The 72,089-nt window shown below is 37.8% G+C and overlaps 1 pseudogene; it reads right to left on the reverse strand.

Moving 5' to 3' along the window:
- Window positions 1–24,333: 24,333 nt before the first annotated feature.
- LOC102663133 (peroxisome biogenesis protein 2-like) lies at window positions 24,334–57,532 on the reverse strand (annotated as a pseudogene).
- Window positions 57,533–72,089: the final 14,557 nt, after the last annotated feature.

The raw sequence follows: 72,089 nt of genomic DNA on the forward strand, positions 1-72,089 counted from the left end.
GGGGTAGTTGTGGGTGATATTGAGGGCCTTCCAAAGGGTTTTGTAGGGGTATACCACCAACTGCTTGCCCTTCCGTAGCATATCCGAGCCAAGGCTCGAAGTTGGCTAGATCGTGGTGGGGAATTTCATGTGTCTCCTCCATGGGTCGAGAGACATGTGCATGATCAGATTGAGGTTGTTGGCTCTTAATGAGTATGGGAGTGGAGTTATTGAGATTTTCATTGAGAGTGTATGCCACATTGGGTGGTGTATAGTTGGGAGGCAAGCCATATGATGGGAAGGCGTGCTCATTTTGAATTTGCACATCATGGGGTCATCCGTACTTCCCAAATCTTTGCCTACCATATTTGAGGTTGGATGATTCATTTGGTTGATGCCGGATGGGGACATCAGGTTCACCTTAGCAACAACGCTGGTAGCGGCAATTGCAACCGCATTGGCTCCCATTATCTTCTTCACGCTCATCATGGCCTCCATCATTGTGGTCATTTTCTCTTTAATGGCCTCCATGTCGGCCTTCATCTTCTCTTGTATCTCCTCTACTTCACCCATTACTCTAGCTCTAGCACAAGTTCGGTGAGGACGCCATAAAGCATGTTTTTTCTTTTTGATAAGTTCATTTTATTTTATTTTATTTCATTTTTCAACGAAAGAATGCAATGAGCAATGCAACCAATGAAAAGCATGGATGTATGCGAATGATGTACAGTTGAAGTATTGCGAATTTTTACGCAGGATATGGGGTTGAATCAATTTAGATTTTCAACATGGTCCATGACATCTTTGTCAAGGTGAAACTGGAAGTAACAAGGACATAAACAATCCTAAATATGTTTGGCAGTAAACGAAGCAGTGATGTGACTCGATTCATCTTTTGCCCCAATTTTGCAAAACGGTTACTTCCATATTTCAACTTGACTTGATGAACCTTTTTGTAAAAGCATGAGCTTGGTTCAACCCCGTAATCCAAGGAATGGCAATTCTGATCGCCAATACTTCAACAACATCTCATAGGGACGAATGACTCGGGCATACTTTAAGCTTTATGCACGGAAAATGTAATTATGAAATTGAGATGCCCGAAGAAACACCATATCCTAGTTAACCATGCATTAGGTACCATGTTCAATTATTTTGTTTTTAAGTGAAACGGGTTTATGATCCCAACATGGTTGGCTCATGGTGCCTAACACATGAAACTAAGAATGTAGTGTGAAATTTCACGCTTCCCCCTTTTTTGTTTTTGTTTTGTAGAGGAAAACGCGAGGATGAGCAAACATGAAAACAAATGGTATGCAATTTTGCAGACCAAAAAGTTTGTTGAACGCATATGCATGATGATGCCATGACTCATGCAAAATGTGAGGCTGGAATATGATAACGGACAAATGCAGGATATGTCCATTATGATGTTATGAAGAGATGCTTATGCGATGCATGATATGAATGCATTTTACGGACACGAGAGCCCGGAAAATTATCTCTTCTTACTTGTGCATTTGGGGGCGCAGTGCCCCATGTGTACAATTAAGAAGGTGATATGGACCTTCCGGCTTCCCATGACAAAGGACGAGACCAACATACAATGCATGCTAGAGATAAAATGCGGGAGTGACTTGATTCGCACTGATTTTTGGAGTAAAAACGTGGGATAAACTCATTTTATTCAAAAAGTTATAACTAGTCAAGATCTGAGCGACAATACAAACTTCCTAGCGGTTTCTAATCATATGGTCCATTAAGTCTATCATATGTTGACAATAGCTGAGAAGTCCGTGGATCTTCTCGGGGGCGGAGTAGGTGTCCGCCATTGCTTTGGCCTTGGCTAGCAATGGGGGAAGTTCTTGACTCCTGTTCAAAGTAAGAGCAAATCGGTCCGTCCACATTGTTGCCTCTTGGTGCAATGAATCAATTACCCTTTCCCTTGCTTCCCTTTCTGCTGATATCTTGGCGTACTCATCCTCTAGCCTTTGCTCGTGAGTCGCCGCTAGATTTAGCCTCTCTTTGCACTTATCGATGATGGCCCACATATTCCCTTCAGTCTCGCTTAACTGTTGGGACAAATTTCTTTTCGACCTAAGGCAAACCTTTAGCTCGTCCTTCAAGATCATGCCTTTGACCCGTGATGATTCCTTTCACCTCTTCGGAGCTTGAGCTCACTATTGCTGCCCTATAAAGCCCCTCAAAACTTTGCTTTGGTCGTGTTCTTCCTTTCGGGCCTTCTTGGTTTCTCATTCCAAGGCTTCATCGGTGGCCATATTGACATCCCTTAGTTCATCATACTCTTTTCAGACTTTGATGGCTATGGACTTGAACTTCTCTTCGACTACCCAGGCTCTTTCAAGCTCTACCTTTAGGGCTTGTACCTCATCACTTTCTTCCGAAGCTTTAACCTCATCGTCTCTCACAGTCTTTAGATTTGGGAGCCAATCCAATCCTTGTGTTCGGACTCTCAGCCACTTATGATAGCCGTCGATGATCCCATTACTGCTTCCCCTAAGCTCTCTGTCCTTTCTTCACGCCGCATCCCATGCCTTGCGAACTCCTTGGAGTACCCTCGCGTTGTGGTCACTGAAACCCCGTGCGATGAAAGGCGTGATGCTTTCGTCTAATGGCGCTCCTCTCATGCGGTAGCCAAGCTGTCTTATGGCGAGAACGGGATTATAATTAATACAACCCCTTGTTCCTATCAAGGGAACATTTGGACATCCTTCGCATGAAGATAGAATCTTGATTCTTCCTTCCTTCTAGCGAGGGAACCAATTAACAGACGCCCCCCCATGCTAGCCAAGAGTTGGTCCCAATTCGCCTTTCCTTTTTCAACGCACGAGCGGTGACCTTGTAGCGGATAGACGGGCCTACCTACTTGGAGAAAAAGGTGTGAAACCAGCCCCACATAGAGAGTTGGAGTACAACAAACAATCCTTGCATTGCTTTCTTCACATCTTCGGTCGAAGGTGTCATATAGGTCGGCTAGCATAGCGACAACCGGACTTTCCTTGTGGTTATGATAGGCGAGAAAAACGTCGATCGCTGCCAGGTCCACCAACCCATCCACATTTGGAAAGAGGACTCCCTCGAAAATCAACAGTGTGAGAATATCTATGAATGGGGTCCACTCGCCTTTATCTGCCAAGATTCTTGCTTTTACCTCCAAATATTTTCTCGGTATTCCGACCACCCCATTTTCGACTTGCCTTTGGCGGTCTAATTCCTGCGCCGAGATTTGGACTTTTTTAGAAATTCTGGCCAATGAGGGGTAGAACCCTGAGAAGAGGTATGGTTTCCTTCCCCCTAGAGGACATCCTAGGATCTCTTCAAATTCTTCCACCATTGGTGATAGCTGGAAGTCCCCAAAGATGAAGCACCTCAACGGCTGATCATAATACTGGGCGAGGGAGGCAATTGGTTCCATGGAGACTTCTACCCTAGCTAGGTCCCAAATGCTTACCATAGGCTTTGCGGAAGGCTTGCCGTTGAAGTTGACCCATTAATTGCCCCAACTTTCGTAAACTGGTGACCTCTAAGCTCTTGATTTTGACTTGATAAAACCTCTTTTTAAGCGAAGGCTTTTGACTTGATCCCATGTTTTACTAAAGTGAAATAAAATCTAGTGTGAATCAAAACTCCGACATCTATCATGGGTGGAATGGATGAATGCATGAAGGAATGCATATGACACGGATGCAATTTATGAATACGGGAGCTCGGGAAATTGTCTCCTTCTTAGATACAACGTCTTGGGGTAGCAAAGTGCCCAACGTATGTATTTAAGAAGGTGACACGGACCCTCCGTTGGTTTGCCCAAGAGAGGGGATTAAGACGGAACCCGCACATGATGCACATGCGAAAGGTACAATACGGGGATGTACATAGTATGATAATATTCACTGAACATAAGCAAACGGGTATATGATACTTATGCATGGCAGTGTGAAAAATGGCACGCAGCGTGTTTGCTCCGTGCCCCTATTTAAGGGACCTATAAGGGAGAGAACTAACTAGGCTTTTAGCAATAATCCCCAAGGTAGTTATATCTCTCTTGATGGTTTCTAGAGGTATCATCCCCTTTGAAGAACATATTGTAGCAGTAGGGACTACTAGCAACAATAGGTTTCCAAAGAGAAAAGCTCTAGATGAGGGTTCACTGTAATCAAGCAAGTCGGAGACCTAGCACGATCACAGATTCACCTCCACTCCTTATGCTCCCATGAACCCGGGTATAGGGCCCTTTTTCACTCACAGTGTGTGCAAATAGTGTTGGTGTTTGTGTGCATCAAATGAATAAATATTTACTTCATGCATACATTTTAAAACGCACTAAAAGCAACAACGAGTTTGTATACACAAGAACATAATGAAAGGAAACCAACAAAGGGGTAAGTCACGGTAAAACATTGCACAAAATTAAATGGCCTAACTCTCTAAAAAAAGTCCCCAGTGGAGTCGCCAACTGTCGCAACCTACCCTTCGGCGGGAGGGCGACGCGTGACTCGCGGGATGCGTGTTCCACGAAAGGAATACGCGCGGAGTCGCCACCAACGTTTATTCGAGGAAAACGTCGGAAAAACCGGAAAAGACGCGATCTACGAACTTTTAAGTTGAAAGGTTCGGGAGTTGTATTTACGCACGGGGAAGGTATTAGCACCCCACACGTCCGTCCCAAGGGACGGCAGCCTTTAATCGAATGTGCAAACATGACTTTGATTTTTTATGTTCCCTTTTTATGTTCTTATATCCTTTATACCCTTTTTATATTTTTTTCCTTTTTGTGGTCGACAAGGGTGTTTCCCTTTGCTCCTACGTATTCCTCAATTGCGATGAGGAAATCAGACCTACGTAGTTCTTTCGGAACAAAGTGTTTGGTTAAGTTGTTTTTGTCTTTTTTGCAAAATATGTTTTTATTGAACAAAAGGTCATTTAAGGTGTTGAACCATTAAACGGTCTTTTGATTTTGAAAGGGGAGAAACGTTAAGGCGTTGGACCATTAACGATCTCTTGTTTTTGAAAGGAGAGAAACGTTAAGGCATTTGGACCATTAACGATCTCTTGGGGTGGTCGACAAAAGCGGGGCTTTTGCTCCTACGTATCCTCAATGAGGAACTCAGACCTACGTAGTTCTTTCTTATCAAGTGATTCTTTTTTTTTACTTAAGTGGTGATCATTTTAAGGCGTTGGACCTTAAAAATGATCCATTTCACTTAGTGAGAAATTGAAATGACAAACTTCAAAAGCCTATTTTTGTGGACGAGCTTGACTAGGCGAGTTGATTTTAGCCTTAATTTCACTTTAGTTATTAATCAATTCGGTTAAGAATGAGAAATCCCAAAGAGAAAACGTCCGATTGATTTTCCGCTTTATTTTACTAAAAGATGTCTTTTTGATTATTATATTATTTTTTACCTCTTTTTGATTTCCAACGTGGTTACGGCATGACCGAATGGTCGGAATTTATTTTAACCGAAGCTAATGGATGATACAATTCAAACGTTCGGTGGAAATTTATTTTATTTTTAAGTTAAGCGAGAAACGACTTAAGTAAAATGGCTTAAGCACGTCAACAGGGGGTATAAAAAGTAAACAAAACAAGAATCAAAATGCACGAAACACAATGTGGACCACTACGGGTACATAGAATGAATCGAAAAGCTTGGTTCGAGGTACTTACCCGTTGAAGATCGAAGAACGATGAAGAACGAATGAAGAACGTCGAAGAACGGTTCAAACCTTTGCGAGATTCCTCACGGAAAACGTTACGGAAACGTTTCGGAAGCGCCTCGGCTTAGATTTTCTTCACGGAAACAATTTTTCCAAGCAAATTCGAAAGAGAGAGAAGTGCCTAAAGGGCTGGGATCCCTTCCTTCTTCATTCCCTCCCCTATTTATAGCAAAATAGGGGAGGTGGTTGCCGCCCAGCTCGCCCAGGCGAGCTCAGCTCGCCCAGGCGAGCAGGGTTGCTTCCTCCAGAAGCAACCGCCTTCTGGAGGAATCTTCTGGAGGGCCCAAATGGGCCTGGGTGCTATTTGCACCCCCATTTTTACTAAGTACACCCCCCTCTGCTGTTTTTTGGTGATTCTTTTTTCGTAAAGTTACGGAAACTTACGAATTTCGTAACGATACTTGTTTTCTTTCCGTAATGTTACGGAACCTTGCGGATTACATAATCATCCCCTTTTTGACTTACGGAATGTTACGGAACCTCACTTAATTATGCAACGATGCTTCCATTTGATTTCCGATGTGTCACGGAAACTTACGGATTGTGCATCAATATTTTTTTGGTTTTTCGGCATGTCCTGGAATTTCATAAATTGCCTAACGATGGGTGCCAAGCACCTCACAAGGACCAAAGAATGGTCGCATGTCATCAAGCAAAGGTCCCCGGACGAAATTAGGGTATGACAGATGCTTTTTAGTTTTGTTTATGCATTCTTTCGAACACTTTATAGGCACAAGAAAATCAACACTTATTCTAAAATAAATAATTTTGACATGTTCTAGCATTCGGTCTTACATCAACTTCGAATAAAATAAAAGCAAAAAAATTATCTCCTTTTGATCGATTTTTCCTTAGCATGAAAGATGAGGAAAATTTGCAGTATTTCATATGCTCTAAAGTGATGCACATCACAAAAATAACATACACGCTTTCTTTATTAAACATGTTCAGAAAAATATAATTTCAAGCAGTAAAACATCATTCATAGTGATGTTAATGCTTCTTTTGTTTTCTATGATTAGTTGTATACTAGCCCACTTGGTTAGTCCACTTCATTCTTCAACTACACTTTCTCTTATTCCTCAACAAGCTTCCCACATCAAGAAACAAAATCTATTTAAATTACCCAATATCTATAACATGGACACACATACAACATTCATAGCTGAAGATTACTCATACCACATTGTACTCAATTTCATGTAGGGGGTCATAACAATCAACCACCAACATTTGCAATCGTTAACCTCACAAACAAGTAGCAATTGATAGGATAAGACACACTTAACAAATGTAATCTCATCACCATGACATTTTCATTACAAGCTCATCACCAAACTTCCAATACAACCAATTCCAATTTCAAAAAATAATGTAGCATTCAATTATGACAATCCACCACTCAATGACCTTAAAATCAATGTGCAAAGTTAGAAGGAATCATGTAGTATTCTTAATCAAACATACATAGATATATATAATCTTTCATCAACACGTTACACCCACGTGCGTTGTCATTATAATTAAGTGTTTCTTGACTTCCACATGGCCTATAGGTTAGCTCTATGAACTACCCTACTCTACAACTCCAAAGCCATGTGGGGGCCATTCTTAGGTTAGTGAGGTGCCCCCAACGAATACTAAATTTCCACAAGTAGTGAACTATCTCAAACACCTCGTACCTTTGTTGTTGAGGGCTCACAGATATCTCCCTGTGGTCCTTTGAGGCTCGCACACGGTTTGCTCCCCTAACTTCCAATTGGCGTCATTTTTCGCATGGTGCTCCGATTGACGAGTGTGACCTCAGATGAGATGTAGAGAATAGGTTCGTAATTCCAAATTAGCGAATTTTTGTCGTTCAAACTTTAACCTTGGACACGCAAAATGGTGAGGGATCAAGAGCTCATGCTCTTGTGATTTAAAAAGTTTGTATTGAGAGGAATTTCAACATGCACAAATGAATGTTTTGAGCTTTGGTGTTGAATTGCTTAAACAACGGCTTAGAGCGTGTGAGAAGTGCTAGTTTGTTCATGATTTGGCCTTTGGTGAGAGGAATGGAAAAGGAATGAAGTAGTGCGACTTTGTGTTGCAGGGTCCATAATATACACAACTTTGTTAGCAAGAGAATTTGAATGGAGGGGCGTGTTGGAATTTTAGGGGATCTTTATAAAATACCAACAATCACTCAGAATATATTACGTTAGATTATCAAGAAGAGTTTTAGGAATACCTGGATCAATAATGTTTGATCAAACAAACGCAGCAAAATCTGAATCCATAGGTGATTTCTTATGTATGCGCTCTTCTTAGGATCTGCTATGAAATGTTGCAGAGACAATGAATAACTGACTAAAAGCATAATTGGTGGCTTCATGGTTCTTTCTCAACCAGAATCTCTTTATTCCTCAATAGAACCTTCGTAACTCTTCAGATGGGGAGAAGAGAAACTATGTGTGACGACTCAATATATTGGGGACCATATCTTTCTTATAGCGTGTTAACTTAATAGGGTTCTCATTATCCCCTAATGGGCCAACACTGACATCTACGCATTTAAGTCCATATCATATGATTTAGTTGTCTAACAAGCTTACTTAATTTGATCACATAAAATAAAACCAACTAATGATAAATAGCTAATATAATTGTCTTATAATATCAGCCCACGATAATGATTGGAATAGAAAATTCCAACAGGGTATAGTGCATACTAGGCATTAGACTTAAGCAGTCTTTGATTTCAGGGAGGTTACAAGGCTAGATGAAATGGTATTGTATGTGATGACCTTATGATATGACAAGGAATGAATTGAAAGAATGGAAAGAATTGGGTGGTAGGTAGTTTTCTTGAATTTGTGGCAAGCTCTGAGTGATAAAGAATGTTGCAATGTTTCACTAAGGTGTTATTTTCTTGTCTAAAGAAAAGTAGGAAAGGTGGTGGAGGTTGTTGACCATGGAGTAATAAGGCTTAAGTTTTATAAAATGTTTAAATGAATTTATAAGGTGTTAAACTTATAAAATTATGTATTATAAGGTTTATAGGGAAAAAGAGAAAAAAAATGAGAAGTAGCAACTTGTATGTTAGTTTATTAGCCACAAGATTATAGAAAGGAAATGAATAGAATACTACAATAATACAAGTATAGGCCAACATCTTAGGGGTAATGGGATTAAAATGAGTGTAAGCTGAATAGAATAAAGGATAAGGTAAAAACTTTAGGATATAATTGAAGGATTATGATTGAGATTGAATAAATTGCAAATGATAGCTTTACTAATTAGCATATGAAATTGGATCAAAAACACAAGCAATGTGAACTGCTATAGCAACAATAGTTTTCTTAGAATCTAATTTAGATGGACTATAAGAGCAAGAATAAATTTAAGAATTTATTTAGATTGTGCAACAATCCCAAATTGACTTTTTTTAAAACTTGAATCACTCAAAGAAACCCAAATCATGTCCTTGTCACGGGTATTAATAATTGTTGGATCAAGTGGCCTCAGAATAATTAAGAAGGGGAGGTTGAATTAATTATTAATGAACCTTTACTAATTAAAAAAAACTTATCCTTCTTAATGTTACTAAATTCAATTAGGCTTTTACTATAATATTAAGAAAGTAAAGAACAGAAATAGAAACTTAACCAAAAGTAAAAGCGATAATTAAAGTGCACAGTGGAAATTAAAGAGTGTAGGGAAGAAGAAGACAAACACAAGAGTTTTATACTGGTTTGGCAACAAGCCGTGCCTACATCCAGTCCCCAAGCGACCTGTGGTCCTTGAAATTTCATTTCAACCTTGTAAAAGCTTTTACAAGCAAAGATCCACAAGGGATGTACCCTCCCTTGTTCTCTTTGAACAACCAAGTGGATGTACCCTCCACTTGAACTGATCCACAAGAGATGTACCCTCTCTTGTTCTCAGTTACAACAACCCAAGTAGATGTACCCTCCAATGTGTTAAGACAAAGTTCTCAGGCAGTTAGTCCTTTGAAACTTTGTGAAGGGGAAACAAAAGATATCTCAGGCGGTTAGTCCTTTGAAATCTTTTGTTTAAGGGAAAGAGAAGAATCAAAAGAATTCTCAGACTGTGCCATTTTGAATTCTTTGAAAAGGGAGAAGGGAGACACAAAATAATTCAGGCAGTTAGTCCTTTGTTCTTTTGGAAAAGGGAGAAGAGAGACACAAAAGAATTCAGACGGTTAGTCCTTCGCTCTTTTGGAAAAGGGAGAAGAGAGACACAAAAAGAATTTAGGCGGTTAGTCATTGTCGAATTCTTTTTGGGCATAGGGAGAAGAGAATGAAAAGATATAGCACACTTTTATTTTCTGTGAAAGGACAAGGTTTGGAAACCAGAAAACTTAGAAAGCTTTTGGCAAAGGAAGAAGAAGAAGAAGAAGTTCAAAGAGATGTTCAAAAGTTATGAAAAAGTTGTGTAAAAGGTTATTGAAATGCAAGTCAAGGTCTTGCTTTTATAGACTCTTCATGTCTAGTCAAGAAAACCATTGGAAGAGTTATAACCTTGAGAAAAACCTAAAAACCATTGGAAGAGTTACATCTCTTAATTTTTAATCAAAACTTGTCACTGGTAATCGATTACCAAAACCATGTAATCGATTACACAAAGCATTTTATGAAAAGATGTGACTCTTCACAATTGAATTTGAATTTCAACGTTCAAATCCATTGGTAATCGATTACCAATATATTGTAATTGATTACACCATTAAAAAAACAATTGGAACGTTGCAAATTCAGTTAAAAGCTTTTGAAATCAAACTTTGCCACTGGTAATCGATTACAGGAAACTGGTAATCGATTACCAAAGAGTAAAAACTCTGGTAACTTAGAAAATTTTGAGAAAAACTCTTTTGAAAAACAAAATTGTGCTATGTTTGTTTTTTGAAAAAAAATTTCAATACTTCCCTTGTGAAGTCTTCTTGATTTCTTCTCTTGAATCTTGAATTAATCTTCTTTTGAATCTTGAAATCAAACTTCTCTTGATTCTTGAATCTTCTTGATTTCTTCTTATGAAACTTGAAATTAAACTTGATCTTGAACTTGTTGACTCAATCTTGAAATCATTCTCTTGGGCTTTTTGTTATCATCTTTGTCATCATCAAAACTACTTGAATCAACTTGATTCATCATCATGAATCTTGCTTCTACAATAATTGTAAATCATTAACCTCTAGCACAGACCACTAAGACATTAGTTATTCTATACTCATGATATATATATATATATATATATATATATATATATATATATATATATATATATATATATATATTAATAACAAAACTTAAATAACTCACTTAATCAATTAAGCACATATAATTACTATACAATTTCATTAAGCTAGCTTCTAAAAAAATAGGATGTTACACCATTTAACCTTAAGCCTTCTGATCCACCCAAGAAATAACCTCCATATGATCCCAAACCCTTTAACACCAAAACTTCCCAAAAGAAGAATGCTCCAGACTCTAAGTTTGAACCTGAATCTAAACATGCTCCCAAAAGACCAACCATCAAAATCAAACACCCCTAACACAAACCTCAATCTACTCTCATCTTTCCTCCTAAGCCACAAGAATCTATATCTTAGATTTTTCCAACCCCTTAGCCTAAGCCAACATCACCATCAAAGAAGCATGAATTTGATGTTGAGATTCTTGAAGCTCTTACCCCTCAAACTTTAGACCTCTCAACCTTCATCCAAACTGACTTCACCCCCTTTGAGCAAAAAAGAAGTTGTTGCCTTGAAAAAGACTGAGAAGAAGTCTTTGTCTAAAACAAGAAAGAAGGCCAAGTTGGATAAATCCTTGGAGAAAAAGGAGGCCTTCGAGCTAGATGAGGTTCTTTTGGCTTCTGTGCTAACTCTATCTACGGAAGAGCACAAGAGGAAGCTAGAAGAGGATGCAAGCTTGGTTTACTTAGCTGGGAAGGTATCTGAAGAAATTCCAGAAGATGTTGTTATGGAATTTAGAAGACCTTATTTCTTGAGATAGTGTAGAGAAAGGTTACTGAGAAGGCCACCATGATGGATATAGATGGTGAGCCTATGCCTAAATAAATAGTGATTGAGTCTGCCATAGCTCACTTAGAAGATGAAGTAAGAAAAGTTGAGATTGAAAGGGTGCAATCTGCCACAAAGCATAGAGCTAAAATCATGTTTGTATATGATTCTGAAAGACAAGCAGAGATGGAAGTTGCCATGGTTCCTAAATATAGGGATCCTGAAGGGAAGGATGCTCTTGAAGAGGTTGTGCATAAATTTTTCACTAAAGCATCTCTAGGAGATAAAGATGTGTGTTGTTGGAAATAAATTTAATTGGATTGGTAGAACATGATGTAAGCTCCATTGGAGCTTATAGGCCTAGGATCTTCTTCATCAATGGATTCCTTTGCTTCTTGGAAGATGAATGGCAGCGGAATGGAGAAGGAAGAGAGAGAGGAGACGCCACTTCAAGGAGAAGATGAGTCTAGAAGAAGCTCACGACCATAGGAGGCCATGGATAAGAGCTTGGAGGAAGAAGGAGATGAATGAAGGGAGAGTGATGTGAACCTTACGGGGTGGATCGCTTGATACAGGTAACAAAGATTTTTGGATGACGCCACTTCCAAAGAGGGAAGATAAGTCAGGGTAGACGCCACTTCTAGTGAAGGAAGATAAGTCAGGGTAGATGCCACTTCCGGTGAAGGAAGATAAGTCAGGGTAGACGCTACTTCCAGTGAAGGAAGATAAGTCAGGGTAGATGCCACAAGGATTACCTTGATAAGTCTGAGATTGGTTCAACAAGGAACTCAGAGAGAAACTCTCACCAAATTTTATCAAATGCCAAAAGTTTTTTTTATTGAAAACAAAAACCAATACTTATAGCGTATCTGAACAAAAAGATAAAAATAGACATGGGCCTTCTAAACAGTTTGAGCCAAAATTACAATAAATAAAAATTATTAATAAAAATAGAACATATTTATTATGGGCCTTCAAATTAATCTGGGCCTTCAACAACAATTAATAGTCTTGATAATGTCTCTGCGTCTGGGCCCTCACCCTTTTCCACTTGGGCCTTCATCCTTCTCCACTCGAGGGCTTTGTCCTTCTCCACTTAGGCCTTCATCCTTCTCCACTTGGGCCTTTAGCCTGTATTTGACCAGTTTCAGGATTTTCATCATTCCCTCCTTCTTGGAAAACATTTGCCCTCAAATGTCCAGGATCATCATCGGGTTCAAGTACCATTTCCTTCCTTTTCTTGTTGGCTTGCTTGATACCAGATGATGTGAACCTTACGGGGCAGAACGTTTGATATAGGTTACAGAGTTTGGATGACGGCACTTTCAGTGAAGGAAGATAAGTCAGGGTAGACACCACTTCCGGTGAAGGAAGATAAGTCAGGGTAGACGCCACAAGGATTACCTTGATAAGTCTGAGATTGGTTCAACAAGGATCTCAGAGAGAAACTCTCACCAAATTTTATCAAATGCCAAAAGAAACAAAAACCATTACTTATAGCGTATCTGAACAAAAAGATAAAAATAGACATGGGCCTTCTAAACAGTTTGGGCCAAAATTACAATAAATAAAAATTATTAATAAAAATATAACATATTTATTATGGGCCTTCAAATTAATCTGGGCCTTCAGCAACAATTAATAATCTTGATAATGTCTCTGCCTCTGGGCCCTCATCCTTCTCCACTTGGGCCTTCATCCTTCTCCACTCGAGGGCTTTGTCCTTCTCCACTTAGGCCTTCGTCCTTCTCCACTTGGGCCTTTAGCCTGTATTTGGCCAGTTTCAGGATTCTCATCATTCCCTCCTTCTTGGAAAACATTTGCTCTCAAATGTCCAGGATCATCATCGGGTTCAAGTACCACTTCCTTCCTTTTCTTGTTGGCTTGCTTGGTATATCTTTCATTCTTCTTTGCAATTTGTACCTTCACTTGGTCATACAATCTTTTCACATACTCAACTTTGGCCTGTGCATCCTTATGTTGAAACTCTTGGGGCTTGTTGTTGTAAGTTGGCCTGTTAGGCAATGAAGCTTCTGGAAGGAGATCAACTTGATGTTCTATGCTTCTTGAAGGTGGCAGTCCATGAGGAATCTCCTTAGGAAGGACATCTTTAAATTCCTGCAATAAGGGTTGAACACTAGGAGAAACATAAATAGTTAACTAATTAGAATTATCACTCTCTCTCTTTTGTGTGTCACTCCATCTCTCAAGTATATCACTCTTCCTTTTTCTATTTCTCTATGATGCCTCACTAATATCTCTCTCTTGTTCTCTCTTTTCTCTCCTTCTGATTTGGTCATCACACACTTCTCTGAGGGATAGAGGTTTATGAATAATTTTCTGGTCGTGGTGCTGGAAAGAAATCTTGTTGGTGAAGCCATCATGCACTGCTTTGGTGTCCTCTTCAATGTTGGCCCTCACTAGTGCCATCTCCATCTCCTTATCCTCAACAATCAAACTTCCCTGGGATAACCTCTGGAGTTTTTGTCGCATGGTTCTACTGTAGCTAATTGGAACATACCTCTTTCGCATAACCCTTCTCATCTCAGTCCATGCATCTATCTCCCGCCCTTCTTCTCTCTTCATCTCTCTTTGATTTTTCTTCCACCAAACAAAGGCATAGTCTGAGAATGTAGCTGCTGCTAACTTCACCTTCTGCTCTTCCGGATAATCATTGTAAGAGAATGCATGCTGAATCTTCATCTCCCAGGTAAGGTAGGCGTCTGGGTCACTCTTGCCTTTAAAAAAGGATACATTGAGTTTTACTCCCTCAATTCTGTCTTGCCCCTCTATTCGGTTCGATCCATCATTGACCCTTCTGTTGCCACCATAAGGTCTCCCAGCATTTGGATTCATTTGGTGCTCTAGTCCTTTTATTCGCATGTAGAGCTCTTCATTGTTACGTTTCAACAAACGTTGCATTTGTGTAGTCATCGCGTCCAGTAATAAGCGCTGAAATCCGTCCAGTTGATGATATACACCACCATTGTCACCAGCTCCTACCATGATTAAGGAACAAAGAATTTTGCAGTAATTTAAAAAAAAAATTCAGGACCTCACCTCACTCTACTCACGTGTTTCTCTCTTTGATGGTAGTTCACTCATGTTTGATGCTCTCAATATAGGCTTTTGTGTAATGTATTCCCTCTTGCCTTTTACCACTCGTGTTCACTCTTAAGTTCCTGGATGGACCAAATTAGACACACAAGGTAATATAAAATAAAAGGAAAGACAATATAATTATCATAGACTGAGCAACAGATTTGATTTGGGATAACAACTTGGACTTGATTTGGATAGCATATTGGATTTGATTTAGATAAAAGATCAGATTTGATTTGAATAATATATTAGATTTGATTTGGATAACAGATTAGATTGGATTTGGATAACAAACTAGATTTAATTTGGATAACAGATATGATAACAAATAGGATAACAGATAAGACAAGTAAACTTCAAATGCTCATAACTTTTGCTACGGTTGTCCGTTTGAGGCCCACTATATATCAAAACGCTCAGAATTCAGAGGAGAATCCAGATAAGGGGATTTGGTACACGATTTTCTGACAAAAAAAGCCTCTAACTGCCTCAATTTCGTGTTCAAAGATTAAACACCCATTTTTTTCTTCTTTTCTTTTCTTTTTTTTAAAAAAAAAATTCTGCAACTTTTTTTTTTTACTTGAAACAGAACTCAAACAGATTTTTTTTTACTCAAAGTCTGAAAGACACAAGAAACAAGAACAAGAACAAAAACATGACAAGAACAAGAACAAGAACGAAATGAAGACACAAACAAGAACGCAACAAGAAGCAAACAAGAAAACAAATAACAAAACAAGGACAAAACACGAACTTGGAAAAATTACAAAGAAAAATAATAGGATAGGATAGAACCTGTATCAAGAGATGAAGCTCTGATACCAGATGATGTGAACCTGAGTAGGAGCGGATCACTTGATACAGGTAACAGAGATTTTTGGATGACGCCACTTCCAAAGAAGGAAGATAAGTCAGGGTAGACGCCACTTCTAGTGAAGGAAGATAAGTCAGGGTAGACGCCACTTCCAGTGAAGGAAGATAAGTCAGGGTAGACGCCACAAGGATTACCTTGATAAGTCTGAGATTGGTTCAACAAGGAACTCAGAGAAAAACTCTCACCAAATTTTATCAAATGCCAAAAGTTTTTTTTTTATTGAAAACAAAAACCAATACTTATAGCGTATCTGAACAAAAAGATAAAAATAGACATGGGCCTTCTAAACAGTTTGGGCCAAAATTACAATAAATAAAAATTATTAATAAAAATAGAACATATTTATTATGGGCCTTCAAATTAATCTGAGCCTTCAGCAACAATTAATAGTCTTGATAATGTCTCTGCCTCTGGGCCCTCATCCTTCTCCACTTGGGCCTTCGTCCTTCTCCACTTAGGCCTTCGTCCTTCTCCACTTGGGCCTTTAGCCTGTATTTGGCCAGTTTCAGGGTTCTCATCAGAGAGAGAGAGAAGAGCACCAAATTTTGTGCTCTAAGAGAGCTCTGAACTTTGAAGTTTAATTTTCAAATGATCAAAGTAAAAAAAATGAACACCCATGACCTCTATTTATAGCCTAAGTGTCACACAAATTTGGAGGGAAATTTGAATTTCAATTCAAATTTTACTTGAATTTGTGGAGCCAAAATTTCACTAATTATGATTAGTGAATTTTAGTTATGGTTCAGCCCATTAATCCAAGATCATTTCCAAGATCCTCCACTAAGTGTGCTTAGGTGTCATGAGGCATGTAAAGCATGAAGGACATGCACAAAGTGTGACTATATGATGTGGCAATGGGATGTAGTAAGCAAATGCTCACCTCCCCCTCTAAAATTTAATTGGATTGGGCTTCTACTAATTCAATTAAATTTATTTCCAACAATTCACATCAAATATTCACTTAGTGCATCTGAAATTACAAAACTACCCCTAATACAAAAACCAGTCTAGATGCCCTAAATACAATGGCTGAAAAATCCTACATTTCTAGGGTACCCTACCTACATTATGGAGCCCTAAATACAAGACCCAAAATTAATGAAACTTTAATCTAATATGCACAAAGATAAGTGGGCTCATACTTAGCCAATGGGCCCAAAATCTACCCTAAGGCTCATGAGAACCATAGGGCCTTCTCTTGCATCTTTGGCTCAATCTTCTTGGAGTCTTCTATCCAATGCCCTCGGGGGTTTGGATTGCATCATTTCCTCCCCCTTGAAAAGGATTTGACCTCAAATCCAGAGGTTCTTGAAACTCATTAATTCTTTCCTCAACACCTGTAAAAAGAATAAAAACATATGTATTAGTGATATTGGGTATGTTAGAGTACGATAAGGACTGAAATCCCCTTTCCTGCCATCTTCCCATAAGATAATATAGTTCTTCACCAACTCAATGAGTGGTGCTGCAAGTATAGAAAAATATGGAACAAACCTTTTATAAAAGTTTGTTAAGATATTGAATCCCCAAATTTCCCTTATACTTGGTGGAGTAGGCCACTCAGGAATGACCTTTATTCTTTTAGGGTCCATGGGAAGCCCTTGATCACTATTTAAAAAGTTAAGGAAAGTAATGGAATAAAACATACCTTTTTCTTTATTTTCATGTTGATTATTCCTACAAAAAATTACGACAAACATAAGGTGTCCCACATGAGCACCTAGGTTTGCATTGAAACAAAAGATAAGAACAAACCTACCTAATGAGTCCCTATGTACACAAATCATGAAGATGTTAGGTGCATGAGTGATTTTACAAAAAAGTGTTGCACCACTCAACACATTCATCATACCACCTATTTTAGGTATTTGGTGCCTAATAATACCTATTTTGGGCACCAACAAAGCACAAGGATTTAAGCTCTTGCGAACCAAACCCTCATCCAACAACTCCTTTACTTGAGGAATAACCTCAAGCTCAAGAGGTATGGTGGTGCTAAGGGATGTTTCCCTTGATAGGAGAAGGTAGAAAGATTGTTTAAGAAGGAGTGCTCTTTTAATATCACCTTTTTGTCGCAAAATGATTTTCCTTCTTAACAATCTTCTTGGAGGAATCCTTTTCCTCCATTTCCTTCCCCTTGGCCTTTGAAGACAAGGCCTTACTATCCTTCTTTTTCTTTTGTTTTTCTAGTTTTTCTTCCTCATCCCTCTTATCTTTCATAGTTAGTTGATCTTTGGCCACCTTTGAAGGTGTTTGAGGATGCAACACAAATTTAGTGCCAAGATAGGTGAAGGTAATTTCATTAGTTATGCCATTGTAAATGATCTTCCTATCAAATTGTCATGGCCTTCCTAAAAGAATATGTCCTGCCTCCATGGGAACTATATCACAATTAACTTCATCCTTATATGTCCCAATGGAGAAAGGTACCTTCACTTGTTGGTTAACTATCATTTCCCCTTGCTCATTGAGCCATTGAAAATTATAAGGTTTTGGGTGGGGAATGATAGTGAGGTTCAACTTGGAAACTAATCTTGTGCTACAACAATTGCAACAAGATCCACTATCCACAATGAGAGAACAAGTTTTATCTAAAATTTTGCATCTTGTATGAAATATGTTCTCTCTTTGGGATTGAGATAGATCACAAGATTGACCTCCAAGAAGCCTTCTAACCATTAAGAGGTCACCTTCTTCATGGGGGTAGACTTCCTCACTAGACTCTTCACCCCTTACTTCATCTTCACTTCCACTAGAGGAAGAGGACGAAGTAGTCTCCTCTTGACTACTATAAATGTCTGGACCCCTCATAATCATGGTTTTCTTTGGGGGGCAATGAGAGGCAATGTGACCTCTCCAAAGACATTTGAAGCATTTAATGTTGCTAGTCCTTTCTTGGGAACTAGTCTTAGGGGTGGATTTCTGATGCAAGCTCCATTGGAGCTTGTAGGCCTAGGATCTTCTTCATAAATGGATTCCTTTGCTTCTTGGAAGATGAATGGCAGCGGAATGGAGAAAGGGAGAGAGAGAGGAGACGCCACTTCAAGGAGAAGATGAGTCTAGAAGAATCTCACCACCATAGGAGGCCATGGATAAGAGCTTGGAGGAAGAAGGAGATGAATGAAGGGAGAGGGAGAAAAGAGCACGAAATTTTGTGCTCCAAATGAGCTTTGAAATCTGAAGTTTAATATTCAAATCATCAAAGTTCAAAAAAATGCACACACATGACCTCTATTTATAGCCTAAGTGTCACACAAAATTGGAGGGAAATTCAAATTTCACTTGAATTTGAAATTGAATTTGTGGAGCCAAACTTTGGAGCCAAAATTTCACTAATTATGATTAGTGAATTTTAGTTATGGTTCAACCCACTAATCCAAGATCAATTCCAAGATTCTCCACTAAGTGTGCTTAGGTGTCATGAGGCATGAAAAGCATGAAGGACATGCACAAAGTGTGACTATATGATGTGGCAATGGGGTGTAGTAAGCAAATGCTCACCTCCCCCTCTAAAATTTAATTGGATTGGGCTTCTACCAATTCAATTAAATTTATTTCCAACCACACACATCAAATATCCACTTAGTGCATGTGAAATTACAAAACTACCCCTAATACAAAAACTAGTCTAGGTGCCCTAAAATACAAGGGCTGAAAAATCCTATATTTCTAGGGTACCCTACCTACATTATGGAGCCCTAAATACAAGGCCCAAAAATAATGAAACCTTAATCTAATATTTACAAAGATAAGTGGGCTCGTACTTAGCCCATGGGCCCGAAATCTACCCTAAGGCTCATAAGAACCCTAGGGCCTACTCTTGCATCTCTGGCCCAATCTACTTGGAGTTTTCTATCCAATGCCCTTGCGGGGTAGGATTGCATCATTCCCTCCCCCTTGAAAAGGATTTGACCTCAAATCCCGAGGTTCTTGAAACGCTGGGCTTTTTTCCTCAACACCTGTAAAAAGAACAAAAACATATGTATTAGTGGTGTTTAGTATGTTGAAGTAAGGTAAGGTCTGAAAACTCATTTCCTGGGCATCTTCCCATGAAGGAACATGGTTCCTCACAAACTCAATGAGTGGTGCTACAAGTATAGAAAAATATGGGGCAAACCTTTTGTAAAAGTTTGTTAAGTCTTGGAAGCCCCAAATTTTTCTTACACTTTGTGGAGCGGGCCACTCAGGAATGACATTTATTCTCTTAGGGTTCATGGGAACCCCTTGATCACAATTTAAAAAATTAAGAAAAGTAAAGCAATAGAACATACCTTTTTCTGTATTTTCATGTTGATTATTCCTACCAAAAAGTATGACAAACCTAAGGTGTCCTATATGAGTGCCTAAGTTTGTATTGAAACTAAAAATAAGAACAAACCTACCTAATGAGTCCCTATGTACACAAATCATGAAGATGTTGGGTGCACGAGTGATTTTACAAAAGAGTGTTGCACCACCCAAAACATTCATCACACCACCTATTTTAGGGATTTGGTGCCTAATAATACCTATTTTGGGCACCAACAAAGCACAAGGATTTAATCTCTTGCGAACCAAACCCTCATCCAACAACTCCTTTACTTGAGGATTAAACTCAAGCCTAAGAGATGTGGCAATGCTAACAAGTGTCTTTTTACAAAGGAGAAAATGTGGAGGTTGTCTAAGAAGGGAAATTTCTTTAATATTTGTCTTTATTTCAAAATGTCTTTCCTTCTTAGCTAACCTCTTGGAGGAGACACTTACCTCCTTACACTCCTCCTTAACCATTAAAGGTTGTCCTTCTTCTTGGGGGTAGATCTCTTCACTAGATTCTTCCCCTTTTGCTTCTTCACTTTTACTAGAGGAAGGTGAAGTAGTAGCCTCATCTTGGCTACTATAAATGTCTTGGCCCCTCATAATCATGGTTTTCTTGGTGGGGCATTGAGAAGTAATGTGTCCTCTTCCAAGACATTTAAAGCACTTCATGGAGCTAGTCTTCTCTTGCATACTAGCCTTAAGGGGTTGCTTTTCTATTGTCTTCCCCTTATCATCTTTGGGCTTAGAAGGTCTCACCCCTAAGATTCCTTGACCTTGGTCTTTCTTTTGATAAGACTGAGAGCCATAAGATTTTGAAGTAGACTTCCTTTTAAGTTGTTGCTCTACCCTTATTTCCCAATCTAAATTAGCCTCTACATTGTCCTTCCCATGGAAGTATGGGTGTTTAATGTTAACCTCTTGAGGCTTTCTTTTATTTTCTCTCCTATGGGAGTGAGGTCTAAGATGTGACCTATGCCTTCCTTCATAATAGTCACGAAGTTCTTCACTTAGGCTCTTGCAAGAGTTATGACTACTATAGGAGACACGTTTTTCTCTTTTCATTTCTTTCATTATTTTTCTTCTTTCTTCCTCTCTTATTTTCTCTCTTTCATCTTGACTTATTTCTTCCACTCTTTTTTTACCTTTATCTTTTCTCTCTTGTTTTTCTTTCCACAACTTAAGGGATCTCAACTCATCTAATATCTTATACAAGGGGTCCTTAGGAGTAGAACCCTCACCATTAACACTAGATGAAGAATGAAGACTCATGTTGGTTCCTAAGTTATGGTTCTTTCTTGTTGGGGGTTTGAAAAAAAAGGTAAAAGAAACTATGGTTGAAACTAGCCAAAATAAACACTAAAAAAGGTGTGAAAGATAAGGTAAAAACTAATTGGTAAAAGGAAATCTATCTAGGCGGTTGACAATCGAGGGAAAAGGAAATAAGCTATGAAAGTAAGCAAGAAATTAAAGTGCAAGAAATGCAAACTAGGCGGATCCTAAGAGTGTTTGGATGACCTCATTTAAGGTTCCCAACAAAACACTCACTATCCTAAGGGAAAATTGCCTAAAATTATTACACACAAATGGAAGTAGGGTGACCTAGAGGAGGCTCCCAACTTACTTCCAATGAAAGGCCTTTTTGTTACAAAATTTGAAAGCAAAGCAAATTGCCAATTACAAAATTACAAAGAAAAAAGTCCTCAATTGTGGTGGCTATTCTCTCTTTAGTGTTTCACTCAATTTGGAGTGCTTCTTAGTCCAATAGCTCTTAAGGTGGTTGGCCCCATGCTTCTTGACTCAAATTCTTCAAGATATGGCACCAATCCTCCTTTCCAATTCCCTATATGGCAACTCACAAGCAAGGAAACAAAGAGACAAGCAATAACCAAAGACAAAAAAAAAATGAAATGAAAGCTAAACCAATAGAGTTTTAACAAGACAAATTTCCAAGGATTATTCAACAATTAAAGCAATGAAAAGCACAAAAAGGCAAGCTAGGACTCAAAGAGAAACCTAGAATGGCTCTAGAGTAGAGTAGAAAAACTCTAAAAAAAAAGACTCAAGAAACATCTAGTTTTGGCACTTGTTTTCACAATAATTTTCAATTGAAATTTCAGAACTAGGATTGGTATAAAATAGGCACCAATTATAGAACAAATTTTGAGCCAAAACAACAAGCACACTTTCCTTTCACTTTTCTTTTTTTTTTTCCTGGACACTGATTTTTCTGCCAACCTGTGAGATTTTTCTTATTTTTTCCTTTAATCCAAATCGCTTGGTTCTTTTTTTATAATTTTGGTCCAGATGTCTAGAAAATTCAGTAAATGTTTCAGCTCAAAAAATGTAGTTACCAATTCCCAGTAATTTATACAAGTTCGTATGTTCAAGCTGCCAGCACCAGCGATTTGAACCTAGAAATCAAGAGTAGTGTTTATGTTGCTTAAGGCTTGGATAGTTACAATTTGTGTTTGCTTATGCTCAATTATCTTGAATAACACAATTAAGGAGAGCTTAAGACTTATTTTGATTCACAAATCCAGCCACAACTCAGCACCACAACTCAACTTCATCATAGGCATCATGTAGGAAACTTAGAAAGCAAAAAAAAAGTTCAAGAACAAGACTACTTCTAGGAATTGATTTAGAACATGTTATGAACTAAATAACATGCATGAATTAGACTCAAAATTCAAAAGATAGGCTAAGAATGACAAGAATACATGAACAAATGTATCTAGAATTCAATCAACAAAATAAAATTCAACACAAACTTAGAACATAATGTGACAATTACTATGACTAAACATGACTCTAAGACAACATGGATTAAGTGATTTACACATAGATTTTTGTGTTTTTTTTTCTAATCAATATTTTGGAAAAAAAAAATAGATCTAAGGTTCAGCACAAGAATATTATGAATGAAAAATGATAGAACCTAAAATCAACACAAAAACAAGATTCAAGAGTAGATCTACAAAATTTGAACCATAGAAATGCAAGAACAAGTGTAGATCTAAGATTTAATCGGTTTTTTTTTTGAATCTACTCTAAACAGCACCAAACCACAAGACAATGGAGGATATACATGGAGAATAAGATGAAGAACAAGGAATTAAAGAGAATTCACCGAACAAAAAGATAGAGGAAGCAAAAGAACATCACCTAGATGAAGATGCTCTGATACCACATGATGCAAGCTCCATTGGAGCTTGTAGGCCTAGGATCTTCTTCATCAATGGATTCCTTTGCTTCTTGGAAGATGAATGGCAGCGGAATGGAGAAAGGGAGAGAGAGAGGAGATGCCACTTCAAGGAGAAGATGAGTCTAGAAGAAGCTCACCACCATAGGAGGCCATGGATAAGAGCTTGGAGGAAGAAGGAGATGAATGAAGGGAGAGGGAGAGAAGAGCACGAAATTTTGTGCTCCAAATGAGCTTTGAAATCTGAAGTTTAATATTCAAATCATCAAAGTTCAAAAAAATGCACACACATGACCTCTATTTATAGCCTAAGTGTCACACAAAATTGGAGGGAAATTCAAATTTCACTTGAATTTGAAATTGAATTTGTGGAGCCAAACTTTGGAGCCAAAATTTCACTAATTATGATTAGTGAATTTTAGTTATGGTTCAGCCCACTAATCCAAGATCAATTCCAAGATTCTCCACTAAGTGTGCTTAGGTGTCATGAGGCATGAAAAGCATGAAGGACATGCACAAAGTGTGACTATATGATGTGGCAATGGGGTGTAGTAAGCAAATGCTCACCTCCCCCTCTAAAATTTAATTGGATTGGGCTTCTACCAATTCAATTAAATTTATTTCCAACCACACACATCAAATATCCACTTAGTGCATGTGAAATTACAAAACTACTCCTAATACAAAAACTAGTCTAGGTGCCCTAAAATACAAGGGCTGAAAAATCCTATATTTCTAGGGTACCCTACCTACATTATGGAGCCCTAAATACAAGGCCCAAAAATAATGAAACCTTAATCTAATAATGAAACCTCCAATCAAAACACATACAACTTACATGTAAGAAGTTTAACTTCATAATAACAGAAAAAAATGTATGAGGGGTAACTAAATGATACATTGGTACAAGGGAAAGAATGCTTCCCACTAAACCGAGTAAGTGATTCTATGAAGAAATTTTGATTTGTTTTCCCAATTAAATGTGAATAATAATAATAATAATAATAATAAGGGGAAAAGAATACCACCACAATTCCAAGTAGTATTTTATATGCTAATTTTATAAGTAGATCAAATGCTCCCTAACTCTAAAGATTGTTTCCTAGTAACAATCAATCATTTTGAAGGGACACCACCATGTCGTTGCATAGCAACAACAGGCTAAATGCACCTGAAACACCGAAACGATGGAGCAGCAACACATCATATCCTAAGACAGTAGTAACAATACCTGCCATAAACAAATTGTCAACTATTTCTTAGTTATCCTCTTTTAATGAAAAAGAGTTGAATTTGAAGCATATATATATATACATAAAGAGAACATTTTGTAGCTATAATCCCACCGAAATATCAATAGATGTTTCTAGTGGCAAAACAATAATGTGAGATGAGAGTACATATCTATTATAAAGAGATGTACTTGTGCTGCCAAGGTAGGGCAACATAAGGAATTATGGGAGTAGCCTGACAAATGGGACATGTTGTGCCATCCTCAGCTGAACTTGATGATTTATCTTTAGAAAAAGGTCGAAGGAGATTTTTCACGGATGATGAATTAAGAAAGGGAAGAAGCAGGAATAACATTTCCTACAATCAGAATTCGACATAATTAGCTCCAATGGATTGTAAAGTAAGAAGTGCAACATTGTTGCAAATCCACTCGCCAACAAATCAAGATAGCATCTAGCTTTTGTAAAATGCCCAAAACAACTAATAGCAGCTCTCAGGATGTGACAAACATTTTTAGGAATTGGAATAGGGCTGCATTTGAATTACCAATCTAATTAAGCACTAATTTATACTGTTATCAAATAAGAGCTTACTGATATGTTTGATAGTAACACTTATGGAAAAAAGCTAATAAAAGCTTATCATGATAAACTTTTCTATGAAACTTAATGAAATTAGCAAAATAGAACTTATGGGAAAGCCATAAGCTACTTTTACCGTTTCACAACCAACATATACTTCTCTATCTCTCATTCCTATTTAACAGATGTATAACTAGTTCCCCTCCATTTTTAGTCATTTCCAGCCCAAGTGAATATAGGGCCTTAACTATTCTTGGGCCTTCTAGTGTAAACCTGAAGAGATTTAGGGGTCCTAAGGGTTATGGGCTTTGTAGTCCTATCACATTCAGTCAACTAGGCTCATTTTCACATTCATTTGTCTTAAGTAGTAAATAAATGAAAGGTCTCATGTGACCAATATGATTCCACAAGTTAAGTACAAAATGAAGATAAGAAGTACTAAAAATTCATTCCAAACTAATTTTCGGTTCATATATTCAAAGCTAACAACACGATTCATATTTGGGCTTCTACATACAAGCCTAGCTCGTAAGGCTCTTTCAATAAGATTTTGATATCTGCTTCACAATAGCACACAACAAGAAGATAAGTTTTACAGAGCAAGTCAATCATCATACATTTTCACCCTAGAGGACCTAATGAAAATTCAAACTGAATGAAACCAATTATATGCTAGGAATATATCTTGGAGGGCCCAAAGAACAAGAACAACAACAACATCAAATGCCTTATCCAATTAGGTGAGGTTGGCTACATGGATCACCCAATTCTATTATGCTTGATTAAAGACTAAAGATTGAGAAATATATATCAAGTGCGAACTTTTCTTATTGTGAAAAATGAGAAAATTATAAATCTAGATCATACAACGGATGATCAAGATTAAAATTAGTTAGTGGTCATATAACCACTTAAAAAAGTCATGCATTTTTTTTTTAAATCTTTGATCATTCAAATATTTATACACATGATATATATCAAGTGAGAACTCTTATTGTGAGGAAAGAAAAATACAAATATTAATGGTCAAATTTAAAAGTTCATTAGCAGTCATGGATTTGTAGTCACATCACTAAAAAAAGTCTTGTATATTTATTTTTTAATTTTTACTAATTAAATGTGATCTAATGGTTTGAATTTATTTTTCTCATTTCTTACGATAACAAGGGTTTTCACTTGATACATTGCTTGTATATTTCAAAAGACAAACACAGGTGTTGTGTGAATTGTTTGGTTGTTGAAAGGAATCACCTTCCCGTGCAAAGAAATATCAACAGGTTTCCAAATGAAGCAGCTCTATGTATTCCTTCTATCCGTTGTATTAAGATCCATAAACATCTAGCCAATGGTCTTTGGGAAAAAGAAAAATTGAAAGTCAAACTAGATCTCACTTTAATTCAATCCATGTTTGTCTATAGGCTTGCAAGTAAGCAGTGTAGGGAAACATTAAAAAAATACCTACTCAGTATCACCCCATCTACATAAAGCAAAGAAAAATTGTAAGAGAGCCCATATATACTGACCACCAATAGTGGCAATACAATACCAAAGTTGTTGAGCAACAGTGAGTCCAAGTCCCTCCATACCAGTTTGGACTGTGTACAAGTACCACATAAGAATAAGAAGTTAGCAGTTGGGATGAACATTGGACAAGGATGGCAATACTCAAATCAAGATATACATGCACTGGAAACAGACCACCAGAAAAAATGTACACTTTTCCTTTTATATCATTGGTTTGTTAAAGTAAGAAAACACCTCATAAAATTAGACAACTAAACACCTTTAGCAGTATGCTACATGACCGTGATGCAAAGTACAAAAGTTCATTGATGATGTGTATATTTAAGTTTAATTTGACAAAAAATGTACAACAAAAAAAAAACATTTGTATACATGTGTGTTAAAATTTCTTATTCAAAGGCATCAATAGTGTCGCAACATGCCCTTTTGCATGCGTGCGAGACGAGGCTCACGGGTGCGCTTTCCAAAAGGAGGAAAGATGCGCGGAGTCGCCACCAACGTTTATTTGTGGAAAACATCGGAAAAACCGAAGGAAACCGGTCAAAAATGAAAATTCTAAGTTCGGGAGTTGTATTTACGTTTGAGGAAGGTATTAGCACCTCTCACGTTTGTCTCAAGGGACAACAGCCTATTTTTCAGAATTGTGGAAATTGTATTACCTTAACTTTTATTTCTTTTTATTTTTTGAGGTCGACAAAAGCGGGGCTTTTGCTCCTACGTACCCTCCATCGAAGAGGAAATCAGACCTACGTAGTTCTTTCTTAAGGGTGAATCAACGATTCTTTTTACTTGGAAGGTGATCATTTTAAGGTGTTGGACCTTAAAAATGATCCATTTACTTGATAAGGAAAACTGAGATGATAAACCTTCAAACCCTTTTTAGTGATTTTTTGTGGACAAGCTTGACTAGGCGAATTGTTTTTTAGCCTTAGTTTCACTTTAGTTATTAGTCAATTCAATTAAGAATGAGAAATCCCAAAGAGAAAGCGTCCGATTGATTTTTCGCTTTATTTTACTAAAAGGTATTTTTTTACTATTATATTATTATTTTACCTTTTTTTTTATTTCCAACGTGGTTACGGCACGACCGAACGGTCGGAATTCATTTTAACGGAAATTAACGGATATTACAAATCAAATGTTCGGTGGAAATTTATTTTATTTTTTGATTAGGCAAGAAAATGACTTAAATAAATGATTGAAGCACGTCAAAAAGGGGTACGAAAAGTAAATGAAACGAGAATAAAAGTACACAAAACAAATGGGGACCACCACGGGTACATAGAATGAATTGAAAAGCTCAATTTGGAAACTTACCCGTTGAAGAATGAAGAACGAAGAACGAAGAACGGATGAAGAACGGTGAATAACGGAGGAAACCCTTCACGGATTTGCTTACGGAAACATCTCGGAAGCGTTACGGAAGCACCTCGGCTTGGATTTTCTTCACGGAAACAATTTTTTTCACCCAAAACAGCTGAAATACATCACAAGGGGGATCCGGGATCCTTAGAACAGCCCCCTTCAGCCTATTTATAGGAAAAATGGGGAGGAGGTTGCCGCCCAGCTTGCCCAGGCGAGCTGGGTTGCTTCCTCCAGAAGCAATCCAGCTTCAAAAAATCATTTTGGAAGGCCCAATTCAAAATTTCAAAATTGCTATTTGCACCCCCCATTTTGATAAGTTCACCCCCTTCTTTCGTAATTTACGGAAAAGTTACGGAAGCCTTATGGAAGCACATACGACATGATTTTCTTCTTTTTTTCTCTTCCCTCTCACCTGTATTAAGTGAAATATGCTAACTTAGGGTTATGGGAATTTTACGGAAGCATTACAGGTGTCCCGGAAACCCCGAAATCCCATTTTTTAACAAAACGGGGGAGGTGGTTGCCACCTAGCTCGCCCAGGCGAGCTAGGTTGCCTCCACCTTAAGCAAGAAATGGCCCAGAAACCCCTAGAAGGGCCCAGACTCGAAATTTACTATATGCACCCATCATTTTACTAAATACACCCCTATTGCCCCTTTTTTGGCGATTCTTTTTCCGTAACATGACGAAACTTTACGAATTTTGTAACGATACTTATTTTCTTTCCGCAAGGTTACGAATCCTTACGGATCATGTATTTACTCTTTTTTAGCTTTCGAAGAAGTTATAGAAACTGACAGATTGCGTAATAATACTTCCTTTTGATTTCTGGCGCGTCTCGGGACTTCGCATATTGTGCAACAAAGGGTGCCAAGTATCTCGAAGCGGCCAATCAAAGGTTGCATATCATAAAGTAATAATCCCCGAACGAAATTAGGGTATGACAGTTGCCCCTCTTTACTTACCTTTTATCGGAGATAAGAGGAAAGCAAAGATAAGACACTGATTTCGTCCGTCTCGCCCTTTCCGTGATTAGTCCATGACGACTCTCGTCTCTACTCCTTTTTTTTTCTGCACAACACAAAACAAAATACAAACAACCACAAAAACAACAATAATATAATATACACGTTTGGCAAAGGAATCAATCGGGAAAATAACAAAGATCATATTTCCCAGTCAAGAGGGTCCGCACTTGACAGTGTTGAACACATTGGAGAATGGAGGATTGCACTAGAGGGTCCACACTACGCAATCATGAAGAATGGCTCCAAACTCATTGGTGGAGGATGCATGAACGAAAACGCAATTCATGGGGCTCCGAATAAAAGGCGAGGATGGAGGATTGCACTAAGCAATCACTACGCATGGCTCCAAACTCGTGGGTGGAGGATGCATGAACGAAAATGCAATTCATGGGGCTCCGAAAAAGGGTAGAGAATGGAGAATTGCACTAAGCAATCACTACGCATGGCTCCAAACTCGTGGGTGGAGGATGCATGAACGAAAACGCAATTCATGGGGCTCCGAAAAAGGGTTGAGAATGGAGAATGCACTAAGCAATCACTACGCATGGCTCCAAACTCGTGGGTGGAGGATGCATGAACGAAAACGCAATTCATGGGGCTCCGAAAAAGGGGTAGAGAATGGAGAATTGCACTAAGCAATCACTACGCATGGCTCTAAACTCTTTGGTGGAGGATGCATGAACGAAAACGCAATTCATGGGGCTCCGAAAAAGGGGTAGAGAATGGAGAATTGCACTAAGCAATCACTACGCATGGCTCCAAACTCGTGGGTGGAGGATGCATGAACGAAAACGCAATTCATGGGGCTCCGAGACAGGGTAGAGAATGGAGAATTGCACTAAGCAATCACTACGCATGGCTCCAAACTCGTGGGTGGAGGATGCATGAACGAAAATGCATTTCATGGGGCTCCGAAAAAGGGGTAGAGAATGGAGAATTGCACTAAGCAATCACTACGCATGGCTCCAAACTCGTGGGTGGAGGATGCATGAACGAAAACGCAATTCATGGGGCTCCGAAACAGGGGTAGAGAATGGAGAATTGCACTAAGCAATCACTACGCATGGCTCCAAACTCGTGGGTGGAGGATGCATGAACGAAAATGCATTTCATGGGGCTCCGAAAAAGGGGTAGAGAATGGAGAATTGCATAAGCAATCACTACGCATGGCTCGAAACTCGTGGGTGGAGGATGCATGAACGAAAACGCAATTCATGGGGCTCTGAAACAGGGGTAGAGAATGGAGAATTGCACTAAGCAATCACTACGCATGGCTCCAAACTCGTTGGTGGAGGATGCATGAATGAAAACGCAATTCATGGGGCTCCGAATAAAAGGCGAGGCAGGACCGAATGGTCCACCGGGTTTTTTCCACCTAAAAAAGGCAAACATGCTTTTTGAAAAGAAAAATAAATCATTCGTGAGAGCACCATGTCTTAGAAAAACAATATACTTATGCCAAGGGTAATCTTCCTTGTACCCAAAAATGAAAGGCAGGATGTCAACTTTTAGCTTTTGAATGAACATTCAGGGGAAACATCAGGTTAAGCTGAAACTGGGAATAAATCACTCATAGTGTATAAAAACTCACGCAGGCAAGTGTTTTACCCTAATCCCAAACCATAACTGCACCACGACTTTATTTTGCACACGATTTCCTATCGAATCAAAGATCACAAGTACGATCACGGATCAATAGGATTTTCTCGAGGGTAGTGTTTTTTGAGAGGAAACTGGGTGTTCCGGTCTTTTCCTCTTTGTTTATGTGGGGCGGGATATCGCCAGTTGAGAATGATTTTGAGTGGCAATCTGAAAGGAAGAGCCACCAAAAATGGGTTTTCCTTTGCCGGCAGTCACCTACCTTGCCGAAAATTTATCTGGCTTGAAGAATTTCTGTTCTCTTTCTTTCATTGATCGGGAATTACTCTGTTTTCCTCCGATCTTTTCCTTTTTCACTTCCTTTCGATCTTCGATCGGGAATCCTTCTTTTTCTTTCTTTTTTATTGTTCTTTTCTTTGTTTTCATCTTTTTCTTTTTTCTTTCTTTCCATTTCTTCCTTTTCTTTCTTTTCACTTCTCTTTCTCCATTCCTTTCTTTGGGAAATCGGGTTTTAGTATTCTATTTGCTCTCCCTTGAGGAGATTCCGTTGTCCTTTGCTTCGGAGGAAAGGATGAGGATTCTTTTTATAGGCCAAGGTTCAAAATAGTCTAAGGTTGTGTCTCAATGGGGTCTTTTATCGTGGGCGCCCGATCTTGATGTCTGGGGCAAAACAAATTCGTGCGTCAAGGTGTCGGTCTCGGGCCGAACTTCCATATTATTCCGCAAGGCACGCGCGACAATGATGATTTGGAAACAATGTGCAAAATTAGTCATGGCCACAACCAGGTGGGCACTCAAGCATCCCGTTCATGGCATTGTGATACTACGGTTGGGAATTTACACAAACAGACCCAACGTTTCCCAATTATGTTCTTTCATCAGTTCAACGAATTTATCCATTATTATCTCGGTTATTCAGGAAAATAAACTCTTAGCGTCAGTCCCTTGTTTCCAGAAGATATGTTTGCTCTCTACGAATGATTTATGCTTCCTAACTATAACATGTCGACCTTCGAGGTCTTCCTTTCTTTTTTTTTGTTTCATTTTTATATTCACAAAACTATACACCCATGGTCCTCTATGAGGAAAACTTTTCTTTGTACATCTACATTCTTATACATGACAAACTTTTTCTGTACACGCATTGGAACTCTTTCTCTTTACGTCACACGGTCTACATAAAAACTCTATTCTTGTTCAAAGATACACTCGTGGTTTATAAAAAAATTCTTTATATACACTCATTACTCACACACGAGAATTTCTCTTCACACATTATTTACACACACACCAAATCTTTCCATACACTTTTTACATATAAAAACTCTTTTCTTTTCTTTATATATAGACACGACATTTGTTCACAACGCCTCTTTCTTTTTCAATTCTTGGTGTTATCATGATTTTTGTTCGTTTTATTTTTAGGACGACGTTCCTAAAGGAAAACTCTACAAGATTCTGGAACAAACATTATCAACAAATAACGAAGTAAGCACTGACGCAACAATCCAAATAAAATGTATGCACAAAACAAAAGGCAATCGAAACAACAAAAACAAACGTTAGTCCCTCAAGTCATAGAAAAAAGATAACATACAAATGATAAATGATGGAACATACGAATTTGGGGATCCCACGGTCATGTGGCTTCGCATGCCACTGGACTCTTGGGTCACGGTAACAAAAGGTGGGGTGGTCGACAAAAGCAGGGCTTTTGCTCCTACGTATCCTCAATTTGTGATGAGAAACTCAGACCTACGTAGTTCTTGTAAACTGAGACTAAAAATAGACTCGGTGTTTTCTTCACTAAAATGCGAACATGCTTTAGTAAAGAGACAAAACTTCCAACTGATCAGAGCAACATATGCTTTTTTTTTTTTTGGATGAAAAATGATGTGTCTATCGGGGAAGGAGAGTATGCTGATGAAATTTTCTCATAACCATAAATGATATTTTGGATGTTAGCATTTCGTTTCTAAATGATCATTTAGAGGAAACACTGGGTCCAACAAAAAATAGGAGAAAATCACTCAAAGTGTATCAATCTCACACAGGTAAGTGTTTTATCCTAATTCCGAACCATAGATATGTCATGACTTGATTTTGCAAATCATTTCCTATCAAATCAAAGATTACATGCGTGATCATGGATCAATAGGACTTTTTCTTCGGAATGGTTTGTTTTTCTTGGTAGGAACTTTGGCTTTGAGTGTTTTTGGCCTTTTCCTTTTTTGTTTTTGTTTAGTGTGAGGTGAACAAGTCACCGACGCACAGGATTTTGGTTGGCAATCAAAGGGAGAGGGCCACTTTAGGTCGTGGTTTCCTTTCTCTTTTTTTTTCGTTTACTTGATGACAATTCTGTATTGTTCAGATATTGTCTGGTCCAAAGACCTTTCTGGATGTTTCTTTTGTTTTCTTTCGATCCTTGATTAATAATTTTCTTTCCTTTTTTTGCTTTCTCCCACTCTTTGATTGAGAATTTTTCTTTTCTTTTTTTCTCTTTTTTTTTGTTTTCTTCCGAGGGCAAGGATCGACATTCTCATCTTGGGTCAAAGTTTATGATAAGTTGGGATTTTGGCTCAAGGCTTGTAGAATGGCTGGTCATGATATATGTCAGGGTTTGGCCAGCGGTTCGGGGATAAAGGGGATGTCCCACATTATTTCCATGATATACATGCAACAATGATGATTAGGAAATTTTATGCAAAACTGGTCATGCATGCACCCATGTGGACACTCAAGCATCAAGTTTTTATGGTCATGTGACACTAGGGCTCAGGATTCATTTTCCCTACTTAAGTCAACCTAGTGTTTCCAAAATGTTTTTTTATCAATTCATGCATTCATCCGAGTCCATTTTGGGCGTTCGGGAAAATTTTCACAGCACTCACCCTTCAGGTGTATACACATTTTTTCAAAAACTGTTTATGATCAGTGAATTTTTTCAAAGAAAAGCTGGAAGTTATCTCTTTTCACAAGCATGTTGTTTTTTAGCTAGACAACCTTTATTATTTTTTATTTTCTATTTTTTTTCTTCCTTCTTATTCTTTTCTTGCTCGCTCTCTTTTTGCTCTCTTTTTTTCCATGAGGTATTTTGCTACCTAAACATACGTATATTTTTGTGAAGTATTTTGCTATATACATGCGTGTCCAAGGTATCTTGCTACCTAAACATACATATATATGTTTTGTCAGATATTTTTGATATATACATGTCCAAGGTATCTTGCTACCTAAACATACATATATATATTTTGTGAAGTATTTTTTATGAGGTATGACTACCTTCCGAGCTTGTGCTTGTTTTATTTAAATTCCTAGGATCATGAGCAACTAGGTGTGTCCTGCTAAGACTTGAGAAACAAAAGTGATCAAATAACAAGCAGAGATTTAAAAGGTACTAGGTTGCCTCCTAGTAGCGCTTCTTTAATGTCTTGAGCTGGACGTGTGATGGCTTGTCTGTCATTGACCTAGTACTTTGCTTACCTTTGGCTTTGGACTTGGTCGCCTATTGGTCGGCCATGGGTCGTAAGCAACGCTCTAACCTTTTTGTGGATGAGCTGAGGTGAACTCTAGAGGTGATGGCGGTGCGTCTGTTGCCCGCTGTCGGCCATCCCCAGGCTGTTGTGGTGTTTTGCCCTGCGCCTGCCTGGGGACGCAGTACTTCTTGATGAAAGCTCGATTAGTAGGGGGCCTGATGACCTTGTTGGGGGCGACAGGCACTTTATAGAACTCACAGAGACCCGTAATTAGAGCTTGACAACTCCAAGACCCTATTGGACTTCTTCGGGTCCATTGGGTGTCTTGCAGGCGCGATCCCTGCAAATAATAGATGAAATCAGAAATCAGTTGAGCGATGTGCATACTTACCTATGTCATGATGACGTGACCTTGCCGGGGGGAACGGGCACCCTGTAGGACTACAGAGGCCCGTAACCAGAGCTGGAAACCCCAGGGCCCTGTTGGACTTCTTCGGGTCCACTGGGCGTCTTGTGGGCGCGATTCCTGCAAACAATAGATGACATCAGAAATCTATTGAGCCATGTGCATACTTACCTATGTCATGACGGCACAGACCAACTGATACATCTGCAGGGGGAGATTGACATTGTGGTCGCTGGGCAGAATGTTGCTAAATAGCAACATCATCCATATCCATATAAGAGTGGTCATGTTGATGCGCATGATCTGCACTCGTCTTTTTGCAGCGGAACGGGTGAAATCTTGCCCCGGTATGCATGATAGCCTCCCTCTCTGGATGTGCTCGCACAGTTGGTCACCCTCCAATATCAGGGGGTGGCCCAGGAACCGTTGAAAGGAAACCACTGGCCCCTCGTAATCGGGAGCGCAAGTCTCGGTGAAGCATCTAAGGGCAAAGGACCTTATATTCTCCTGAGGTGTGGATATGGAGCACACTGAAAATGAGGACGCGTAGCCCTCTAAAGGCGAGGGCGTGCAACCCTCTGCAGGCGAGGATGTGCAGTCCTTTGATGGCGAGGACATATAGTCCTCTAAAGGTGATAGGTACTAGTACCCAAGGGTCCAACTTTATAAGAAAGCAAGAGATCGACTCATCGAGAGGGCCGGTCATCCAAAAAGATTGGACACGAGATGTAGGAAATCTATGCAGTTAACATGATTTTTAGGGATGCAGACGCATGCAACCTTTGTTGTGAAATTTGGTAATGCTGACCTCATATGAAACAATGCAATGCAATGGAAAGTTTGTACAATGTTCATGACATTCTTTCCCTATTTTGTGATTTTGATTTTGATTTAATTTTTTTTGGAAAACACAGATTGACTGTCCTTTTGAAAAAGGTGATAATTCATGCATCCTTATCCTATCTTTTGCAAATCTCTCCGGGAACTCCCTCAGAGTGTATATTCTGTTTGATTTAGTCACTTGACCATTTTGGAGTGATGGCAATGGAGCCGTTTGACGTTTAATCAATCTATTGAAATTCCAGGGCTTGTCTCCCTTTTTTTTTTCTTGTTTAAAAACATCGACGGGTGAGAACCTTTGATCTGCCCCTATGTTTCACTTGAGGCTCATGCACGATGCCCCTCATTGCCCCAGTGTAAGGCTTTGAGGTACCAATTGTTATCTTTCGTCATGACCTTGTAGCTTGGAACCTATTGGGTGAAAACTTCTAATCTGCCCCTAGGTTCGCTTGAGGTTTTTGCATGGTGCCTTTCATTGCCCCAGTGTAAGGCTTTGAGGTACAATCGTTGTCTTTTGTTATGACCTTGTAGCAAAGAACCTATTGGGTGAGAACTTCTAATCTGCCCCTAGGTTCGTTTGAGGTTTATGCATGGGGCCTTTCATTGCCCCAGTGTAGGGCTTCGAGGTACCAATTGTTGTCTTGTTTTCACAACCTTGTAGTGAGGAAGAATGAAAGACACAATTGATTCTTGCAAAAAGAATTTTCCAAGGACGAGAAATAGTTGAAGGATCTTTCAGTTGATGGATTAAGTCGAATGACTCCTATGTAGAAGCAAGATGTTTTGATGTCTTGATGCTGCTAAAGGATCAAGTGCTTCTAAGTTTTATTCAAGACAAGAATCGAAGAAAATCAAGATATATGATCAAGTTGATCTCTAGAATCTTTAGGAAGAAGTTTCCAAATTGAAAAAACAAAAGGTTTGACCAAAGAATTCTATCATTTCAAATTGAGATTTTCTCTCTGGTAATCGATTACCAGCAGCTGAAAATGTTTATCACAGTCACTAGAAATTTGAATTCAAAATTTATAATGTGCAATTGATTACACATGGATGGTAATTTATTACCAACAGTTTATTGAACGTTTTAATTCAAATTTCAAAACTTGTAATCGTTTACACAAGTCTTGTAATCGATTACCAGAGGGGATTTTCAAAAAATAATTTCCAAGAGTCACATCTATTCAAATGTTTTATGAATGGCCATCAAAGGTGACTTGGAAACACGAATTTAAAGGGAGTTTTCATTGCCCAAACAGTTTTATCCTCTCAAAAGATTAAGATTTTTTCTGAACTGAACTGTCTTATCCTCTCAAAAAGATTCTTTGGTCAACCACTTGCATATTCAATACGGAATTTTGATTGATCTTCATTGTACAATCTATCTCTTTTAAGAGACATTTCTTCTTCTCTTCATCTTATTTCTGAAAAGGGATTAAGAGACCGTGGGTCTCTTGTTGTAGAGGATTCCTGAACACAAGGGAAGGGTTGTCCTTGTGTGGTTCAGACTTTGTAAAAGGAGTTTTACAAAGAGAGTGGAAAATCTCAAGTGGGTTGCTTGAGGACTGGACATAGGCACGGGAAGTGGCCGAACCAGTATAAATCAAGTTTGCATTCCTCTCTTCCCTTAAACTTCTTTTATTTATTGCTATTTATCTTTTGCTTTAAAGAAGTTTATTTTGAATTGTCTTTTGAGTAATTCATGTTAAGGGTGCATTGTTAATCCGAAAAGAGAGAGTGAAAGTTTAATTGGGGAATAGTCTTCGCATCTTAATTCAACCCCCTTTTTTCTTAAGGTAACTGAGGCCATTTGTCCAACATCCTATTGTTGATAAATCACTTCTCTCTAAAAAGACAAACTTTCTGGAATGATAAAATGAGGTCACATGAACGTCTTGAAAACACAGTCAATCAAATGCTTTTTTTTTTCTTTTTGAACACTTTTTTTATTTTTATTTTGAAACTTATTTGTTTTGAACTTTACTCGTTTTACGGTGCCCCCAACAACGTGCAAGATGAGTAATCTCCGATTGAACGGTCTTGGAAGTCCAAACTCAGGAGCACAAGTCACTTGAGCAAACAAACCAATGGCTTGCACCCACGTTCCGGTGAAAGTTGAATAAGCAAAGATGCATTTGTGAGAGGACGAGGACAAAGATATCAACTTTATCCATTTCATTTAACATTGTAACTGTGGTTTACAATAATGGTACAAACTTGAAAATCCTGATTAGTCATTAGAGACATCTAACAACAGCTTTCAAAATTGCCCCATGTGTGGCATCTCTTGTCAATGGCAGGATTTACACGCGATTCTCCTCAAATTTCAGCCAGCCCGCATCAATTAGACCTTGCACCTTACGCATCAGAGCCCTACAATGCTCAGTGGAACGCCCCGGGGCTTCTCCGTGACAAGCACACGTTGCGTTCGAGTCGTATTTTCGGAGAAATGAAGGTTGATGAACCTTGGCTGGGGTTATGGCTACCATTGAATTATCAAATAGATATGGGAGAAAGTCAGCATAGGACACTGGAATTAGGGTGAATTCTACAGGCTTTCTCGCTGCAAAATTCATTTCTTGGTTGGTGTTCTTGGTTTGTGCTAAAGGTGGTGTTCGTCATTGGAAGTGCGGTAGACAAACTTTGTGGTTGATTTAGGGATTGCCTTTGTGGATAACTGGGCGGTGGGTAAGGAGAAGGTTTGTTATTGGCTGAGTAATGACATTGTTGGGTTGGTGGGAAACTTGGCTGTATAGGAATGGCAGTCACAACATGGGCTTCTCCCTCATTCTCACCCTCTTCATTTGCCCTAGTTTTTTTTGCATTTATCAAAGCATGATGATCAGATTTGCCTCTTTTCATACTTGCTTTGATCCTTTCGTCGGTGAAAACTAAATCAGCGAAGCTTGAAGGTGTGTAACGCACCATCTTTTCATAGTAGAATACTGGTAATGTGTCTACTATCATTGTCATCATTTTTTTCTCCGTCATTGAGGTGCCACTTGAGCTGCAAGGTCTCTCCACCTTTGGGCGTATTCTTTTGAAAGATTCGTGCCCCCTTTTTGCACATGTTCTGTAGTTGCATCCTATCCGAAGACATTATACTGACACTGCCTAACGAAGGCAACCACTAGGTCTTTCCAAGAATGGACTCGGGAAGGTTCCAAGTTAGTGTACCAGGTAACAGCTACCCCAGTAAGACTTTCTTGGAAGGAATGTATCAGCAATTCCTCATCTTTTGCGCATGCCCCCATCTTCCGATAATACATCTTTAGATGGTTCTTGGGGCAAGTAGTCCCCTTGTACTTGTCAAAGTCCAGCACCTTGAACTTGGGAGGGGTGATGATATTGGGTTCTAGGAACAACTTTTTTAGGTTAGCAAAGGCATAATCTTCACCTCCTTCAATGGCCTTGAGCCTTTCCTCTAGATGATCCAACTTTCCCATTTCTGCCATAGCATGAGGGTTTTTACTTGTTGTGGAATGCAAGAGGTGTAGCTGGGGGTGATACTGAGGGCCTTCCGAAGTGTTTTCAAGGGGTATACCACCAACTGCTTGCCCTTCAGTGGCATATCCGAGCCAAGGCTCGAAGTCGGCTAGATTGTGATGGGGAATTTCATGTGTCTCCCCCACGGTTTAAGAGACATGTGCATGATCAGCTTAGGGTTGTTGGCTCTCAATGGGTATAGGAGTGGAGTTATTGACATTCTTATTAGGAGTGTACGCCACATTGGGTGGCGTATAGTTGAGAGGCAAGCCATATAGCGGGAAGGCATGCTCGTTTTGAATTTGCACATCATGGGGGCCGCCCGTACTTCCCAAATCTTTGCCTACCATATCTGAGGTTGGATGATTCATTTGGTTGATGTCGAATGGGGACGTCGGGTTCACCTTAGCAACAACGCTGGTAGTGGCAATTGCAACCGCATTGGCTTCCATTATCTTCTTCATGCTCATCATGGCCTCCATCATTGTGGCCATTTTCTCTTTCATGGCCTCCATGTCGGCCTTCACCTTCTCTTGCACCTCCTCTGCTTTACCCATTACTCTAGCTCTAGCACAGGTTCAGTAAGGGCGTCGTAAAACGGGTTTTTTCTTTTTTATAACAATGATTAAGTTCTTTTTATTTTTTATTTTTGAAGGAAAGAATGTAATGAGCAATACAACCAATGAAAAGTATGGATGTATGCGAATGATGCATAGTTGAAGTATTGCGAATTTTTACGCAGGACATGGGGTTGAATCAATTTAGATTTTCAACATGGTCCATGACATCTTTGTTAAGGTGAAGCTGGAAGTAACAAGGATATCAACAATCCTAAACGTGTTTGGCAGTAGATGAAGCAATGATGTAACACGATCCATCTTTTGCCCCAATTTTTGCAAGATGGTTACTTCCATGCTTCAACTTGACTCGATGAACCTTTTCGTAAAAGCACGAGCTTGGTTCAACCCCATAACCCAGGGAATGGCAATTTTGATCGCCAATACTTCAACAACATTTCGTAGGGGTGAAAGATTCGAGAATACGCATGCTACGCATGGAAAATGTAATTATGAGATTGAGATGCCCGAAGAGACATCCTTTCTTAATTAACCACGCATTAGGTACCATGCTCAATCATTTTGTTTTGTTGTTTGCGTTTTTTTTTTTAATTTTAGAAATGGGTTTATGATCCCAACATGGTTGGCTCATGGTACCTAACACATGCAACTAATAATGCATCATGAATTTTCATGCTTCCCTTTTTTTTTTGTTTTTGTTTTGTAGAGGAAAATACAAGGATCATGTATGAGCAAACATGTAGAACAAAAAGTATGTTGAACGTATATGCATGATGATGCAATGACTCATGCAAAATGGGAATGTGATAACAGACAAATGCAGGAACGATATGTTCATTATGATGCTGAAGAGATGTTTATGTGGTGCATGATATGAATGCATTTACGGACACGAGAGCCCGGAAAATCATCTCTCCTTACTGCGCATTTGGGGGCGCAGTGCCCCATGTGTGCAGTTAAGAAGACGATATGGATCTTTCGACTTCCCACGACAAAAGACGAGACCCACATACAATGCATGTGTGACGGCATGATGCAGATGCGCAAAAGCGCAACAGGGGGATGCACAAAGTACGACAATATCCATAAATAATTACAAGCAAAGGCGTATATGACATTTAGGACTACATGCATGGCAGTGTTTAAAATGGCACGCAGCGTGTTTGCTCCGTGCCCCTATTTTAGGGACCTACAGGATAGTATCTAGGGGTCTCTAATAACTATTCCCAATGATTCATAACTCACATAGCCGTTTTCTAGAGGTATCATCACTCAAGATAATAATATTGTGGCGGTATGGAATACCAGCGACAACATATTATAAAGAGAGAAAGCTCTAGACGAGGTTTCACTATTATCAAGCAAGTCAGAGACCTAGCATGATGATAGATTCACCTCCACTCCTTAAATTCCCATGAACCCAGGTATAGGGCCCCTTTTTCACTCAAACCCGTGGGTGCTTAGAATGCAGTGTAAAGAATGTGAAATAGACAACAGTTATTTACATTTTACATAGTTCGAAAAATGCACACACAAAGTTTCATAATTCCACAATTCCTTAAAATAGGCTAACTCACAAAAAGTCCCCAGTGGAGTCGCCAACTGTCGCAACATGCCCTTTTGCGGGCGTGCGAGGCGAGGCTCACGGGTGCACTTTCCAAAAGGAGGAAAGATGCGTGGAGTCGCCACCAACGTTTATTTGTGGAAAACGTCGGAAAAACCGAAGGAAACCGGTCAAAAATGAAAATTCTAAGTTCGGGAGTTGTATTTACGTTTGAGGAAGGTATTAGCATCTCTCACGTTTGTCTTAAGGGACAACAACCTATTTTTCAGAATTGTGGAAATTGTATTACCTTAACTTTTATTTCTTTTTATTTTTTGAGGTCGACAAAAGCGGGGCTTTTGCTCCTACGTACCCTCTATCGAAGAGGAAATCAGACCTACGTAGTTCTTTCTTAAGGGTGAATCAAACGATTCTTTTTACTTGGAAGGTGATCATTTTAAGGCGTTGGACCTTAAAAATGATCCATTTACTTGATAAGGAAAACTGAGATGATAAACCTTCAAACCCTTTTTAGTGATTTTTTGTGGACGAGCTTGACTAGGCGAATTGTTTTTTAGCGTTAGTTTCACTTTAGTTACTAGTCAATTCAATTAAGAATGAGAAATCCCAAAGAGAAAGCGTCCGATTGATTTTTCGCTTTATTTTACTAAAAGGTATTTTTTTATTATTATATTATTATTTTACCTCTTTTTTGATTTCCAACGTGGTTACGGCACGACCGAACGGTCGGAATTCATTTTAACGGAAATTAACGGATATTACAAATCAAATGTTCGGTGGATATTAATTTTATTTTTTGATTAGGCGAGAAATGACTTAAATAAATGATTGAAGCATGTCAAAAGGGGGTACGGAAAGTAAATGAAACGAGAATAAAAGTACACAAAACAAACGGGGACCACCACGGGTACATAGAATGAATTGAAAAGCTCAATTTGGAAACTTACCCGTTGAAGAACGAAGAACGAATGAAGAACGGTGAATAACGGAGGAAACCCTTCACGAATTTGCTTACGGAAACATCTCGGAAGCATTACGGAAGCACCTCGGCTTGGACTTTCTTCACGGAAACAATTTTTTTCACCCAAAACAGCTGAAATACATCACCAGGGGGATCCGGGATCCTTAGAACAACCCCCTTCAGCCTATTTATAGGAAAAAGGGGGAGGAGGCTTGGACTTTCTTCACGGAAACAATTTTTTTCACCCAAAACAGCTGAAATACATCACCAGGGGGATCTGGGATCCTTAGAACAGCCCCCTTCAGCCTATTTATAAGAAAAAGGGGGAGGAGGTTGCTGCCCAGCTCGCCTGGGCGAGCTGGGTTACTTCCGGAAGGGGGAGGAAGCAACCCAGCTTCAAAAAATCATTCTGGAAGGCCCAATTCAAAATTTTGAAATTGCTATTTGCACCCCCCCAATTTTGATAAGTATACCCCCCTTCTTTCGTAATTTACGGAAAAGTTACGGAAGCCTTACGCAAGCATATAGGACTTGATTTTCTTCTTTTTTTCTCTTCCCTCTCACCCGTATTAAGTGAAATATGCTTATTTAGGGTTATGAGAATTTTACGGAAGCATTACGGGTGTCCCGGAAGCCCCAGAATCCCATTTTTTAACAAAACGGGGGAGGTGGTTGCCACCTAGCTCGCCCAGGCGAGCTAGATTGCTTCCACCTTAAGCAAGAAATGGCCCAGAAACCCCTAGAAGGGCCCAGATTCAAAAATTACTATATGCACCCCCTATTTTACTAAATACACCCCTTTGCCCCTTTTTTGGCGATTCTTTTTCCGTAATGTTACGAAACTTTACGAATTTTGTAACGATACTTATTTTCTTTCCGTAAGGTTACGAATCCTTACGGATTATGTATTTACTATTTGTTAGCTTTCGAAGAAGTTACGGAAACTCACGGATTGCGTAACAATACTTCCTTTTGATTTCCGGCGCGTCTCGGGACTTCGCATATTGTGCAACAAAGGGTGCCAAGTATCTTGAAGCGGCCAATCAAAGGTTGCATATCATCAAGTAATAATCCCCGGACAAAATTAGGGTATGACAAATAGGATATCATCAATTACACTTATTCAGGGCAGGGCAGAGTCATCCATGATGCAAGTAATGTCAACAATAACTGGTGTTTTCCAAAATGTCCATTCCATGTGTTTAACTTTAACCCTTACAACTTATCAAATAATCAACTAGAATTCAGAACCATCTCACAACATTAAAGACTTAATTATCTAAATAGCACTACAGTACATACAGATGAGATTCAGACCTTCCTGTCTTTATCTCTTGGTTCTACTACATGCTCATCTCTGTACCTCAGGTTCAAGAGAGCAATGCCTGGGGTTGGCTTATCCACCCAAATTGAGAACCTCCAAATAAGAAACTCAAGGAAAGCATCAAGCTCAACTTCATACTGAAATAACATTCCTAGCTAATCCCAAAACACATAAAAGAAATTTGAAAGATGTTCAAAACAATTTCCAAATTGGTAGCAAAATTACCACACACATTCCTTTCACACAACAATTACTACTGTAAGTATTTCATAACAATACCTTCATTAATGAAAACACTTTAACCAATTATTCTTTCAACATGGATGACATTTAAATGTCCAATCTCGCTGCATCAACTTGGTTAACTCTTAATATAGAAATTGGAAGAGTCTGCTGCTGAAAACCCAACACGAACAATTCCTTAATCAACACGAACAACTTCATCTGACTCACAAAATAAATTTTCCTTGAATATCAGTTCACAGTGAAAGATTTCTGCTTTACTTCGATCCTTTGTGGCTTTTAATTTCGCCAGGAGATCCCCAATATATTTCTTTTCATCTAACCCAATGTACTCCTCTATGTAACAATAAAAGGAGCTATTAGGCAATTAACTACAACTTGATTATAATATAACAAAAACAAGGAGAGGAAAAAAGACATGCCATTCCCAAGATCAGGTTCTTTGGAGCCAGTAACAACTTTACAACATTCAAATAGACTAAAGCTAGAGTATGGTGACAGTTTTAGGAGCCCTGCAAGTTCCTGGAGGTAAGGAATAAAAGGATATAAACTTTGTAGTATAAAGTATAAACACAAGTGTTTGAGGTATGAAGAACTTAAAACAAAAGTGAACAAATAAACATCATATAGCATCCCTTTAAGAAAATTAACTTAATTAACCAAATACATTGTTCTATTTATCAAACAAGTTTAAGAACATAATGCTGCAATTTAGGAAGGTTATTAGAACTTGTGAGATTACCAATGGCAGCTGGAATTGGCTGAGTGAGCCATTAGAATTTAAAGATGTGGAATTGAATCCAACTTTGTTATCTTACAAGATATTAGTAGCATTAAGAATATAGGGATTGCACAAACATATGAACATATGATACTCAAAACATAGTCCAAATGGGAAGTACAAAAGATCCTAGTTAGGCTAAATGAAGCAAACAACCCTTACAGAAAAACAAGCCATTCTAAATTTCTAATTCTAACTGGGATATGACCAGTGAAACCACAATTTATAAGAAGTTTGCAGAATAAAATAATAAAATGCATTGTTAGAGTTGTTTGGTCAAACACTCATACTTAATCACAATTGAGTTATGATCTTAAAATTCTTAACGACATTCAATATCATTTTACAAGTTTCTCAATTTTCTCAAGTTTCCAATGTCACTAGGAAGTGGTCCAGTTAATTTCTTATTGTAAGACAAATCCCTGCAAAGGAAAAATCAATAACAAAGCACAAAGTCACCACTTTATGAAAAACGGTTTCGTATGCTCACATCAGGGATGTTGTAAATGAAAATGAAATGAGGACTTCATGCAATACAATAGATAATGGCCATACATAATTAGTTTTCAGGATGCTTAGTCCTCAACATTATTTTGATATATACTCCACAAGTTCAGGAGACAAATTAAGATATTTGATCATTGATAAGCACTAGAGTAGAAAATTTACAAAATCAGAAATTTAGATAGTGATCCAATATCTGAAGTAAGCTGGCCAGATAAATCCATGCCTGCTAATGATCTGAAATACTAGCAACCAAGTTAATCTCAAAGAAGACAATTCAAGAGAAGGTATCAATTTTGCAAGAAATTAAAACTTCAAAGTACATGGAGGTAATGCATGAATTGGTATACTCAATGCCATCCCAACCAACACCACAAGGATTTGAACCCACTCAATTAGGTGGTGTGTTCTGCCATTCATTCACTAGAGCCAGCAAAGCACCGACTGCATCAGAAATTAGAAAGCCAATCAAATACATATTGAATCTTCATACAAAAATTGTTACAAAAGGTAAGAGTCAAAGTATATAAAATATATACTGCAGGTAAAGGACATTAAACATACAAGATAGAAGCATATTTATTCCCTCAAAGAACTAAAGAAACATGGAAATAACGCCAACAATAGAACCAAAGACTAACATAACAAAGAGGGAAACAATGCAAAAGCAACGTAAGATAAGCATCAAAATGAACTTTACCCCAACCCCATTGGACCAACATATTCCATGCCACGAGGGAATGACTATAGGAAAGGTAAGTTGCTTTCTACCCCCTATAGAACCTTTTTTCTAAATTTTGGAGCCACAAATTTTTGAGGCACTGGTGCTAATCTTGTTTCCCTCATTTCACGAACCCTACGAGAAAAGTCTTGACACATGCGATTATCGCATACCTCAGCCTAGTATGCATGCTTCCAATGACTAACCTCCTCACCATCACAGGTGCAATCATCTTTGTGCATTGGTCTTTCGGCTGCGGTGGCTTTGGTTCTGGAGCCTGATGTAGCTCCATGTGGAGCTTGTAGGCCTTGGATCTTCTTCATCAATGGAGTCCTTTGCTTCTTAAAGATCAATGATAGCGGAATGGAGAAGGAGGAAAGGTGATTAGAGATGTCACCTCAAGGAGAAGATGAGTTAAGAACAAGCTCACCGCCATAGGAAGCCATGGATAAGAGCTTGAAGATAGGAGAAGATAAGTGGAGGGAGAAGGAGAGAAGGAGCACGAAATTTTATGCCTCAAATGAGGTCTAACTTTGAAGTTTAATTCTCAAATTGTCAAAGTTGAAAAAATGCACACAAAAGGCCTCTATTTATAGCCTAAGTGTCACACAAAATTGGATGCAAATTTGAATTTCTATTCAAATTTCACTTGAATTTGAATTTGAATTTGAATTTGTGGAGCCAAAATTTCACTAATTATGATGAGTGAATTTTAGCTATGGTTCAGCCCACTATTCCAAGATCAAGTCTAAGATTCTCCACTAAGTGTGCTTAGGTGTCATGAGGCATGTAAAGCATGAAGCACATGCGCGAAGTGTGACTATATGATGTGGCAAAGGGATATAGCAAGTAAATGCTCACCTCCCCCTTAGGATGGTACAAAATGTAATTGGATTGAGCTTCTCCCAAATTAATTAAATTTCTCTCCCAACACACACATCAAATAGTGCTTAATGCATGTGAAATTACAAAACTACCCCTAATACAAAACTAGTCTACGTGCCCTAAAATACAAGGGCTGAAAAATCCTACATTATTTGGGGACCCTCCCTACACTATGGATCCCTAAATACAAGGCCCAAAAATAATGAAATCCTAATCTAATATGTACAAAGATAAGTGGGTTCATACTTAGCCCATGGGCCCAAAATCTACCATAAGGCTCATGAGAACCCTAGGGCCTTCTCCTTCATCTCTGGCTCAATCTTCTTGGAGTCTTCTATCTAATACCCTTGGGGTAGGATTGCATCATCCCCTCCCCCTTGAAAAGGATTTGACCTCAAATCTAGAGGTTCTTGAAGCTCTAGGCTTCTTCCCTCAATACTTGTAAAAAGAATAAAAACATTTATATTAGTGGTGTTTGGTATGTTGGAGTAGGGTAAGGTCTGAAAACCCCTTTCCTAGGCATCTTCCCATAAGGGAACATGGTTCCTCACCAACTCAATGAGTGGTGCTACAAGTATAGAAAAATATGGGACAAACCTTTTGTAAAAGTTTGTTTAGTCATGGAAGCCCCAAATTTTCCTTATACTTGGTGGAGTGGGCCACTCTGTAATGACCTTTATTCTCTTAGGATCCGTGGGAACCCCTTGATCACTATTTAAAAAATTAAGTAATGCAATAAAACATGCCTTTTTCTGTATTTTCATGTTCATTACTCCTACCAAAACGTACGACAAACCTAAGGTGACCCATATGAGCACCTAGGTTTGTATTGAAACCAAAAATAACAACAAACCTACCTAAAGTGTCCCTATGTATGTGAATCATGAAGATGTTGGATGCATGGGTGATTTTACAAAAGAGGGTTACACCACTCAACACATTCATCATACCACCTAACATAGGGATTCAATGCCTCATGATACTTATTTTGGGCACCAACAAAGCATAAGGATTTAAGCTCTTACGAACCAAACCCTCATCCAAGAACTCTTTTACTTGAGGAATAACCTCAAGCTCAAGAGGTTTGGTAGTGCTAACAAGTGTTCTTTTACAAAGGAGAATATGTGGAGGTTGCCTAAGAAGGGAAGCTTTTTTAATGTTTGTATTTATTGCAAAATGACTTTCCTTCTTAGCTAATCTCTTGGAGGAGACACTTACCTCCTTACACTCCTCCTTAACCATTAAAGGTTGTTCTTCTTTTCATTTTCTATTCTTTTGCTTATCCCTTTAAGTTTTATTTGTACTTGATCTTTAGCTACCTGGGAAGGTGTTTGAGGATGCAACACAAATTTAGTGCCAAGATGGGTGAGGGTAATCTCATTAGTTAGGCCATTGTAAATTATCTTCCTATCAAATTGCCATGGCCTTTCTAAGAGAATATGCCCTTCCTCCATGGGAACTATATCACAATTAACTTCATCCTTATATGTCCCAATGGAGAAAGGTACCTTCACTTGTTGGTTAACTATCATTTCCCCTTGCTCATTGAGCCATTGAAGTTTATAAGGTTTTGGGTGGGGAATGATAGTGAGGTTCAACTTGGAAACTAATCTTGTGCTACAATAATTGCAAAAGATTCAATATCCACAATGAGAGAACAAGTTTTATCTAAAATTTTGCATCTTGTATGAAAGATGTTCTCTCTTTGGGATTGAGATAGATCACAAGATTGACCTCCAAGTAGCCTTCTAACCACTAGGAGGTCACCTTATTCATGGGGGTAGACTTCCTCAATAGACTCTTCACCCCTTACTTCATCTTCACTTCCACTAGAGGAAGGGGAAGAAGTAGTCTCCTCTTGACTACAATAAATGTTTTGACCCCTCATAATCATGGTTTCCTTGCTTGGAAACTAGTCTTAGGGGTGGATTTATCTATGGTCTTACCCTTAACTTCCTTGGGTTTTGAAGGTGCAGCCCCCAAAATTCCTTGGGTTGGTCCTTCCTTGGATAAAAGTGAAGGCCACAAGATTTTGAAGAAGACTTTCTTTTAAGTTGTTGCTCCACTCTTATACAAAGTTGGATTAACTCATCTAGGTCCCTATATGAATGGAGTTCAACCTTGTCCCTCACTTCCATATTAAGCCCACTAAGGAACCTAGCTATGCTTGTTGTTTCCTCCTCCCTAAGTCCATCTCTTAAAAGGAATAGTTCCATTTTATTTCTATATTCTTCAACACTCATACTCCCTTGTCTAAGCCTTTGGAGCTTGTCCAAAAGCTCTCTTTCATAGTAGGGGGAATGCGCCTCTTCCTAAGGGCACTCTTAAGATCATTCCAATACTCTACTGGAGGATCCCCAATAATCTAACAAGGGAAGTCCACCAATAGAGGGCATACTCTTGAAAGCTAAGGGTAGCCAATGAAACTTTTCTCTCTTCGCTAATATGATGGCAAGCAAAGAGTTGTTCAACCTTCATTTCCCAATCTAGGTAGATCTCAACATTATCTTTCCCATGGAAATATGGAAGGCTAATGTTAACCTCTTGAGGTCTTCTATCCTTTTCTCTTCTTTGGGAGTGATTTTTAGTATGTGACCTATGATGCCCTCTATAATAGTCGCTAAGTTCTTCACTTAAACTCTTGCAAGAGTCATGACTACTATAGGAGACATGATTTTCTCTTTTCATTTCTTTCATTATTTTTTTTCTTTCTTCCTCTCTTATGTTCTCTCTTTCATCTTGACTTATTTCTTCCACTCTTTTTTTTCCTTTTTATTTTCTCTCTTGTTTTTCTTTCTATAATTTAAGGAATTTCAAGTCAATGAGATTCAAGAAAAAATAAAGCAAAAGGACAGCACCACAAGCCAAGGTGGAACATAAAGGAAGTCCTAGAATGGCACTAGATTAGATTGGCAAATTAAAAACAATAATCAAAGAAAAATTCTAGTTATGTCAATTTAGAAACACATATAAAAGATTAAAAACTCCAAGGAGTCAAATAGGATTGTAATACAACTCAAAATAATGAACAATTTTCAAGCAAATCAAGCATACACATTTTTTGTTGTTGTTCCGGACGTGTATTTTGATGTTAATCTTTATCTCCTTTTCTTGCTCATTTCTTTTTCTTTTTTGTTCATTCCTTTTCCATTGTTTTTTTCAAGATGTCTATTTTAGCCATGGAGGAGTTAAGAAGACAGTGTGCCAAAACTGGCAGCAACCAGAATTTCAACCTAGAAATCAAGAGTAGTGTTTATGTTGCTTAAGGCTTGGATAGTTACAATTTGTGTTTTCTTATGCTCAATTGTCTTGAATAACACAATTCAAGAGAGCTTAAGACTTATCTTGATTCACAAATCCAGCCACAACTCAGCACCACAACTCAATTTCTTCATAGGCATCATATAGGAAACTTAGAAAACAAAAAAAAAGGGTTCAACAACAAGACTACTTCTAGAAATTGATTTAGAACATGTTATGAACTAAATAACATGCATGAATTAGACTCAAAATTCAAATTATAGGCTAAGAATTGCAAGAATACATGAACAAATGTATCTAGAATTCAATCAACAAAATCAAACTTGAACATAAACTTAGAACATAATGTGACAATTATTATGACTAAACATGACTCTAAGACAACATGAATGAAGTGATTTACACTTAGATTTTTGTGTTTTCTTTTCTAATCAATATTTTGTAATAAAATTGAAATCTAAAGTTTTAGCACTAGAAGATTATGACTGAAAAATGATAGAACCTAAAATCAACACAAAAACATGATTCAAGAGTAGATCTATAAAATTTGAACCATAGAAATGCAAGAACAAGTGTAGATCTAAGATTTAATCGGTTTTTTTTTAATCTATTCTAAACAGCACCAAACCACAAGACAATGGAGGAGATATATGGAGAAGATGATGAAGAACAAGAAATTAAAGTGAATTGATCGAACAAAAAGATAGAGGAAGCAAAAGAGCATCACCTAGATGAAGATGCTCTGATACCACATGATGTAGCTCTATGTAAAGCTTGTAGGCCTCAGAACTTCTTAATCAATGGTGTCCTTTGCTTCTTGATGATCAATGACAGAAGAATGGAGAAGGAGGAAAGGTTATTAGAGACATCACTTCAAGGAGAAGATGAGTCACGAACATGCTTACCACCATTGGAAGCCATGGATAAGACCTTGAAGGTAGGAGAAGATGAGTGAAGGAAGAAGGTGATGTAGCTCCATGTGGAGCTTGTAGGCCTTGGATCTTCTTCATTAATGGAGTCCTTTTCTTCTTTAATATCAATGTAAGTGGAATGGAGAATAAAGAAAGGCGATTGGAGACGCCACTTCAAGGAGAAGATGAGTCAAGAACAAGCTTACCACCATAGGAGGCTATGGATAAGAGCTTGAAGGTTGGAGAGGATGAGTGGAGGGAGAGAGAAGGAGACACGAAATTTATGCCTCAAATGAGGTTTGAACTTTGAAGTGTAGTTCTCAAATGATCAAGGTTGAAAAAATGCACACACAATGCCTTCATTTATAGCCTAAGTGTCACATAAAATTGGAGGGAAATTTGAATTCTATTCCAATTTAACTTGAATTTGAATTTGTAGAGCCAAATTTGGAGCCAAAATTTCACTAATTATGATTAGTGAATTTTAGCTATGTTTCAGCCCACTAATCCAAGATCAAGTCCAAGATTCTCCACTAAGTGTGCTTAGGTGTCATGAGGCATGTAAAGCATGAAGGACATGCACAAAGTGTGACCATATGATGTGGCAATGGGGTGTAGCAAGCAAATGCTCACCTCCCCCTTAGGAAGGTCCAGAATTTAATTGGACTGGGCTTCTCTATATTCAATTAAATTTCTCTCCCAACACACACATCAAATAGTGCACTTAATGCATATGAAATTACAAAACTACCCCAAATACAAAAACTAGTCTAAGTGTCCTAAAATATAAGGGTTGAAAGATCCTTCATTACTAGGATACCCTCCCTACACTATGGAGCCCTAAATAGAAGGCCCAAAAATAATGAAACCCTAATCAAATATGTACAAAGATAAGTGGGCTCATACTTAGCCCATGAGCCCAAAATCTACCCTAAAGCTCATGAGAACCCTAGGGCCTTCTTATACATCTCTGGCCCAATTTTCTTGGAGTCTTCTATCTAATGCCCTTGGGTGGTAGGATTGTATCATTCCCTCCCCCTTCAAAAGGATTTGACCTCAAATCCAGAGGTTCTTTAAACTCTGGGCTTTTTCCCTCAATACCTGTAAAAAGAATAAAAACATTTATATTAGTGGTGTTTGGTATGTTGGAGTAGGGTAAGGTCTGAAAACCCCTTTCCTGGGCATCTTCCCATAAGGGAACATGGTTCCTCACCAACTCAATGAGTGGTGCTACAAGTATAGAAAAATATGGGACAAACCTTTTGTAAAAGTTTGTTTAGTCATGGAAGCCCCAAATTTTCCTTATACTTGGTGGAGTGGGCCACTCAGTAATGACCTTTATTCTCTTTGGATCCATGAGAACCCTTTGATCACTATTTAAAAAATGAAGGAAAGTAATGCAATAAAACATACCTTTTTCTACATTTTCATGTTGATTATTCCTACCAAAAAGTACGACAAACCTAAGGTATCCTATATCAGCACTTAAGTTTGTATTGAAACTAAAAATAAGAACAAACCTACCTAAAGAGTCCCTATGTACACAAATCATGAAGATGTTGGGTGCATGAGTGATTTTACAAAAGAGGGTTGCACCACTTAACACATTCATCATACCACCTATTTTAGGGATTTGGTGCCTAATAATACCTATTTGGGACACCAACAAAGCACAAGGATTTAAGCTCTTATGAACCAAACCCTTATCTAACAACTCCTTTACTTGTGGAATAACCTCAAGCCCAAGAGGTATGGCAGTGCTAAGGGATGTTTCCCTTGATACGAGAAGGTAGAAAGATTGTTTAAGAAGGAGTGCTCTTTTGATATCACCTTTTATTGCAAAATGATTTTCATTCTTAACAGTCTTCTTGGAGGAATCTTTTTCCTCGTTTTCCTTCCCCTTGGCCTTTAAAGACAAGGCCTTACTATCCTTCTTTTTCTTTTGATTTTCTAGTTTTTCTTCCTCATCCCTCTTATCTTTCATAGTTATTTGATCTTAGGCCACCTGTGAAGGTGTTTGAGGATGCAACTCAAATTTAGCGCCAAGATGGGTGAGGGTAATCTCATGAGTTAGGGCATTATAAATGATCTTCCTATCAAATTGCCATGGCCTTCCAAAAAGAATATGCCCTGCCTCCATGGGAACTATGTCACAATTAACTTCATCCTTATATGTCCCAATGGAGAAAGGTACCTTCACTTGTTGGTTAACTATCATTTCCCCTTGCTCATTGAGCCATTGAAGTTTATAAGCTTTTGGGTGGGGAATGATAGTGAGGTTCAACTTGGAAACTGATCTTGTGCTACAACAATTGCAACAAGATTCACTATCCACAATGAGAGAACAAGTTTTATCTAAAATTTTGTATCTTGTATGAAAGATGTTCTCTCTTTGGGATTGGGATAGATCACAAGATTGACCTCCAAGGAGCCCTCTAACCATTAGGAGGTTACCTTCTTCATGGAGGTAGACTTCCTCACTAGACTCTTCACCCCTTACTTCATCTTCACTTCCACTAGAGGAAAAGGAAGAAGTAGTCTCCTCTTGACTACTATAAATGTCTTCACCCCTCATAATCATGGTTTTCTTTGTGGGGAATTTGAGGCATTGTGACCTCTCCCAAGACACTTGAAGCATTTAATGTTGCTAGTCCTTTCTTGGGAACTAGTCTTAGGGGTGGATTTTGATGCAAGCTCCATTGGAGCTTGTAGGCCTAGGATCTTCTTCATCAATGGATTCCTTTGCTTCTTGGAAGATGAATGGCAGTGGAATGGAGAAAGGGAGAGAGAGAGGAGATGCCACTTCAAGGAGAAGATGAGTCTAGAAGAAGCTCACCACCATAGGAGGCCATGGATAAGAGCTTGGAGGAAGAAGGAGATGAATGAAGGGAGAGGGAGAGAAGAGCACGAAATTTTGTGCTCTAAATGAGCTTTGAAATCTGAAGTTTAATATTCAAATAATCAAAGCTTCCAAAAAAATGCACACACATGACCTCTATTTATAGCCCAAGTGTCACACAAAATTGGAGGGAAATTCAAATTTCACTTGAATTTGAAATTGAATTTGTGGAGCCAAACTTTGGAGCCAAAATTTCACTAATTATGATTAGTGAATTTTAGTTATGGTTCAGCCCACTAATCCAAGATCAATTCCAAGATTCTCCACTAAGTGTGCTTAGGTGTCATGAGGCATGAAAAGCATGAAGGACATGCACAAAGTGTGACTATATGATGTGGCAATGGGGTGTAGTAAGCAAATGCTCACCTCCCCCTCTAAAATTTAATTGGATTGGGCTTCTACCAATTCAATTAAATTTATTTCCAACCACACACATCAAATATCCACTTAGTGCATGTGAAATTACAAAACTACCCCTAATACAAAAACTAGTCTAGGTGCCCTAAAATACAAGGGCTGAAAAATCCTATATTTCTAGGGTACCCTACCTACATTATGGAGCCCTAAATACAAGGCCCAAAAATAATGAAACCTTAATCTAATATTTACAAAGATAAGTGGGCTCATACTTAGCCCATGGGCCCGAAATCTACCCTAAGGCTCATAAGAACCCTAGGGCCTTCTCTTGCATCTCTGGCCCAATCTACTTGGAGTTTTCTATCCAATGCCCTTGCGGGGTAGGATTGCATCAGTTTTCCCCATGGTCTTACCCTTATCTTCCATGGGTTTTGAAGGTACAGCCCAAAATTCCTTGGGTTTGGTCCTTCCTTGGATAAAAGTGAAAGCCATAAGATTTTGAAGAAGACTTTCTTTTAAGTTGTTGCTCCACTTTTATACAAAATTAGACTAGCTCATCTAGGTCCCTATATGGAAGGAGTTTAGCCTTGTCGCTCACTTCCATATTAAGCCCACTAAGGAACCTAGCTATGCTTGTTCTTTCCTCCTCCCTAAGTCCAGCTCTTAAAAGGAGCAGTTCCATTTGTTGTCTATATTCGTCAACACTCATACTCCCTTCTCTAAGCCTTTGGAGCTTGTCCATAAGCTCCCTTTCGTAGTGGAAGGGAATGTGCCTCTTCCTAAGGGCACTCTTAAGATCATTCCAATACTCTACTGGAGGATCCCCAATAATCTAACAAGGGAAGTCCACCAATAGAGGGCATACTCTTGAAAGCTAAGGGTAGCCAATGAAACTTTTCTCTCTTCGCTAATATGATGGCAAGCAAAGAGTTGTTCAACCTTCATTTCCCAATCTAAGTAGGCCTCAACATTATCTTTTCCATGGAAATTTAGGAGGCTAATGTTAACCTCTTGATGCCTTCTATCATTTTCTCTTCTTTGGGAATGATGTTTAGTATGTGAACTATGGCGCCCTCTATAATAGTCGCTATGACTCTTGCAAGAGTCATGACTACTATATGAGACATGTTTTTCTCTTTTCTTTTCTTTCATTATGTTTCTTCTTTCTTCCTCTATTATTTGTTCTCTGTTATCTTGATTTATTTCTACCCTCTCTTTTCCTTTTTCTTTTCTTTCTAGTTTTTATTTCTATAACTTGAGGGAACTCAACTCATCTAAGATTCTAGATAAAGGATCCTTATGACTAGTACCCTCACCATTAACACTAGATGAATGATGACTCATGTTGGTTCCTAAGTTGAGGTTCTTTGTTGTTGGGGGTTTGTAAAAGGTAAAAACTAGGGTTCAAAAGAACTCAAGATAAGCGTGATAAGCAAGAAGAAAGTATTATGTAATTATAAGATAAACAAGGTGTGACTAGTAAAGCAAATAAGAGCAAGAAATTAAAGTGCAAGCAATGTAACCTAGGCAGATCCAAGGAGTGCATGGATGACCATATTTAAGGTTCCCAACAAAACACTCACTATCCTAAGGGAAAATTGCCTAAAATTATTACACAAAAATGGAAGTTTGGTAACCTATTGCAGGCTCCCAACACACTTCCACTGAAAGGCATTTTTATTACAAAACTTGAACACAATGAAGGTAAGTAAATTGCCAATTACAAAATTACAAAATGGTCCTCAATTTTGGTGGTTGTTGTCTCTTTGGTGATTCACTCAATTTGGAGTGTTTCTTAGTCCAATAGCTTTTAAGGTGGTTGGCCCCTTTCTTCTTGACTTAAATTCTTCAAGGGATGACACTAATCCTCCTTTCCAATTCCCTTTATGGCAACTCACAAACAAGGAAACAAAGAGACAAGCAATAATCAAAGAACAAAAAAATTAAATGAAAGTTAAACCAATAGAGTTTTAACAAGACAAATTTTCAAGGATCATTCAACAATTAAAGCAATGAAAAGCACATAAAAGCAAGCTAGGACTCAAAGAGAAACCTAGAATGACTCTAGAGTAGAGTAGAAAACTAAAAAAAAAAGACTCAAGAAACCTCTAGTTTTGGCACTTGTTTTCACACTAACTTTCAATTGAAATATCATAACTAAGATTGGTATAAAATAGACACCAATTATAGAACAAATTTTGAGCCATACAACAAGCACACTTCCTTTTCACTTTTATATTTCTGGACACTAATTTTCCTGCCAAAGTGTATGATTTTTATTATTTTTTACATTTATCCAAATCACTTTGTTCTTTGTTTCGAATTTTTTTCCAGATGTCTACAAAATTCAGTAAAAATTTCAGCTCAAAATTCGTAGTGACCAATTCCCAGTAATATTTACAAGTTCGTATGTTCAAGCTTCCAGCACCAGCGATTTCAACCTAGAATTCAATAAACCAAAATCAAAATTCAACACAAACTTAAAACATAATGTGACAATTATTATGACTAAACATGACTCTAAGACAACATGGATTAAGTGATTTACACTTAGATTTTTGTGTTTTTTTTCTAATCAATATTTTGGAAGAAAATTTAGATCTAAAGGTTTATCACAAGAAGATTATAACTAAAAACTGATAGAACCTAAAATCAACAAAAAACATGACTCAAGAGCAAATCTATAAAATTTGAACCATAGAAATGCAAAAACAAGTGTAGATCTAAGATTTAATCGGTTTATTTTTTTAATCTACTCTAAACAGAACCAAAAAACAAGACAATGGAGGATGTACATGTAGAATAATATGAAGAACAAAGAATTAAAGTGAATTGACCGAACAAAAAGATAGAGGAAGCAAAAGAACATCACCTAGACGAAGATGCTCTTGATACCACATGATGTAGCTCCATGTGGAGCTTGTAGGCCTTGGATCTTCTTCATCAACGGAGAAGGAAGAAAAGTGATTGGAGATGCCACTTCAAGGAGAAGATGAGTCAAGAACAAGCTCACCACCATAGGAGGCCATGGATAAGAGCTTGAAGGTAGGAGAAGATTAGTGGAGGGAGAGAGAGAAAGACAAACAAAATTTATGCCTCAAATGAGGTATGAACTTTGAAGTTTGATTCTCAAATGATCAAAGTTGAAAAAATTCACACACAAGGCCTCCATTTATAGCCTAAGTGTCACATAAAATTGGAGGGAAATTTGAATTCTATTCAAATTTCACTTGAATTTGAATTTGAATTTGTGGAGCCAAATTTGGAGCCAAAATTTTACTAATTATGATGAGTGAATTTTAGCTATGGTTCAGCACACAAATCCAAGATCAAGTCCAAGATTCTCCACTAAGTGTGCTTAGGTGTCATGAGGCATGTAAAGCATGAAGGACATGCACAAAGTGTGACCATATGATGTGGCAATGGGGTGTAACAAGCAAATGCTCACGTCCCCTTAGGAAGGTCCAGAATTTAATTGGACTGGGCTTCTCCAAATTCAATTAAATTTATCTCCCAACACACACACATCAAATAGTGCACTTAATGCATATGAAATTACAAAACTACCCCTAATACAAAAAAACTAGTCCAGGTGCCCTAAAATACAAGGGCTGAAAGATCCTACATTACTAGGGTGCCCTCCCTACACTATGGAGATGCGAGTTTCTTTGGCAGCTAGATGTAGTTTGCCACTGGCTTTCGGTAATTGGAGGAGGATTTGCCACCATAGTTGACATCTCATTGCCACTCTGGAGTAGCTCGTCTTCATTGTTGTCGCTCGACATCGTTGCGATTTTGTGTGAAGGAAAAAAAAGAGTGGGTATGATTTTAGATCTGAGGGATAAATAGATTTGAAGGAGAAGACAAAAATGGAAATGAAAGGAAACTTTTTGAGTGAGGGGACAAAGAAAAGGTGTATGAGGAGAAAGGAAGACTAAAGGTCAAAATTAGGAGAAGGCCAAGGTGCGCGAGAATGACATTAATTTCAAAGACGGTTTTAAGAAAATCATCTTTGAATACTTGATTTTTTAGATGGTTTTAACAAAATTGTCTTTGAACACTTAATTTCTAAGACGGTTTTTATAAAACCGTCATCGTACATCTCTTGTTATTTATAAAATTGCAACTGCCTTATATATTAAGACAGTTTTGGGAATCATCTTAGAAAGTGTAATGTAAAAACTATTTTCTTGGTAGTGCATCTAATTATAGTGCCCACATTTAAATGTTTAGCTCAACCAAATCATTTGCAAAGTTCAAAATATGGAACAAGATTGTGATTACAAATCTAATCACATAGCAACTTGTCCTCTCATAAAGTGTTTAGCTCTTAAGCTCATGATTTAGCTTGGGTAAGTGTTTCACTCAATTCACATCTTAGAACACCATAGTTCAACTTTGACTTTCATCTCAAGTTAATCAATACATCAAAGACATGTAGAGATCACTAAGGACTTTATTGGCTTGTAACGAGGATTGACCAACAAAGAGTATTGGTTTTTCTAGATATTTCAAAGTAACTTAGAGGAAGGAAAGCATTAGTCTATTCATTTCATTTCATTCACTTCCTACCAATCCTTAGTACCTTTGATTTTCAATTTCATACATACTTTGCTTTGTCCTCAATTTTTTATTTTTTCTTTACTTGGCTTCTTTCTTGTTTTTCTTTATTTCTTTATTTTTTTGGTTTTTATATTTTTCCTTTTTCAATACTTTATAAGAGAGAATAAGGATAACACTTTCAACCTTTGTTCATGTGATAGCTTGTTGGTACCCTTTATGTTGTTCCCTTTGAGTGGTGCATTGCCACTCCAAACTTAAAACTTTTCCCAATTCCTAGACCTATGTTCTCTTATCCTTTAAGTCAAGGGTGATAGCTGATATATAAACATATAAATTTCAAGGTTAGGGAATTAGAAAAGAATACATCAATTAAGCTGAAAGTAAGGTGCAAGGGATAAACAATGTAGGGTAGGCTTTTTGGCTCTTGGCATAACATGCAAACATGGCCTTGATCATTTCATTGCATACAATTGCAATCAATCTACAAGTGATTTAGTCAAAGTCTACCGTGAGTGAAATAAGAGTGTCTCTCAATATATATTTGTATCATTATAAGGATCACTCATTCATCGGGCTAGGTCTACAAGTTGCTTTATTTGCTTTCAATTTTTCATGTCAAACTCATTACACATCTTAATCAAGCAAAATCAGTGGTTTTCACTTTTAGCATTTGAGTTCAACCACACAAAGAATGATTTAAGCACAAAAATTTGTTTTATTTTATGGTGAGTTTGCAAGAAAATGGGGATGCTTCTTAATCACTTATGTTTCCTTATCTTCCTAATAATAAACATATTCCTAAACTACCATACATATACTAAACAACTAAACTAATAAAGTGGAATTAACAAAAAGTAAAAAAGAGGGATAGAGAAGGCTTCACTTGTGGCTGAAGAGCCCTCAACATCTTCTCTTATTCATTGCAGCTTCGCCACCTCCCTGGACAGCGAGTATGTGGTCCTCTAAATGATCTAGCCATTAATAAGGCTACACATGATGAACAAAACTCAAAAAGGTAAGTTAATGCTATGTTACTGAGTGATAAATTTTTTTTGAACTCCAAACTTAAAGCTAAAAACTATCCTAAATGAATGTAATGTAAAATGTAAGAGTTAGAAAGTTGGGTTGCCTCCCAGTAAGTGCTTCTTTAATGTCACTAGCTTGACGCTTTGTATCACTTTAAGGATCTTAGAGCTTGATGACTATGGTGTGTTGTGGGACTTCTCCACCAAGGTAGATCTTTAATCTTTGATCATTAACCAACCAGTTGCGGTCTTTGGATTAGTCCTCTATCTCTATAACTCCATAAGGCTTAATGTCTTTGATATTAAAGGGACCACTCCATCTTAATTTTATTTTATCGAGAAATAAATTTAATCTTGAGCTGTAGAGCAATACTTGTTGTCCGGGCCTGAATTCTCTATGGGGGATCTTTTTTCGTGGTACCTCTTGGTTCTTTCTGTGTAGAGCTTGAATAATTTATATGCGTTGAGGCGCATCTCTTCAAGTTCTTGTAGTTGTATCTTCCTCTTCTCTTTGGATGTTGTAGAGTCAAAGTTGAGGAACTTCATGGCCCGATGAGCTTTTATTTCTAACTCCACTGGTAGGTGACATGCTTTTTTGTACACCTTTTGAAACAGGGAGAGGCCAATGGGTTCTTTGAAGGTTGTTCTATATGCCCATAGGCAATCATCAAGCTTTGAAGTCCAATCCTTACTTGAAGTAGATACGGTCTTTTCTAGTATCCTCTTGATCTCCCTATTTGAAACATCAGCTTGTCCATTTGTTTGCTGATGATAGAATGATGCTACTTTGTGTTGAACATCATAGTGTTAGAGGACCTTTGAGAGTTAAGCATTACAAAAGTCTGTACCTCCATCGCTAATCAAGAGTCTAGGCACTCCAAACCTAGCAAAGATGTTTCTTTTTAAGAACTTAATCACCATCTTTGTGTCATTGGTTGGACTAGCAATCGCTTCCACCCACTTTGAGACATAGTCCACCACTACCAAGATATATTCATTGCCACGCAAAGATGGTAAGGGATCAAAAAAATAAATTCCCCAATAATCAAAGACTTCTACCTCCTACATGCTTTGTAACAGCATTTCATGTCGTCTAGATATGTTGCCGGTTCATTGACAATTGTTGCATGATCATGCATGGTTATGAGCATCTTTGAAAAGTGTAGGCCAATAGAGTCCAGCTTGAAGGATCTTTGCAGTTGTTTTTTCTTCATTGAAGTGGCCTCCATATAGTGAGTTGTCACAATGCCAAAGTATGCTAGCTTGTTCTCACTTTGTTACACATCACCTTAACAAATTGCCAACACCAATACGAAAAAAATAAGGTCATCCCAAACATACCTGATGGCTTCCCAGAAGAACCATTTTCTCTCGTGGAATTGCATACCTTCCGGTGGTTGTCCCGTAGCCTTAAAGTTTTCCATGTCAATGAACCAAGGGTAGTCCTTGTCCTTGATGCTTAGTTCCATGAGTGTCTCATCTGGGAATTCTTCTTTAATCTTCTTTTCTTTCTTGGTGACTTTTTCATTGACCAGTCTCAATAGATGATCAGCTACTAGGTTGTCACACCCTTTTTTGTCTCAAATCTCTAGATTAAACTCTTACACTAGGTTGTCACAATTATATTTGATCCTACAAGATATGATCAAAACTTTTCAAGGGCATAAACCATTGCTAGCATCTCCTTCTCTGTTGTTGCATAATTGATTTGGGCTTCATTTAGTACTTTGTTGGCATAGTAGATAGCATGAAATCTTCCATTCCATTTTTGTCCTAATACTAATCTTATCGCATAGTCACTACCATCACACATTAATTCGAATTCTTGCCCCCAATTGCGAGCCACTATAATTGGTGCGATTACTAGTTTTTTTTTCAAGAGGTCGAAAGCTTGAAGGCATTCTTCACTGAAGTGGAGTGGGTTCTTTTTTACAAGTCAGTTACTGAGGGGTTTGGCAATCTTACAAAAATATTGTATGAACCTTCTATAGAAACCAAAAAGCTTCTTACTCCTTTCATGTCTCAAGGTGGTGGGAGCTTTTCAATTACTTCTATCTTGGCTTGATCTACTTTAATACCTCTTGTTGAAATTTTATGCCCAAGCACTATACCTTTGGTTACCATGAAGTGGAATTTTTGCCAATTAAGCACAAGGTTCTTTTCAATGCATCTTTCTAGGACTCTTTCCAAGTTGTTGAGGCATGACATGAATGAATCTCCAAATATAGGGAAATCATCCATAAATACCTCTATACATTTTTCTACCATGTAAAAAAAATGGCATTCATACACCTTTGGAATGTGGTTGGTGCATTGTAAAGTCCAAAAGAGATTCTCCAATAAGCAAAGACTCCAAATAAGCAAGTGAAGGTTATTTTCTCTTGATCCTTCAGATTAACAAGAATTTGATTATACCCCGAGTATCTATCTAGAAAGCAATAGAAAGCTTGACCGGCTAACCTCTCAAGCATTTGATCCATGAAGGGAAGAGGAAAGTGGTATTTTGTTGTTGCCTTGTTGAGGAGGCAGTAATCGATATACATTCTCCAACTGGTCATGGTCCTTACAGGAATTAGCTCATTCTTGTCATTCTTTATCACTATTATTCTACCCTTGTTGGGGACTACTTGCATGGGGATTACCCATGAACTTTCAAAAATGGCATATATCATTCCAGCTCCAAGAAGCTTCAGTACTTCTTTTCGAACTTCCTCTTTCATCACCAGGCTGAGTCTTCTTTGTGGTTGTGCTACTGGTTTGAAGTCCTCATCATTGTGCATGCAAATAAATGGACATATTCCTTTGAGGTTGAAGATTTGTCATCCTAAGGCTTGTCTGTGCTTCTTTAGTACCTCCACTAGTCTCTTTTCTTCCTCTTTGTGCAATGTGCTACTAATGATGGCTAGTTTCTCATCCTCGCCCTCTAAAAGGACATATTTAAGATGCAAAGGTAAGGGCTTTAATTCCACAATAGGTTTTTATTTAATCAAGGTTCTTGGATCCTCTATTTTATTTTCCAGCACTTCCTTTAAGGAATCTAGGTGCTGGATGCATTCCCCCAGCTCTTCATTATGCTCCGGTGTAAGGTTTTCCATGACATTGGTTAAAGCAAGCTCTAATCGTGTTGGTGTTATGATTTGTGGATTTTTCTCTTATATTACTTCATCAATTATATCCACCTTGAAGCAAGCTCCTTTATTGTTGGGGTGCTTCATAGCTTCATGCACATCAAATGTGATTTCCTCATCATCCACTCGTAAAGTTCATTTGTCCTCTACAACACTGATGACTACATTAGAAGTATTCATGAATGATCTTCCTATAATTAAAGGGACAACAACATCTTCTTTGATATCCATGATGACAAAGTCTATTGATATGGTGAACCTCCCAACTCGTACAAGCATGTTCTCCACTATTCCAAAAGGAAATTTAATGGAATGGTCCGCTAGTTGTATCTTCATGCGTGTTGGCTTCATCACTACCTTTCCAATTTTGTTTAGAAAAGATAATGGCATAGGTTGATGCTAGATCCAAGATCAAGGAATGCTCTTCCTACCGGTAGATTCCCTATTGATATAGGAATAGTAAAACTACCAGGATCACCTAGCTTCTTTGGATTCTCCAAGATGGCACTACAATCCTCTTAAAGAGTCACTATGCCATAGTCTTTCAAACTATTCTTCTTAGTTATGAGATCTTTTAAGATCTTTGAGTATTCCAGCATCATGTCTATGGCATTGGTGAAAAGAATAGTAACATCGAGTGGCTTAATCAAGTCTATAAACTTTCTATATAGTCGTTCTTTGTCTTGCTTTGTTGGTTTGTGAGGATACGACTTCTCACGTGTAATTGCTTGTTTACCCTCTCGTGTTAGTTGGCTATTTGTCTTAATTGGCTCTCGTGCTATTTCTTCAACTATCACATCCTTCTATTGTGTGTCTTCTTTCACTCTGTTGTCTACCTCCATGTCTTTTCTTACTAGCTCTTTATGATGCAATCCTCCCTAGGAAGGGACCAGTCACTAGAGCCATGAGCAAGAGGCTCCAAGAGGACTGGGCTAGAGCTGCTGAAGAAGGCCCTAGGGTTCTCATGAATCTCAGGGTAGATTTATTAGTCCATGGGCCAAGGTTGGGTCCAATTATCTTTGTACATATTAGATTAGGATGTCATTATATTTGGTCCTTGTATTTAGGGCTCCATAATGTAGGTAGGGTCCCCTAGAAATGTAGGATTTTTCATCCCTGGTATTTTAGGGCACCTAGATTGGTTTTTGTATTAGGGATAGTTTTTTAATTTCACAAGCACTAAGTGAATATTTGATGTGTGTGTTGGAAAATAAATTTAATTGAATTGGTAGAAGCCTAATCCAATTAAATTTTAGATGGGGAGGTGAACATTTTCTTACTACACCCCATTGCCACATCATATAGTCACACTTTGTTTTTGTCCTTCATGTTTTACGTGCCTCATGACACCTAAGCACACTTAGTGGAGAATCTTGGAATTGATCTTGGATTAGTGGGCTGAACCATAACTAAAATTCACTAATCATAATTAGTGAAATTTTGGCTCCAAAATTTGGCTCCACAAATTCAAATTCAAATTCAAGTGAAATTTGAATTGAAATTCAAATTTCCCTCTAATTTTGTGTGACACTTAGGCTATAAATAGAGGTCATGTGTGTGCATTTTTTTCAACTTTGATCATTTGAGAATTAAAATTCAAAGTTCAGACTTCTTTAGAGGCAGTAAATTTCGTGCTCTTCTCTTTCTCTCCCTTCATTCATCTTCTTCTACCTTCAAGCTCTTATCCATGGCTTCTAATGGTGGTGAGCTTCTTCTAGACTCATCTTCTACTTGAAGTGGCATCTCCATTCATCTTTCTCCTTCTCCATTCCACTGCAATCAGACCTCAAGAAGCAAAGGAATCCATTGATGAAGAAGATCCAAGGCCTACAAGCTCCACATAGAGCTACATCACTTTAGTTGCTAACCCGTTTCTTGTTGTTACGGTATTGCAGTCAACCTTGTTGGCAATTTCTTTTATTTGCACCACTAACTCCTTTACTTGATCTTTTAAAGAATTTATTACCTCCATGGTGTTCTCGAGGTTGGAGTAGAATGTGCTGCTAAGGTTGATTAAGGCTTCTTCAAATTTTGTAGCGCATTTTCTCATGAATTTGGCTTCCTTGGCTACTTTCTTCATATAGTAAAAGGTATGGTGGTTACCTCCACACTCTTCACATGAGAGAATCGATTTTTTTGGCAATATCAATGATTAAATTTTTTTACTATGCTTTTGGTTACATTCTCCATCATAGCCTCCATCATAGATTTCATTTGTGTTTGTTGTTTGAAGGATTCATCTTCAATGTCTTCTTTGTGAATGCCCTTTGGCGAGGTGCGGTTGCAATCATGGTCTCGTTCACTAACTGCTACATCTTCTATAATTTTCTTTACTTTGGTCGTGGTTCCATTGACATAGTATCCTCCTGCTAAAGCATTTATCATTCTTCTATATTCATTAGTGGTTCCTTTTATAAACATGGAGATTTGGGTGTAATCAGAGTAACTATGGCAAAGATAACTCCTAAGTAAAGCTTTATACCTCTCCCATGCATAGAAGAAAGACTCAGATGTCGTTTGTTGGAAGCTAGTTATCCTTTCCTTGATAGCTTTGATTTTTTATTCTAAAAAGAATTGTTTGAAGAACTCATCTTTGATTTGCTCCCATGAGGTTAGACTATGGTGTGGTTGAGAATTGAGTCATTCAAGTGCACTTCTTCCTAATGAAAAGGGAAAAAGTAGCATCTTGATGTGACTGTCTTTGATTCCGGGTATTCTTACTAATGTGCATATTTCATGGAATTGTGCAAGGTGGGTATGTGGTTCTTCAATGCTGGATCTTGTAAATTGAGTGTTATGGAGAGTATTAATGATCCCGCCAGAAAAAATTACTTGATGCTCTCCCATGTCCGGTGGAAGAATAGGTTCATTTATATCTATGCCTTGGCGAACTTCTAATTTAGCCATGGTTAGGTCTTCGGTCATTTTTATAATTATGTGCAATACTAAAGAAAGAAATATTTATTATTTATTTCTAAAGAAGGGGTAAGTGGTATTTTTGGATAATACAGGATCATAACTAAATAGAAAAATTATATAAAGAATAAAGTAATTAGCCTAAAAATTTTTTTATTATAATTTTTTATATATAATTAAAATGAGTAAGTAGAAATATTTTAGAAAAAAAATTAAGAGATAAGAGGTAATATTAAACTATTAAAAATAGACATTTTTTTTTTAAATCAGTAGGATAGGTTATAGATATATTTTTCAAGAATTTGAATGTTTGAAATGGAAAGAGAAAAATTTTGTTGAAAATTAAAAGATAAAAATAGGAAAATAAATCTAAAAACATAAAAATATAAACCTATACTAAAAACTGAAATATATAATTGTTTATTTTCAAAAAATTTATCAAAAAGGGAAACTAAAATTTAATGCTGAAAATTGAAAATAAAATAAAAACTAAAATATATTTGTCGAATTCTTTTTCGAAATTTAATTATCAAAAAGGAAAATAAAAGTAAGAAGAATTAAATGCTGAAATTTTAAAAGATATATTCCAAATATAAATCTATGATCTAATAAGAAAACCAAATTATATATTTATCTATATATATTTCAATATTTTAAGTTAAAAAGGAAATAAAATCAAATGCTGAAAATTTAAAAAGAAAATTTGAAAGGATAAATCAATTAAATCTATTAAGATAAAGAAAAAAGACAATATAAATAACAACCTAACCAATAAAATCTAGAAAGTTGATAATTTTCTAATAAATTTAAAGATAACTACCTAATCTACCAATATGATTCCCTAAAAGATAATATAAAATAAAATCTAAAAGATTTTAATTTGAATTTCAAACAAGTATTCTTCGGCAACGACGTCCAAAACTTGTTAACGTTTTAATTATGTTAGGATTTGCGTCAGCCAAATGTACTGAATTCCAATTGTAGTACTGAATCGAAGCTTAGGTTGTCTCCCAAGGGAATAGTGCAAGAGTGAATATTCATATTAAAACCTTTCGAATAAAGATATTTTTGCGTTTTTATAATTAAACTACATAAAACTAGAACTAAGCAAAATAGAAAATCAAAGATATATTTTTCTAGAGAGATTAATGTGTTGAAAATTTAATAACAGAAATTAAAAGAAAAGGTAAGAAGTTAATTGTTGACACGATAATAATTGTAGACGGAAACAATAAAGTTGAAATGCTAAGATTGTACTCGGAACCCCCCTATTTGCTGCAATTCCTTACACTTCTATGTTGTTGTATTGCTCATCCTCAATTCATTAATGTATTCTATCCCTGATCTCATTGGTGATAGACCCTAAATCACTTGCCTTGATTCCTAATCCCTTGGTGTCATACCCTAATTTCGTCCAGGGACTATCATTTGCTAATAGTTTGATTATTGCTATCCGAATTAAGCTGCTTGACACCTGGTGTTGCACAATACAAAAGGTTTTTCGATGTTTTGATCAAGGATGCAAAAATACCCAAAAGGGGGGGCAAATGGGTCATTTTAAGGGTTTTTCTGAACCCTGGCTCACCCAGGCTAGCCTCTGGCTCGCCTGGGCCACCAAATAACTTCATGGTGAAGTAACTAGCTCGCCTGGGTGAGCAAGGTTACTTCAGAGTGAAGAAACAGCTCGTCTGGGCGAGCTCCAGCTCACTTGGGCGAGCTGCCTTTGTCCCAAATGCCTTGTTTTTCTATAAATAGGTGTGAAGAGGAGCTGAGAGGGAAGTTCTGAGGTCCAGAGGTGAAGGATTGGGGAAAAAGAAGAGAAAAGAAGAAGGAAGAAGAGAAAAAGAAGCTAAATCATTGTCGAACCGCGACTACAATCGATTTCTACATCGTTCTTCGGTCATTCTTCGTTCGTTCTTCGAGCATTCTTCGTTCGTTCTTCATTCTTCATCCGGTTAGTGTTTGTCTTTAAGGATATGAATATGGTTTATGGACCCTTAGGGTTCCTCTTTATTGTTTTGTGCATCTTCATCTCCTTCTCCTATCATCGGTAATCACTTTTCTTTTGTAAAGTAAGTTTTAACCGATTATTACTGTTGAAAGTTATCTTTAAAAAAGGATTGAAGGTTAATATGCAAAAAACCAAAATAAAACCAACTCATAAACTTCTTCATTTCATCAAAAATCTTGAGATCGTTTCGAGGTCCAACGCCTTAATGATCATCTCCACTTTTTAAAGTTTAAAACATCATTTCAAGGTCCAGCGCCTTAAACGAGTTTTGTTCGTAATTAAAATCACCCTTTCAAAAATATAAAAATAATTTAACACACAAACTTTCAGACTTAAAGAACTACGTAGGTCTAAGTTCCTCATCGCACTTGAGGATACGTAGGAGCGAGGGCAATACCCTTGTCGACCCCAAAAAGTAAAAAACATAAAAAGGGAAAAGATAATAAACATAAAAACGGAAAATACATAATTTTGAAATCATGTTTTGCACACTCGATTAGAGGCTGGCGTCCCTTATGATAGACGCATGAGGTGTTAATACCTTCCCCGTGCGTAAACAACTCCCGAACCCTCATTTTCAAAATCCGCAGACCTTTTTTTTTTTTTTGGTTTTTCTAACGTTTTCCTCAAATAAATGTTGGTGGCGACTCCGCTCGTTTTCTCCCTTGGAGACAAACGCTTCAGCCCATTATTTTGGCCTTTTTCGCACCCCAACGAAGGGTAGGTTGTGATAGTTGGCAAACCAACACAAGCAATCAGCATTATTGTTTAGGAATTAACGAGGCTTAACCAATATTATTCTATCCCTAGAGATAACCCCAATTAAGTATCTGATTTAGTTTGGATTTCAACGAGACTCGTCAAAGTGCACATCAATCCCTAGAATCATCTATGAGGTGCATAGGCTCACAAAGCATTAAGTATAGAAGGCGAATAATGAACTCAAACAATATATTAATGTGAGAAAAATTACGTCAAATAAGGTTCAATCCTTCCTCTCCTAGCTAAGAAAGAAACTAGTCACTCATGAAATACAAGAAAAGAGAAGATAATAGGGTTTTTCAGTAAAGGGTGGTGTGTAGAGGTGTTTTTTGTTGTTGCTGCCTATGCCTTACTATTTATAGAATCACATGTGTTTAAAAGAGGCAAATAATCTTCTTAATTTACAAAATAATATAATTTATATAAGGAAATTATCTCTTCACCTAATATAATATGTTTTAATTGTTGCAATTATCTTCCAAGTGATTTTCTTCATTTATCTTTGAGCTATATCTCCATAGTTATCTTTGTTTTGAATTAATTTAGTTTCTAGACGCACTGCCTGGCACACTCTTTTTTTTTAGCTAGCTTGAGCGGCCCATACCTCGCTTGAGTGAGGCTACCTTGTTAAATTGCCCTATTTTTCTACAAAAAATTGCAATCATATTAAAAACTTCTAAAATCGTAATCCCTATCTAAAATATATTAAAAACTGAAAAAATGACAAATTTGATTCAAAACAAGACCTAAAGTATACTGAAGTATCGAATAAACATCTCAAATCGCATATGAAAATAAAATATATTTGACATTTATCATTGCCCTTATTTTATTTAACTCAGAGATGAAGAAGTCAACCAGGATCACATCACAATTGTCACAAGCATGCATCATTTGCTCATTTATCACATCACCAAGCATATAATTTCCCCCAAAATTGAGTAAGAGGGTGCCAAAGAATTTTTCATTAAGGCTCATAGGAAACTACGGGTTTTATTGCAACACAATCCCGAGTTCAAGAATAAAGCCTACAAACAGCCTTATCAATTCATCCACACAAGAAAATCATTCAAGGATATGCATGTCAAAATATAACCAAGTGCTTGACGACCTAAGTGGACCAAACAACACACACTGAAAGATCATGAAGCTCAATTCTCACCCTTTTGTATGTTCAAAGAAAACTACCAAACTACGTAATTTCTGCTAATGTTTATGAAATCCTTAAAAACACATCCATCATTCAATTGCAAGTCCAAACACACAGACATTTGTTTATGGGATCTTGAAAATGCACTTCTTGAATCAAACAGAACACATCATGAAATCAAAATAATCACACTCACATATAAAAAACAAAAGCACCATAGTAATTCAAGTTATGAGTTGTACAAGCCATGTGCAGTAAAACCCCCTCCTCACACTTAAACAATGCAGTGTCCCCAACGCATAAACACAAATAGATCAAAACAACACAATGGAATGGAAATAACAAACATGTAAAGCACTGAAAAGAAAATATAGAAAGTAGTAAAAGGAAGCAGGTAAAGGATACTATGAGTTCTAGGAACTTAGAATGTCCATAGGTTGCCTCCTGGGTAGCGCTTGTTTAACGTCCCGAGCCCAACAGATCATGAGGGATAAGTCGCCCTCTAAAATGCACAACAAAGTGCACTTGTGAAAATCCTCTCTCATTTTTAACCCTATGACCATTGATTTTGAATGTTGACCCATTTTATTTCCTTAGCTCCAACGTTCCATAGAGAAACACTTTCTCTACCACAAAAAGGCCATACCATTGGGACCGCAACTTCGCCATAAACAAGTGAAGACGTGAATTATAAATTAAAACCTTTTGTCCCTCATGGAATTCACGCTTCTGGATGTGTTGGTCATGCCATTTCTTGGTTCTTTCCTTGTACAACTTAGCATTCTCATAAGCATTGAATCGTAATTCATCCACCTCATTCAAATATTGCAACCTATTACTACCCGCAAGCTCAAAATCAAAATTTAGTAGCTTTAGATCCTACATGGCTCTGTGTTCAAGTTCAACAAGAGAGTGGAAATTCTTTCCAAAAGCCAACCTATAAGGCCGCATCCCAATGGGTGTCTTGAAGGTTGTCCTATAAGCCCAAAGTGAACCATCTAGTTTCACAAACCAATCTTTCCTAAAGGCACTAACAATTTTTTCCATAATTCTTTTCAGCTCTGTTTGAAATTTTGACTTGAACACTTGTGTGAGGGTGGTAAGGAGTAACAACCTTATGATAACACCATATATAGCCAAAAGGTAATCAAACACTTTATTGCAGAAAAGTGTTCCTCCATCACTTATGATTGCTCGAGGTGTACCAAATTGTGTAAGAATATTTTTTTTCAAAAATTTTGTTACACTTTGAGCATCATTAGTGGGTAGTGTTATTTCCTAAACGCACTTTGACATGTAGTCAATTACAACCAAAATGTATTTATTACAAGAGACTTAAGGAAAGGACCCATCAAGTCAATTACCTACACATCAAACATTTCAACCACAAGCATATTATTCTAAGGCATTTCAAGGCGCCCTGACAAGGCACCAGTGCATTGGCAGTTATCACATGACCTTACAAAAGCATGAGCATCCCTATGAAGGGTTGGCCAGTAATAACCACTTTGCAACACTTTATGGAAAGTCCTGGCAAAACCCAAGTGACTGCCAGCCTCAATACAATGACAATGCTTCAAGATAAAACTCACCTCCTCGTAAAGCACACATCGCCTTACCAAGTTGTCCCCATAGACCTTATAAAGGTAGGGGTCATCCCATAAGTATTTCCTAGCCTCAACCATTAGTCTATTCCTCTACTAGTAACCAAACTCAGGCGGAAACACCTTGCAAGCTAGGTAATTGACAATGTCAGCATACCAAGGTGTTCCAATCAAAGTAGCAACAATGAAGAGACGCTCATCAAGAAAGGTCTTTTGTATCACTCCATCATCAGCAAATTGCCTCACAAAGGGGTCAAGGCGAGATAAGTGGTCCACTACCAAATTTTCTAACCCTTTTTTATCTTTTATTTCTAGATCAAATTCCTGGAACAATTATATCCATCTTATCAGTCTTGGTTTTGCATCCTGTTTACTGAGCAAAAACTTGATGGCAGAATGGTCAGTAAAAATAACAATTTTAGACAAAAAAAATTAATGCCTAAATTTATTAAAAGCAAACACCAATGCTAGAAGTTCTTTTTCGGTTGTGGTATAATTTGTTTGGGCCTCATCCAATGTTTGGTTGGCATAATAAATGGTATGGAACACCTTGTCCCTGCTCTGGCCCAAAACTGCCCCCACTGAAGTGTTACTAGCTCAAAATGTAAAGACCAATCAGGGGCCACCATAACAGTGGCATTGACCAAGCACTTTTTTAGCAAGTTAAAAGCATACAAACATTTTTCAAGGAAGACAAAGTTAGCATCTTTTACCAAGAGGTCTCACATTGGTTTAGCAATAAAACTTCTCACTGCCTTGACATAGTTTGGTGGTGGCAATTTCGCAATCACCTCCACCTTGGCAGGATCAACCTCAATACCTTTAGAGGACACCTTGTGTCCAAGAACATGCACTTTTTCTCCATGAACTAACATTTTTCCCAATTCAAGACCAAGTTTGTCTCCTTACACCTTTTCAAAAAACCATTTAAATTTTTTAGACAAGAATCAAATGATGGCCCAAACATAGAAAAGTCATCCATGAAAATCTCAAGGCAATTCTCAAGCAAATTAGAAAAAATGGCCATCATGCATCTTTGAAAAGTAGATGGCGCACTACACAATCCAAATGGCATTCTCATATATGGATATGTCTCGTAAAGGCAAGTGAAAGTGGTTTTGTGCTTACCCTTTTCAGCCATAGGAATTTTCAAATAGCTAGAATATCCATGTAAACAATAGTA

The sequence above is a fragment of the Glycine max genome, chromosome 1 (assembly GCF_000004515.6).
Source record: "Glycine max cultivar Williams 82 chromosome 1, Glycine_max_v4.0, whole genome shotgun sequence".
Lineage (NCBI taxonomy): Eukaryota > Viridiplantae > Streptophyta > Magnoliopsida > Fabales > Fabaceae > Glycine > Glycine max.